The 71,486-nt window shown below is 43.5% G+C and overlaps 2 protein-coding genes across 5 annotated transcripts; one reads left to right on the forward strand and one right to left on the reverse strand.

The window, feature by feature from the left end:
* Window positions 1–5,481: 5,481 nt before the first annotated feature.
* On the forward strand, window positions 5,482–23,779 carry CHRNA6 (cholinergic receptor nicotinic alpha 6 subunit). 4 transcript variants are annotated; one of them, XM_019798687.2, is made up of 6 exons: window positions 5,482–5,627; window positions 7,310–7,449; window positions 18,122–18,166; window positions 19,485–19,594; window positions 19,686–20,664; window positions 22,654–23,779. In XM_019798687.2, exons 1-6 carry the CDS (start codon window positions 5,549–5,551, stop codon window positions 22,783–22,785), a joined length of 1,485 nt encoding a protein of 494 aa, XP_019654246.1. In that variant the 5' UTR covers window positions 5,482–5,548; the 3' UTR covers window positions 22,786–23,779. The 4 variants fall into 4 exon arrangements, with proteins under 4 accessions (XP_019654246.1, XP_034503641.1, XP_034503640.1 ...); XM_034647750.1 differs by lacking the exons at window positions 5,482–5,627; window positions 7,310–7,449 and adding an exon at window positions 16,454–16,577; XM_034647749.1 differs by lacking the exons at window positions 5,482–5,627; window positions 7,310–7,449 and adding an exon at window positions 16,737–16,794.
* Window positions 23,780–36,828: 13,049 nt separating this feature from the next.
* CHRNB3 (cholinergic receptor nicotinic beta 3 subunit) lies at window positions 36,829–56,374 on the reverse strand. The gene is made up of 7 exons (XM_002918346.3): window positions 56,300–56,374; window positions 56,095–56,155; window positions 55,862–56,013; window positions 54,754–54,798; window positions 39,929–40,038; window positions 38,822–39,704; window positions 36,829–36,963 (listed from the first exon to the last, which is right to left on the reverse strand). Exons 1-7 carry the CDS (start codon window positions 56,372–56,374, stop codon window positions 36,829–36,831), a joined length of 1,461 nt encoding a protein of 486 aa, XP_002918392.1.
* Between the last annotated feature and the right edge of the window lie 15,112 nt (window positions 56,375–71,486).

Raw genomic sequence — 71,486 nt, forward strand, 5'->3', positions numbered from 1 at the left:
TATACAAAAATAGTCATACTTTCTGGACTTCCCCACCAGTCCCCAGAGCCTCTTGTACACATCAGAGTACTGTTCTCTGGAAAAAGAAAATGAATGTGCGTTGCCCCGACAGTACTCCGGTAGCCGCTATTTTATATGCTTCCTAATTAAATCTTCACTGCAATCCTGGGAGTTTCTGTGGTGGGTAGAATGGTGGCCCCCCAAAAGATAGATATGTCTTGTGTCCTGACCCCTGTTACTTGTGAATGTTACATCTTTGCAGGTGTAATTTCATTAAGGATCTTGAGATGAGTTCCTCCTGGATTACCCAGTAGGACCTAAATCGAAGGGCCAGCTTCCTTCTAAGACACGAAAGAGGCAAAGGCTCGGGCACGGAGTAGAAGGCCATGTAATGACACAGGCCGACATGGAAGTGATGTGACCGACAAGCCAAGGCACGCCTGGGGCGACCAGAAGCTGCAAGAGACAAGGAAGGGTTCCCTCCTACCGCCTTCAGAGGGAGCATGGTCCTGCTGACACCTTGATTTTGACTTCGCGCCTCTAGAACTGTGAAAGAATACCTTTCTGTTGCTTGAAGCCAGCAAGTTTGTGGTAGTTCGGTCTGGCAGTCCCAGGAAATGAGTACAAATTGGCAGTTATTCCTATTTACGATCATGGAGCTGGGTCTGCTGTAAGTGGGGTACATTGTGTTACGGTTTTATTACTGCTGGGTTGTAGGACAATGGTCACCTTGAATCAATTCTTCCTTTGAGGGGATTTATGATTTAAGCACATTCTCAGAGATAGTTGCTGCCATTTAGTGAAGGGGAAAGGCTGGAGGGAAGGTACAGAATTCCCAAAGGTCTGTGTAGGAATCATTCTGGCTGGAAGCACGTGGTCCACCATGCCGGTCACCAGTAAGTGCTCAGCCTGGCGACCTTCACCGCACAGCCAGCAGCAGCACCCCTGAAGATGTGGTTGTGGCCGCCATTGCCCACACGCCCCAAGGTGGGAACTTGCCCGGTATCAGCTTGTGCCTTAAGTGGGGCAATCTCTGGGCTTTCACTTCTGCGTGGTATTATGTGCTCCGTTCCAACTCCTTTATATACTAGCTTTGGCTTCCTCGACTCATGTGAAGGATCCATGGCAAATGAAAATGAAGTTAACGCTAACCATGGCCCATTTCAATAACAACGCTCTAAAAATATATTGAACTTATAAAGTATTCATGGATCTAAAAGCACTTGAGGATAGTTTTAAGGTTAAAGTGTTAGCTGTAGACGCAGAGAAAGCAAGATTAGTATCTTAACTCAGCCATTGATCAGTGATGATGGACCTTTAATCAAGTTACTTCACCTGCTCTAGTGTCAGTGTCTTCACCGACAACACGGAGTCTCACTTCCTCGAGTCGCTGGGGGATTAAAGGGAGAATGGAAAGGACTTAGCCTGCTGATGGGCACACAGGCTGCTGGGAGCGACTATTATTGTGACACACGGTCTTGCATTTCAACACAGTTTTGACCTTCTTTCACTGCTTGACCTCACCTCAGGTTCGAAGGCTTTCCCTTTTTCTTAAAATGTAGGTATCCAAAGGTGGGGGTGTAGGATTAATGCGAGCCTCTCTTATGAGCTATTTATTAAATGTTTCTTCCTGGTCTAAAATTAGCATTTAATTTGAATACTTACCCTACTGCTGTTTTTTTTTTCCTGTATGGGAAATGTCAAGTGGTGTGAATGTGAAATACTACTGACTAGGGATTTTGAACATGTGACAGTAGTTAAAAAAAAACAAACAGGCATATGGGATCATTAAATTATTGATGATGTTTTATTGCAGTGAATTTATAAATAATACATGTTTAAAGGGTTATTTCCTTTACATTTCTTTAGGGACAACTAAAAAGTCTTCTGGTTTTGAGTTTAAAGAGATCTGACAGTTGGAGAAAGGTCAACAAAATGTTCATTCATGCAGTTTCTATGCCAACCCCCCCCCCAGACTTCAACTATGTACTTAACCAGTTTCATAGAATGTATCAAACAGTCACCCTTATTTTTAGAGCAAATGAGGCAATGGCTTTAATTTAGCTACTGGAGGGGGAAAATGCTTAAAACAATATTAATAATTAAAAGTGTCATATTAAGAAGTATCACTTTTTTTTTTTAATCAGAAAACCTCTAAATTGAAGTTAGTGTCTATGGATAAGAACCGAAAAGGAACACATTAGCTCGCTAGAATGTTATTTTAAAAAGGGATGATCTGGGGGTGCCCGGTGGCTCAGATGGTTAAGTGTCTGCTTTCGGCTCAGGTCATGATCCCAGGTCCTGGGATCGAGCCCCGTGTCAGGCTCCTACCTCAATGATGATCTGCTTTTCACTCTGTCCCCCCCCACCCCCGCTAGTGCTCTCTCTTTCTCTCTCTCTCCCAAAAGAATAAATTGAAAAAGAATTTTTTTTTTTTAGGGGATAATGTGGGGTGACTGGGAGCAGAAAGTGGGAAAACAATGGGTTACTTCCCCCTGGGTTGGAAATCCCCAGGAATTAGATATCAAATTTTATTTGATACACATAAGGGTATGGAGGCATAGGAGCCACAGTTTTCATCAGATTTATGGCCTTGGAAAAGTTAAGCTGCATTGTTTCTTCCTTTTTCCTTTTGGAACGGGCTAAGAGGAATGAGAGGGTCCAGGGTTGGAGGGGTGTGTGCGTGGTAGGGGCAAGGGCGGGGAGGGCAAGACAGGACTCTTCCCAGGTCGATGACCCTCTCCCTCCCTTCAGCCTTTCCACCTCCATAAACCATGAGCTGCACTAAAATTCCAGTTGGTTTGAGAGCACAGCTAAACTAATTACTGGAATATGAACATAAAATGGTAACCAGCAACATCAGGAAAAGACAAAATGTCTTTAATTCTTTTGTTTCTTGAATTAAATTAAAAAAAATTTTTTTGGAAGTGTGCTTCCTTTCTTCTGTGTATTTTGTCTTAACTTCTATCCCTGCAATTTTCAGAAAGGGATTAAAGCATGATATAAACCCATAATTGAATTACAAAATTCAAGCATTTTTCTGATGATGAGGGGGTAGTATAAATGTTTTCTTTGAACAGGAGAATGTATATTCTACATAAGCATTTAAAATACAGCACATTTTTCCTACAAGTTCAGGCCCGAGAGCTACTCAATTGTGTTGTCTGTTTGCAGCGATAAGAGAGTGAGAGGGGCACCTGGCTGGCTCCGTCGGAAGAGTATGTGACTCTTGATCTTGGGGTTGTGGGTTCAAGCACCACGTTGGGGGAAGAGATTACTAAAATAAAGAAAGAAACTTAAAAAAAAAATGAAGAGAGAGTGAGTAAAAATGACACAAAAAATTGGGTAGGGAGAGGTGAAATGATTAATATTACTAAATTTAATCACATTTTTTCTGGTGACAGAGCTAAAGGAGTTTAAGCAACTTGTCCAACATCCCCCAGGTATCAGCGCCAGATACAAATCCAGTTCTATTTGACTCCAAAGTCCGTATTCTTCCCTCTGTGTTCTTTGCCTCCGGTGAAGCTCTTCTGTGACCCACCCTCAAAAAGTCCCCCATCCTCCCATTCTGCACCTTAGTCCCCAGGGAGAGATAGCATGCTCCTAGAAGAAAGCAGGGCTGATTTGGGACCCAGTCCAGAGGATCGCTCCCCTAGGCGACAGGTGTGACTATAGAGGATTGTCGGGTAAAACAAAAGATGTGAAACAACAATCTTCTTTCTTTTTTTCCCCCAAGATTTATTAATTTATGTGAGAGACAGAGAGAGAGAGTATGAGCAGGGGGAGGGGCAGAGGGAGAAGCAGACTCCCCACTGAGCAGGGAGCCCCATGCAGGCCTGGATCCCAGGACCCCGATCATGACCTGAGCCGAAGGCAGACGGGTACCCACTGAGCCCCCCAGGCGCCCCCACTTGGGCCTTCAGAAGAGCAGCTTTTCCCCAGTCAGCCCCTGAGCCTTGGCTTTTATTTCTGATTCTCTTTAACATGGCACGTTTTTCAGCATGTCAGGCAAAATGAGAAAGCGGATCTTGCTGCCACGGATGTACGCCCGCCCCAGCTGGGCCCCTCGGCCTCCTCTGCATGTGAGTGTGATGTTGGACATGTGGCAGTTCACGCTGTCCTCTGTATCAGAGAGTTTCCCATGATACATCTCGCCGGCTTGGTCTCACCCGTCCCCATGTGACCCTCACCCCGCATAGGACTCTGATCAGCTCTCCCATAGACATCTTAGCAGGAAGAGAGCCCTCACCGGCTCCGGCCTACTCTCCCTCCCGGGCGATGAGGCCTCTGGTGGCTGCGAACGTGTGAGCCAACAAACGGCGTGTCCACACTCCTGGTAGTTCCTTTTTCAAATTTTTTGAGGGACCCCATACTGTTTTCCACAGCAGCTGCACCAACTTCCTTTCCTCCACACCCTCACCAACACCTGTTATGTCTGGTCTTTTTGGCAGTAGCCATCCTAATAGGTGGGAGGTGATATCTTACTTTGGCTGATTGCATTTCCCTGCTGATCAGTGACTTCGAGATCCCTTTCATTCACCTGTTGGACATTTGTATGTTTCTTTGGAAAAATGTCTATTCAGGTCCGTTGCCCACTTTTTGATTGGATTTGTTTTGATATTGAGTTTTATGAGTTCCTCATATGTTTTGGATATTAATTCCTTATCAGACATACGGTTGCAAATATTTTCTCCTATTCCACAAGTCGCTTGCTGTGGGTCTGTCTCCCCTTTAACCAGCACCAAAATCTGACCAGAAGGCCCGGTTCATCAGAATCCTAGTGACACTAAACTTACAGAGGCAAGAAGAAACTTCTAAGAAAAGCAGTTGATGACAAGGATATTTCAGTAAACGTAGGGCTGTCCAGGTGGCATCCTGTGTTCAGTTCTCATCCCTCTGGTTCTCAAACACCTAATCTCCGGTCTTGGATGGTGTTTGCTCAGCTCAGAAAGACAAGACACCAGAAACCCCGGAGTCAGGCGAAACCAGATGAGTGCTGCTCGAAGCCACACTTATTAAGAGAGGCAGGGAAACCCCTATTTTAGGAAGTTTTCTAATAACAAGGGTAAGCCTTGATTAACCAGAGAACTCAGTGAATCAGAACACACTGTCTGGGCCCCAGCACCTCCTGTCCCTGGACTTGGGGCTCAGTCAAAGGGTGTCTCTTCCCCCCAAGGATGACTGCCGAGACTGTGCTGCAGAAAGATCTAAGCCAGGCAATGTTTTCTGTCCTCCTTCAGTCCTGCCGGGCTCGCGTTCCCTCACTGCTTTTCTTCACTGTTCTTGCACGAAAAGAGATCTAGGGTGACAGGGAAGTGATGACTCATCTGACATCAGATTGAGTCCTTTTTATTTGCCCTTTTGTTGGCCTCAGGCTCTGATATTGGGAATAGTCGTGTTGCGTTTGTGAATGTTTTTATTTCACAGAAGACACAGGTGGATTGCAGTGGGACCCGGATGATTTAAAGGTCTGATGCGTGTGGCTGTCTGATAGCTCTCTGCTTTCCACAGTCCTTCGACTAGAAAAAGAAATCAAAGTGTTTTAATCATGCTGAGCAGCAAGGGCCAGGGACTCCTTCCCTTTGGTTTGTGTCTCTGGTTGTGTATATTCATGCCTGGCTTGAAAGGTAGGTTTTATTTCTGCTTTATCTTGTGGTCTCTTTTCGGCTACATGTGTTTGCTCTTGTTTTCTAGCTGTGCTTGACTGAGCAGGGGCGAGACATTCTGTGTCTGAGTACGTGGAGGGTCTGCAGAGAATTACTACTGTTAGAACCGCTAATTAATCGATTTCCTACTGGGTGGGTTTAACGCGTAACATGAGATTTAGGGGGTGGGGTGGGGAGGACAATGGAACGTTGTAAACCATACCTTATTTTATTGTCCCACTGAAATATATAGTGATAAGAATGATGCAGTTTTCTATCCATCTCTGCTATGGGTATATTCAACTGACTTATTTGTATTTGCATTTAATGTATATTTTTTAAAAGTGTGATTTGTTAGCTGATACTATGACTTAGTCCATGAACCCTTCCATTTTGAAGATAATCATTATTGTTTTGGGAAGCCTGTCATATTACTGTGCTGGAATATGTCCTAAGAGTAAGATTATTCATTTTAAAAAGTTAGTACTTGGAAACAGACAGCTGCTATTTGGCTGAAGAAAACCACATTTCCACATGCTGGTGGCTTTGTGTGGGCTTGCTTCAGGACTCACGGAGGGCTTATCTACAGTGCCTTGTGGCGGGGAGATGGGTAACGGGGTAATGGAGAGAATTGTTTCTCGTCTGTTTCATGTAGAACTAGTTCCACCATCATTGATAATAGTGGTAAGAGCGTTATTTTACATTTAAAATTCTTCTTTCCTGCTGAGAGCTCAGAGTTTCAGTGTTTCCAAGTGCATTTGTCAAACAGCTCTTTCTTCAGTGATACAACAGCTATCCTTTCGTTCGTTTTTACGGAATGAGTTTTCAGTCCCTTTAATTTTCTTTCTTTCAGGGTGTAAATCTCTCTGGGAAATTAGTAGAACAGTATTTCAGATGTCAAATTTGGCTTCTATTAAGGGAAAATATAGAGGGGTATTAATGAAATGAATTATGTCGAATGAAGGCAAGTAACCTACTTTCAATACATTCTTGGAAAAAGACAGACATACACATTAAACTATTTAAAATTTAGTGACTAAAATGCTATTATTTAAGAACTAATTCCAAATTCTTTTAAAACTATTTAAATAAGTTTGCCTCAAAAACCTTGCACTTACATAAATCTCCAGAATAATTGAATTCACAGCTGATTTTAAAGAGTATGGTTTGTTAAGATCTTAATAAAATTACTAGTTATTTCAGTTTGTTTGGTGAAGGTTCCCCGCTAAGCGCTTCACCGGTTGTTGGATCAGCACTTTGACAAGAAAGGGCAAACTTCCCTAGTAACCAGATCGGTGAGATCATGAGCTGTTGCCAGTGACATAAGCAGAAACTGGAGTTCATGCTATCCCTTTACATGTGTGGCGCAGTAGACTTTTAAAGGTACTCCTGCCAATATCATTTTATTTGATATCACATAGTTCTGGGACGTGGGCATTACTCTTCATCTTCAGGGCAGAGGTAACAACCGAGGCTCGGAGAGGCTCGGTACAGTGGGCACCAGGGGCAGTCCGTGCGGGGTGGACAGAACGCAGGGGCAGGAGGGCTCAGTTGGCTTGGACGCCCCACTGCCCATGTCACGTGGTGATGGAAGCTGCCAGAACCTCCCCATCTGTGAACACCCTCTCTGCCTCTCTAACTCTTCCCTCTGTTTGGCCATGCAGGCTCTGCAGGCTGTGCCTCTGAAGAGAGACTTTTTCACAAACTGTTTTCTCATTATAACCAGTTCATCAGGCCTGTAGAAAACGTTTCTGATCCCGTCACGGTGCATTTTGAGGTGGCCATCACACAGCTGGCCAATGTGGTAAGTGCCTCCAGTTCACCACCTGTTCCTGGAGGAACCCTGACTTCTGCGGGGGACAGGGGGGTGGGGGAGCAGAGCAATTCTCGACATTGTCCCAGTTATTGCACATGGTAAATATAGAAATTTTAAAAATACGAACAAACACACTGCCCCATTAATGCTATAATTACTCACATCGAGGCAGTGTCTTTCTCGAAGTGCTTTCAGAGCGAGTTTATGAAACAAAGAGGCTAAGGGGAAGTTGAAGGGAGCATACGGAGGAAGCTAACTTCATTGTGCACCTATTATGCACCAGTCACTGTGTCTACACTTAGCGGCTGTCATCTGCATTTTATAGCTGGAGGGAAGCTCAGTTCAGCAAACTTCCTAAGGTTGTACGGCTCTCACATGGCAGAACTGAGATCTTAATCAAGCCTGGTTGACTCCAAAGCTCATGTTCTTTTCACCCCGTAGAAAAAGAATGGCTTTAAGTCTTCTACATTATGCAAGAAAGAAAAAAAAATCACCTTCTTTTATGTGGAGTTCCACCCAGGCCTGAAAACAGATGTGAATTTGGCGTTCTTACTTTAATTTATGGCTTCTATGTTCAAGGGCAAGTAAGACAGCAGCTCTTTTTGAATAATCTTCATGCCCTAGTTGGCAGGTGAGGAGGTAGCGGGACCTGATATTATAACATAGAGCAGGGTTCTGGCTCCAAGGCAAGGGACGGGGCTGAGCTGGCGTGGATCAAATTCTAGGAACAGGCAGGCTCAGGAAGTTGGGGGGGCGGCGCTAAAGCATCTCCAGAAAGACAACAGCAAAGAGAGCTCCTTTCATCAGTCCCAGGCTGTGGGTAAGGAAGGAGTCACTGTCCTCGTAGACTTTGCCCCTGGGAAACAGTGGTGGCTCTCAAGGTTCACTGTGGAAAGACCTCAATTACAGATGTGAAATCAGGGCCCATGACATTTCTCCAGCCCATGCTTTGTGGTGGACGAGGCTGACCCTGGCCTGGTCCTCTGGCTTCTGGCCCAAGTTGGAAGTATATATATACTGGTACATATTTGTTTTTAAAAAGTCACATTTTCTTTTGCTTAGATGGACCCACTCATTCCTTTATTTTATTATTTTTTTAATAGTAATTTTTTATTATGTTATGTTACTCACCATACAGTACATCCTTAGTTTTTGATGTAGTGTTCCGTGATTCATTATTTGCGTATAACACCCAGTGCTCCATGCAATATGTGCCCTCCTAAACCCGTCACTGGCCTATCCCAATCCTCCATCCCCCTCCCCCCTGAAGCCCTCAGTTTGTTTCCCAGAGTCCATAATCTCTCATGGTTCATTCCCCCTTCTGTTTATCCCCTTTCATTCTTCCCTTTCTTCTCCTACCAATCTTCCTACTTCTTATGTTCCCTAAATGAGTGAAACCATATGATAATTGTCTTTCTCTGTTTGACTTATTTCTCTTAGCATAATCTCCTCCAGTCCCGTCCATGTTGCTGCAAATGTTGGGTAATTGTTCTTTTTGATGGCTGAGTAATATTCCATTGTATATATGGACCACATCTTCTTAATCCAGTCATCTGTTGAAGGGCATCTCGGCTCCTTCCACAATTTAGCTATTGTGAACAATGCTGCTATGAACGTTGGGGTGCGGGACCTCCACACTGCTTTCCAAAGTGGCTGTACCAACTTGCATTCCCACCAACAGTGTAAGAGGGATCCCCTTTCTCCACATCCTCTCCAACATTTGTTGTTTCCTGCCTTGTCAATTTTTGCCATTCTAATTGCTGTAAAGTGGTATCTCAATGTGGTTTTGATTTGAATTTCCCTGATGGCTAATGATTTTGAACATTTTTTCATGTGTCTGTTAGCCATTTGTATGTCTTCATTGGAAAAGTGTCTGTTCATGCGTTCTGCCCATTTTTGATTTGATTATTTGTTTCCCGTGTATTGAGTTTGAGAAGTTCTTTGTAGATCTTGGATACTAGTCTTTTATCTGTAGTGTCATTTGCAAATATCTTCTCCCATTCTGTGGGCCGCCTCTTTGTTTTTTTGACTGTTTCCTTGGCTGTGCAGAAGCTTTTTATCTTGATGAAGTCCCACAAGTTCATTTTTTCTTTTGTTTCTCTTGCCTTTGGAGATGTGTCATGAAAAAAGTTGCTGTGGCCAATGTCAAAGAGGTTGCAGCCTATGTTCTCCTCTACGGTTTTGATAGATTCCTGTCTCACATTGAGGTCTTTCATCCATTTGGAGTTTATCTTTGTGTATGGTTGTGAGAGAGTGGTCAAGTTTCATTCTTTTGCATGTAGCTGTCCAATTTTCCCAGCACCATTTATTGAAGAGACCACTCACTTATTCCTTTAAAAAATATTTATTTAGTACTTATTCTGATCCTCTCTACCCCCGAATAGTGTTTTGTACTGGTTACTGGCCTCCTACTGGGCTGGGAACCATAATTTCCTGTGGATTGGGCTGTTATAAAGAAAGTTTCACTTAAAGGCAGTCTATTTCACTGTACAGCATTACTTCAAATTCATGGTTGATATACCCTTTCAGAACATTGTTCTGAGGATGGTGGGTGGGGATGGCAGAATACAGATTTTGACATTTGCATTTGGCTGCTGTCAAAGATTTTTAAGAATTACACGGCTTAAATAAAACAAGTTTATTTCTTTCTTATGTAACAGAAATCTAGAGGTTAACAATTTAGGAGGTTAACACCAAGTGGCTTCATGGTGTTAGTGACTGCACCATTGTGTTTGGTTGCTCAGGTTAGGCATTGCACAACATCCAGGGGACGCCAACCACATGGACCATGATGCTAAAAGCATAAACCATACATGGTGACGGTGAGCAAGGTTCCTATCTTTCTATTTCTCCGTGTGCTTTCTTCCCTCAGTGTTGCCAAGGTGGTCCAAGGTAACTGCTGATTTCACTCATCATAGTCACATCCTTGGTAATAAGCTGGAAAAAGGGAGAAGGACACATAACGGACATCTGTGACTTCCTTGAGGAGTTTTCTTAGAAGTCCTACTAACATCCTTCGCTAACTATCTCACTGACAACCTCCAGCTCTAAGGGAGACTTGGGAAATTTAGTTTTTTAAGTTGAATTTTATGTACTGAAATAATTGTAGATTCATATACAGCTGTAAGAAATGATAGAAAGATCCCGTGTACACTTTGCCCAGTTTCCCCAGTGGCAACCAGTAATATGTCTTCCATTTCTAAAATTTTGTCATTTTGAGAAAGTTATATAAAAACGAATGATATAGTACCTAATCGTGTGGGATTGTTTTTTCCACTCAGTATGATTTTCTGGACCCTCCTCCCAGCTGTTGATTGTATCAATAGTTCATTTCTTCTTGGAGCAGAGTCATATTCTGTGATATTTATGCACTGTAGTTTATTTCACTTTTCGTAGCTTGAAGAACATTTGGGTTCATTCCAGTTTCATTCTATTACAAATAAAAGTGCTAAGAACATTTGGGTATAGGTTTTTGTGTGAACATAAATCTTTATTTCTCTGGGATAAATTCCCAGGTGTGCAATTGCTGGGTCATGTGGTAGTCGCATGTTAAGTTTTTTTAAGAAACTGCCAAATGCTTTCCAGAGGGGATCTATCTTTTTCATTCCTACCAGCAATATATAAGTGATCCAGTTTATCCACATCTTCACCAGTATTTGGAGTTGTAACTATTTTTTATTTTAGCCATTCTAATAGGTATATAATGATATTTCATTGTAGTTTTAATATGCGTTTTCCTAATGACTAATGATATAGAATATCTTCTCACGTGCTTATTTGCTATCTGTATATCTTCTTTGGTGACATGTTTGTTCATGGTTTTTTTGCCCATTTTCTAATTGGATTGTTTGATTTTTTTTTTTAACTGTTGAGTGTTGAGAGTTCTTGCTATATTCTAGATACTAACGCTTTGCCAGATATGAGGTTTGCAGATACAGCTGACCTTTGAATAATGCAGGAGTTAGGAGCGCTAACCCCTGCCATAGTCAAAATTCTTCATTAACTTTGACTCTCCCCAAACCTAACTACTAATAGTCTACTGTTGACCTGAAGCCTTACCGATTACATAAACTCTTGATTAACACATATTTTGTATGGTAGGTGTGTTATATTCTGTATTCTTACAATAAAGCAAGAGAAAATAAAATGTTATTAGAAAATCATAAGGAGGGGGGCGCCTGGGTGGCACAGTGGTTAAGCGTCTGCCTTCGGCTCAGGGCGTGATCCCTGCCTGATGGGATCGAGCCCCACATCAGGCTCCTCTGCTATGAGCCTGCTTCTTCCTCTCCCACTCCCCCCGCTTGTGTTCCCTCTCTCGCTGTCTCTATCTCTGTCAAATAAATGAATAAAATCTTTAAAAAAAAAAAAAGAAAATCATAAGGAGGAGAAAGTCCATTGACAGCACTGTGCTGTAAAAATTCTACATGTAAGTGGACCTGCACAGTTCAAACCTATGTATTCAAGGGTCGGCTGTATTTTACCTTAGTTTGTAGCTTCTCTTTTCATCTTTTTCATGTGGGATTTCACTCAAATTTTTCCATTTTCATGAGGTCCAATTTATCAATTTTTCCTTTTATGTGTTGTGCTTTCAGTAGCCTAAGAATTCTTTGCCTTATTGCTGATCCCAGAGATTTTCTTTTATTTTTTTAAAATTTTATTTATGTTTTACATTGAAGACTGTGATCCATTTTGAGTTAATTTTTAATTTTTGTATAAAATGTGAGGCTTGGTCTTTCTGTTTGGTTTGGTTTGGTTTGGTCTGTGGTGTTTAATTGCTCCCGTATCGATTGTTGAAACCCTATCCCTTTTTCCATTGAGTTGGTTGTGCACCTTTGTGAAAAATCAGTTGAGTATATTTGTGTGGGTCTATTTCAGGGTCCTCTGTTCCATTCCATTGATCCATGTGACTAACCCTCCACCAATACAACCCAGCCTTGATTGCTGTAGCTGTATACTAAGGCTTTTTTTTTTTTAACTTTAAAAGATTTTATTTATTTATTTGAGAAAGAGAGAGAACAGGAGCAGGGAGGGGGCAGAGGGAGAGGGAGAAGCAGACTCCCATTGAGCAGGGAGGCCGATGCAGGGCTCGATCCTGGGACCCTGGGATCATTACCTGAGCCATTGGCAGACCCTTAACCAACTGAGCTGCCCAGGCGCCCAGGAGGTCTTAATATTGGCCAGAGTGATTCCTGCCATCTTATTTTTCTTTGTCAAAATTATATTAGCTGTTCTGGGGCCTAAGCCTTAGAATAAGTTGCCTATGTATACCAAAATCCTTGCTGGGATTTTGAAAGGAATTACATTACCTCTGTAGATTAATTTGGGAAGAAGTGACATTTTTACTGTTGAGTCTTCCAACCCATGAATGCAGGATATTTCTCCATTTATTTAGCTCTTTTTTCATCAGCATTTTGTAATTTTCAGCATACACATCCTCTTCATGCATTATTATGCGTATATGTGAGTACTTTGTTTTATTTGAAGCAATTGAAAATAATGTGCTTTTAATTTTGGCTTCTCCATGTTCATTGTTAGTATATGGAAATTGAATTGATTTCTGTATGTTGATCTTGTATTCTGAGATCTTGCTGAACTCACTTATTAGTTTTGTTATTTTTATAGATTCCATAGATGCAACCATGTTACATGCAAATAGAGGTAGTTTTATTTCTTCCTTTTCAATCTGTGCCTTTTTTCCCCTTTTTCTTGCCTTATTGCATTGACTAGAATTTCCAGTACTGTGTTGAATGAGAGTGGTGAGAGTGGACATCTTTGCCTTGTTCTCAATCTTAAGGAAAAAGCATTCAGTCCTTCACCATTTAGTGTAATGAGAGCTGTAAGCATTTTATAGAGGTTTTCATCAAGTTGAGGGTGTTCTCCTTTATTTCCAGTTTTCAGAGGGTTTTTTATCACGAGCCGATGTTGAATATTTGTTAAATGCTTTTTTTGCATCAGTTGATAAGGTCGCATAATTTTTCTTCTTTACCGTGTTGATATAGTAAATTACACTGATTGATTTTTGAATGTTGAACCAGTCTTACATCTCATTGAGTCATGGTGTATAACTTTTTATATGTTGTTGGATTCAGTTTGCTAATACTTTATTGATAGATTCATGACAGATACTGATCTGTAATATTCTTTTTTTGTACTGTCTTTGGGTTTTGTGTCAGGATAATACTTCATAAAAAATATTTGGAATTGTTCCATCCTCTTCTATGTTCTGGAAGAGATTGTATAAAATTGATATTAGTTCTTCTTTACATAGTTGGCAGAATTCTCCAGGGGAACTTACTAGGTCTAGAGATTTCTTTTCCAGGAGTTTTTAACTATAAATTCAATTTTTAAAAATGACTATAGGCTGTTCAGACTGTTAATTTCATCTTCTTTGAATTTGGGTAATTTGTGGCTTTTGAGGTTTTAATCCACTTCTTTTAAATTTTTGAATGTATGATAAAGTTGTTTATAGTATTGTCTATTATTTTAATGGCTACAGGATCTGTAGTGTTCCTATTTCATTTCTGATGTTGGTGAGTTTTATCATTATTTTTATTTTTGTCAATCTTGCTACAAGGTCATCAGTTTGTTGTTTCCCCCCCCAAAGAATCAGCTTTTGTTTCATTGATTTTTCTCTATTGTTTTCCTTCTCAATTTTATTGATTTCTACTCTTTTTTTTAAGGTTATTTATTTATTTAAGTAATCTTTACATCCAACGTGGGACTCGAACTCACAACCCCAAGATCAAGAGTTGCATGCTCCAATGAGTGAGCCAGCCAGGTGTCCCATAATTTTTACCCTTATCTTTATTTTCCTTTCCTTAAGCTTGTTTTGAGTTCATGTTTCTTTTTCTAATTTCTCAAAATAGAAACTTGGATTATTGATTTGAGAACTTTATTTATAATGTAAGCATATAATGCTATAATTTTATTTTCAGCACTGTTTTTTAGCTATGTCCTTCATGTTTTGATACGTTGTTTTTTCATTTTCATTCAGTTCTGTGTATTTTTTTAAATCTCCTTTAAGGGGCACTTGGGCGGCTCAGTCAGTTAAGCATCTGACTCGATTTTGGTTCAAGTCGTGATCTCAGGATTGTAAGATTAAACCCTGTATGGGGGTCCGTGCTAAGTGCAGAGTCTGCTTGGGATTCTCTTTCTCCCTCTCCCTCTGCCCCTCCCCCTGCTTGTGCATGCATGTGTTCTCTTTCTCTCTCTTTCAAATAAATAAATAAAATCTTTTAAAAAATCTCCTTTGAGACATCTTCTTTGGCCCATGGATTATTTAGAAGAATATTGTTTAGTTCCTGTGGGTTTAGAGATTTTCCTGTTGTCTTTTTGTTATTGATTTCTAGTTTGATTCCATTTTGGTCAGAAAACACACCGTATGTTTTCAATTCTTTTAAATTTTATACGGCTTATTTTATGGCCCATGATAAAAATATGGTTTATTATCTTGGTTAATATTCCATGCATGCTTGCAAAATATGTGTATTCTGCTCTTTTGAGTGAAGTGCTCTATCTATACCAGTTAGATCCTGCTGATTGATTATGTTCTTCAGATCTTCTATATTTTTGCTGATTTTCTGACTAGTGGTTCTCTTGTTTGCTGAGGGAAGTGGTGTTGAAGTCTCCAGCTATAATTGGGGGTTTGTTCCTTCTCTCAGCTTTATCAATTTTTGTTTCATGTAATTTAAGACTATTGTTTGGTGTGTATACAGTTAGGATCACTATGTTGTCCTGGTGAATTGATCCTTCTAGCATTATGTAATGTCCCTCTTTGTCTATAGTAATTGTTTTTTTTCTCAAGTCTACTTCGTCAGATATTAATGTAGCCATTCTTATTGGTGTAGTAAAAGCCACCTGTACTCATGTGGGGCACCAGAAGTCCCTGTGGACCATATTCATTGTTGTCCTTGAGCCATGGTGAGCTCTGGGGATGGCTCCGTGATGCAGTACAGCCAGAATGCACAAAACTCCCTTCTCAAAGTCTCTAAGCCTCTTGCTGCTCTACCTGGAAGTGTTTTCGCTGCCACACAGAATGACTCTGGCCACAAAGTCTTCTGGGTGAATGATCTTTCAGTGTAAGAGCACATCTGCTCTCCCGCCAACAGGGATTCAAGACAAAGCCCCTGTCCAATGTTTTGATGGCCTCACATGTCTGAAATGATGAATTTAAAGGCCTTAAAGTATAGTCCACCTGGCCTTTCCGATCTCAGTCTCCGCTGCTCCAGAAGCTAATCAATTTGAAATTGTGACTCCAATCCTTTGATGCAAGCAGGGTGCCAACTAATTTATTTTCCCAAGAAAGAGATACAGGGCAATGGTCCAGAAATGTGGAGTGGTACTCTGGGTCTCTGGCCTCCTCCAGCTGGGCTGTCTGGTGGTAGTGTCCATGACCATCAGTGTGGTTTGGAATTGGATGGAGAGCAAGACTTGTGAGAACAAGTCTTGATCCATAAAGTTGGCTGACACCCCTAAGGATGTCCACACCACATTAAGCCTCACCAGCTTGTGGACATGTTGGGGGGAGACAAGGATATTGTCAGGATGATATTGCCAACAGATGTGCATGATTTGGACACAGTGTAGTAGTTCACAGTGTACACGAGTTCTGTGAACACAGTATACTAATGTACAGGGAGGATGCAGTCTTTGGAAGATGCTTATGACATTTACCCCTGAGACCTTTCTGGACTGCATAGTTAGTCCATTCCTGATTGGCGGCCAATGGATTTATTGACATGGCCTCTGCTGGAATCTATAGGTCACAACATGACCTTTTCATAAGCAGAAGGCACCAGCCTTGGGCTTGGGTGATTATAAAGCCATGGACTGCTTGGCCAATGGATAAGTATAGCTTTTTTTCTTTTTTCCCCCTTTTCCTGGTTAATAGGAAACCATGACTAGAACTACTTTTGTTGACCTTTTAAAACTCTGGGGCTTACCATGACTTGACACAAACCCATTTGAAGAAGGAAGCTTGGCAGGGGGAATAGAGAACTACAGAGCAGCTCAGTGAGAAAGAGCAGGTTGGTGTCTGAGTCCTGGCCACAGCTCTGTCAACCACAGTTGAATTCATTTACTCTGAGGGTGTCCACGTGTCTTGTAAAGCAAGGTTGGTAAGTTGTTTTTTTTTAAAGATTTTATTTATTTATTTGAGAGAGAAAGAGAGTGAGAGAGAGACCATAAATGAGGGGGAGGGGTAGAAGGACAGGAAGAAGACGACGCTCGGCTGAGCAGGGAGCCCGACATGGGCGTCCATCCCAGGACCCCAAGAACATGACCTGAGCCAAGGGCAGATGCTTAACCAACTGAGCCACCCAAGCGCCCCAGTTGGTAAGTTTTGGGAACCCAGTGCTGGCCACTGGGAACACCCAATAACTTCTAAGCTGCTATGTTGTAAAGTTGCTGAAAGTTTTGGATATGTCTTCAGTAGTTTTTCCACTGAAGGCTGGTAGCTGCTTAAGAACACATTATATTTGGGATATTGGCCTGAAATGTTTTCTTCTAGATAGCTCCATGACTCTCTTCAGGCCATTTAGGTCCCGGCTTAAACTATCTCCTCAGAGAAGCCTTCTTTGACCATTCTGTCTAAAACAGATATGTGTGTGTGTGTGTGTGTGTGTGTGTGTCTGCACGCACACGCACCACTCCATCCCTCTTTATTTTTCTTTATAGAACTTTTAACTATCATACATTATATTATATATCTATTATTGATTTTTTTTTGTCTCCCCAGTTAACAGTTTAGACACATGAAGGGAGGGAATTTTTCCATCCTGTTTACTGCTGCAGTCCCAGCATTTATAGAGCACATAGGAGGTACTCAATAAATATTTGAGTAATGAATGATTGAAGCAATCAGCATGGCTTGGATGAGAATTGAGATGTGTTGTAGTGGAGTGTTAGGTCCCAGCTGGAAAACTCCATGGTGAACTGAGGCTGACATTTCAAGGGGCAGTTGGGCTCAGGACTCAGAGCCTAGAGAGTGCTGAGCACAGTTGAGGAAGGGCGGTTTCCAGGACTGGGGACGAAGATGGTAAAAACAATGAACCAGGTTCTGATACCTGTCACGATCTGCAGTACTTCCCCTCCCTCCTTCCCACCGCACCTTCTCTCCCTCCTTTCACGGAATCAGGAAGCGTTACAGACATCGGTGATCAGAAAGGATTCACAAGGGGCACCTGGGTGGCTCAGTTGGTTAAGTAGCTACCTTCAGCTCAGGTCATGATCCTGGTCCCTGGATCAGGATCGAGCCCCATGTCGGGCTCCTTGCTCAGAGGGGAGTCTGCTTCTCCCTCTCCCTCTCCCTCTGCCCCTCCCCCTGCTCGTGCTCTCTCTCATTCACTCTCAAAAAAAATAAATAAAATCTTAAAAACAGTAATAAAAACAAGAAAGTTTTCACATAAGAGGTGAGACTTGAATCAGATTTGAAAGAGAGTCTTTAAACTACGTTTTCTCTCCAAGTCAACAGGGTTGGAACCAGATGTGAAAATACATATTTCTGGTTGTATTTTATAAGTTGCTTTTTTAGTCCTCTTTGTTTTCCTCTATTGGTGTGAATAACTCAGATTTGGCTCTCTCTTGTTGTAATTCTTGTTCTAAGATCCACCTTTATTAGCAAGTACATTTAAGGCTAAAAAATATTATTTCTTTTTTCCAGGATGAAGTAAACCAGATCATGGAAACCAATCTGTGGCTACGTCACGTATGTGTCCTGCCCTTGGACATGTCTTACTCATGTGCCAGCTTAACAGTGCCTAATGGATAAATTCCACTAGCATCCCCTCTTTCCATCTCCAACTTATGACAGAGCATAAAATATTATCTGTCTCCAAAGCCTGAAGTTCAGCTCTGGTAACAGCTGCTTGATGCAGATGAAACATAGTGAAAAAGTGCTCTAGGACATAGAGACCTGTCTCTTCTGGTTTCTGCTCTCGAGTCTCCTATTTTTATCTGTAACTTGAGCCCCAGAGTCAGATACTTGCCCACTCTTTGATCCTGCTGCACCAGGCCCAGGGAAGTCAGGAACTGAGTAGGAGAGCATGTGGATTAGATTCCCACCAGCTGGTTTTATCAGTTATACCATCTCATGCTTCCTTTTTTTTTTTTTTTTTAAAGATTTTATTTATTTATGCGACAGAGAGAGCAAGAGAGGGAACACAAGCAGGGGGAGTGGGAGAGGAAGAAGCAGGCTCCCAGCGGAAGAGCCTGATGTGGGGCTCGATCCCAAAACTCTGAGATCACGCCCTGAGCCGAAGGCAGACACTTAACGACTGCGCCACCCAGGCACCCCCTCATGCTTCCTTCTTATCTTAATCTTTTATACAGACTTTGTAACAAACTCATCCTTGTACACTTGAACTATCTTTTTAATATTAGAAATGAGTTGCTCCAGTGTGAATATAATCTATGGAACATAGAAATTGAGTTTATAACCTTGGCCAGGTAATTAATAATCAGTAGTTAATTATCTAAGTCATATCGGCCAAAATCAGGTCAGCTACCTAGCCCGCTACTCCACATGGATTTAATGTCCCGACTTTTGATAGAAACCAATGTACTCTTGGGCGCCTGAGTGACTCGGTCAGTTAAGTGTCTGCCTTTGGCTCAGATCATGATCCCAGGGTCGTGGAATTGAGTCCCACATTGGGCTCCCTGCTCAATAGGGAATCTGCTTCTCCCTCTTCCCCTCCCCCTGCTCATGCTTTCTCTCTCTCTCTCTCTTGCAAAAAAAAAAAAAAAAGAAAAGAAGGAAGAAAGAAAGAAAGGAAGAAAGAAACCAATGTACTCTTCATTTATTTTTTTAAGTAGACTTCATGCCCAGTGTGGGGTTTGAACTCATGACCCTGAGATCAAGAGCTGCATGCTTTACCGATTGAGCCAGCCAGGTGCCCCTCAATGTACTCTTTAAATAAAAACTTACTTTTTCCCAAAAAAATCCCAACCTGCTAAACCAACATAGAATAAACACTGGAAGAGAGTTACTAAGAATTTTTTATTCAACTGTCTTCTACTGCCTTTAGATCTGGAATGATTATAAATTGCGCTGGGACCCAATGGAATATGATGGCATTGAGACTCTACGTGTTCCCGCAGATAAGATCTGGAAGCCTGACATTGTTCTCTACAACAAGTAAGGGCTTCTGGCAGCAGTAGTCTCCTTCCAAAGTTGCCTTCGGTACAGCAAAGGGGGTGTTACTAATGGTGTCTGGCTTACTTTGCAGTGCTGTTGGTGATTTTCAAGTCGAAGGCAAGACAAAAGCTCTTCTTAAATATGATGGCATGATAACCTGGACTCCACCAGCTATTTTCAAGAGTTCCTGTCCTATGGATATCACTTTTTTCCCTTTTGATCACCAAAATTGTTCCCTGAAATTTGGTTCCTGGACATATGACAAAGCTGAAATTGATCTTCTAATCATTGGATCTAAAGTGGATATGAAAGATTTTTGGGAAAACAGCGAATGGGAAATTGTTGATGCTTCTGGCTACAAGCATGACATAAAATACAACTGTTGTGAGGAGATATACACAGATATAACCTATTCTTTTTACATTAGAAGATTGCCGATGTTTTACACCATTAATCTGATCATCCCCTGTCTCTTTATTTCATTTCTAACTGTGCTGGTCTTTTACCTTCCTTCTGATTGTGGTGAAAAGGTGACCCTTTGCATCTCAGTTCTGCTTTCTCTGACTGTGTTTTTGCTGGTAATCACGGAAACCATCCCGTCCACATCTCTTGTGATCCCACTGGTGGGTGAGTACCTCCTGTTCACCATGATCTTTGTCACCCTGTCCATTGCGGTGACTGTGTTCGTGTTGAACATACATTATCGCACTCCAACAACACACACCATGCCCACGTGGGTGAAGACGGTTTTCCTCCAGCTGTTACCGCAGATCCTGATGAGGAGGAGGCCTCTGGACAAGATGAGGGGGGCGAGTTCTGATAAAAACTACAAAAGCATATCCAGTAGGCCCACCAGAGTCAACTTTGATCATTGCGGAGAGACCAAACTTCCTAAAGCATGCTGCTGCTGTCATACATCAGGTGAGCTGGCCGCCAGCAAGAACAGATTAAGTCATCGGCCTTCACAGTGGATGACTGACAATTCAGAGCACTCGCCCGACGTCGAAGATGTAATTAATAGTGTTCAATTCATAGCAGAAAACATGAAGAACCAAAATGAAACAAAGGAGGTGGGTACATGGCCCTCTAACCCCTCCACCCGAAGCAGGCTTAGAGGCACTTCAAAGAGCAGGGCAGAGCTTCAGTGTGAACTGTTTCCAAGAGGGTCAGGGAGCATTCATTACTCTAAGGCCGAGCTCGGTTATTACGCAGTTGTGCGTGAAGTGGCCTGGGGGTTGGGTGGAGTAAGCCATAGCCTCGTTGCAAACCTCCACCTCTGGAAATGTTAACTCCAGTGAAATCCCGTCCAAATAAGCATTCGGGACAACCTTGGTTAATCGAAGTGTTTCCTAAAAGCAGTGGCAGAGGGAAGGGTGGATGGGGAGACCTGCCCACAGAGCAGCCCACAGTCGGAGGGTGCTGGGAGCGGGGCCTATGTCCTCTGCAATTCCAACCCCACTTATTCTACCGCAGAGGGATTTATGTGCAGATGGAATGAGCCTTGGGGGGATATTTTTAGCATCAACTTATTCTGCTTTTGTTGCCCAGAATCTAACTATAGCAGCATGGACCCCCCCATCCTCCAAAGAGAGAGCTCAAGAAAGTCGTGCCAATTTTCTATTTCATCAGGATGGCTAGCTGAGGGCATCTGAAAACCTGCACCAGGGGTCTGGGTTTCACCTCACGCTGCAGAGGCCCTCATCTGTATCTCCTAGTGAAAGGCTGTCTCAAGACCTGAAGTCCACGCCGTTGGTGCAGGGGAGGATACTGTGACTGCGAGTCACAAGGCAGGGGTGGGGGATGCATCACGGGACAGGTGAGCCCAGAGCTGTACCTTCATGGTAACACCTTCATAAAATGGAGGTTAGAGTTAATGGATTTAAACACCACTGGGTAGGGCCCTCAAGACACAACCTGAGCCGTCAGTCTCAGGCATAAGTTGGAGGCATGATAAATTGAAGGTCGGAAACTGGAAGTGTTACAGGACTTCTTCCTCCCCGTGCCCGCGGTTCTTGGTCACACCACTTTGGAGAAGGAAGACATAGACCAGACAGAGCAGTGGGCAGCAAAGCAAGGTTTATTGAGCGACAGCAAAGTGATAATACAAAGCTGCCAAGGAGGGAGGGGACCAATTACCACTGGAATTTCTGTCTAGGGGTCTTTATGGGCTTGTTGGCAGGCTGTTTTAATCTGATGAACCCTCCCAGCGCCTGTCATCCAATCAGGTTTCTGTCATATGGGAAAGGGTGGAGGGCTCCTTCCAGGGTGGTGTAAAATCCTTTTAAGGGTGGTTTCCTCTTAGGGCAGGGGCGGGCGCGGGGTGGGGGTTCTGGTCCCCACCTGCCTGCCATCCGACTGTCCATCAGAAGGCCATGAGAAATGCAATGAACTCTCCACAGCCAGCACAGCTTTGGGGCTGGAGGGTTGCTACTCCTGAGAGGGGGGCCCTCCATCATTCCTCACGTCCTGCACCCCCTGCCCCAAACCCATTTCCCAGACTTGCCAAGGAATCAGAATATCCAGTGGGGCCAAGGGCAAGAAGTTGCGGTATCTGAGTGGCTTTCTCGGGAGTGCTTTCTGCAGGAAAAGTCCCTGGGGCCCCGTGCAGTTCTGCTCACTCTGTAGCCACCTGCGGGAGGTCCTGGAAAGGCTTACGCTCCACCCTCTTCAGACCAAAGTTCTGTGAACTAGGGGTGCCTGGGTGGCTCAGTCATTAAGTGTCTGCCTTCGGCTCAGGATGTGGTCCCGGGGTCCTGGGATCAAGCCCTGAGTCAGGCTCCTCTGGGAGCCTGCTTCTTCCTCTCCCACTCCCCCTGCTTGTGTTCCCTCTCTTGCTGGCTGTCTCTCTCTGTAAAATAAATAAAATCTTAAAAAAAAAAAAAGAGTTCTGTGAACTATATAGGCAGCATGGCTTAACCAGGATGAAACAAATATTTTCTTTAAAAATTACCAGGGAAGTCTTCTTTGAAAAGGAAGCAGCTTATTTATGAGACAAAGCACATTTCCTATGGCTTCAATATGTGCTTTTTAATTGTTTCGACTTTTTGTTTGCCTTTCAGGTGGAGGACGACTGGAAATATGTTGCCATGGTGGTGGACAGGGTGTTTCTTTGGGTGTTTATAATTGTCTGTGTGTTTGGAACTGCGGGGCTATTTCTACAGCCGCTGCTGGAGAACACAGGGAAGTCTTAAGGATGTATTTTCCTTTTAGCTTTTGAAACTTACAGATGCTGTATTTGTTCTATGTTCCCGACCACCAGGAAAGGGACATAAAGCTTTCCATCCAAGTCCCCCATATACTGAAGCTGATGGCTAGATGGAAAGAGAGGACTTTATTGCAACTCAGGGGGCTGAACGCCCCCCTCTGTAGCACAGAGGGTACTTGAAGATGTTTTATAGCCCTGGAGCAGAGTGGGCAGCACCCACAGGCTTCTCCTCTCTGTACTTGTTCCACTTCCAGGGACACGAATGACCCATAATACAGTGAACCATGTAATCAGCATCAAGCCACGCTAGAATGGGGTACCCTTATCCCTCCAGTTTCCACTGCTTATCATCCAGACGTGAAACTCCAGCTCATAGCTTGCCGGCACCTTGGTGCTTGGAACTATTACACGCTCGCTTCCTCAGGCATGCCTCTGGGATGGGCTCCGACACGTCAACATTATTTGATATGTTAATTGGCAAAAAGTAATAGCAGGTCATCCGTGTCTATCTCAGCAGGCTGCACCTAATTAACATTCATCTGGCAAGAAACTCGAGTGGTAACCCAGCACTGTGCTAGGCATGGCGAGGGCAACAGAAATAGGTCCTGTCCCCAAGTGCTTGCAGCTTTTTAGGAAAAGCCATAAACACAAAGATGTCCAGGACCAGGTGGCGCGTGGGGAATGTGGCTGGAGCAGCGGAGTGGGAGAGCGTGATGTGGTGTGGCCACGCAGACATGGAGCAGCCTCTGCTGCCGGTCCGAGACGGTAGCGTTTCCATTTGTTCGATGCAACCGAGACAGCAAATAAAGTTATTCTGCAAGAAATTGTGATCTGGTACCTCTTGGAGCAATACCTTTCCTGAGAGGGAGCACTTGGGGAATTCTGTTTCATTCCACCCTCATTTATCTTCATATTTGTTGTATAAATATTATTGTAACTTAAAAATGTATTTCAAAGCAGAAAAAAATAAATCTACTTAACAAAGGACCTAATTATATTCTGGTCTTTCTCCATCTCCTCCTTGTCTGTGCACACACATAATTTTACACTTCAATTTTACCTTTCAGTTTTGTGTTTTACTGTTTTCTCAAAACATGCCAGGATTATTCCTCTGTGATGTTGCATAGGCTTGAATGTGGGGTGTCCCTACCAGGTGGGGGCCGGCGGCGCCGGTGTTGAGAGAATTCACGAGAGGCAGAACAAAGAGATCGGGGTTTATTGAATACAAGGCAAGGGAGCTGCGGACAGGACAGCGAGGGGGAGACGGGGGTCTCTCGATGCGGTGGTGAAGGGGTGTAGGTATAGGGCGGAACGACGGAGCTATGGGAACGACTAGAATTTTCCTTTTCTTGGAAACTGTGCCTGGGTGTAAGTCACCCATGGGTCAACTAGGGCCTATGGCTATTTCGAGGTGGGTCGCTTCACAAGCCTGCTTGCGCTCAGCCCCGCGGTCGTGGTGGGCGTGGGCCCTTGTGCCTTGCTGGGTTTCCATTGCTCACGCCGCTGCCTACCAGCGGCCCCTACGTTGACCTAGACGTCTTATGATTGCGTAATCTCCGAGGTGTCACTACACCACAACTGTTAGGTCGTGTGCATTCTCCCTTGTCGACCTCGTCCATGAGCCTCAGGCCCGCTGCGGCACAGCAGGCAGAGGTCGTGAACTTGAATTTCTCCGTTTAAAGTATTTTTACTGCCTCCCCTATTTGTAATCATATCTATATTTTATCTTTCTTACAATGGTTTGGTTTACTTGATACATTTTTTTAAATATTACGCCAAATCGATATTTAATATCATTGTTGAAAAAGTTTTATTTTTTAAAAGATTTTATTTATGTATTTGAGAGAGAGTACCAGCAGGGGAAGGGGCACAGGGACAAACGGACTCCCCACTGAGTACAGAGCCCAACGCAGTGCAGCAGAGCCCTGAGCTTGCTCCCAGGGTTACAGGATTTTTTTCTCCATCGGTGCCCACGGTTCTTGGTCACGCTGCTGCGAAGAAGGAAGACGAAGACCAGAGTGGTGGGCAGCCAAGCAAGGTTTAATGAGCAACAACAAAGTGATAGTACAAAGCCCCTGAGCAGGGAGGGGACCAGAGAGGGTTGCCACCAGAGTTTCTAGGTCTAGGGGTTTTATGGGGTTGTTGGTGGGCTGTTTTAATCTGATGAACTCTCCCTGCACCTGTCATCCAGTCAGGTTTCTCTCACATGGGAAAGGGGGAGGGCTCCTTCCAGGGTGGTATAAAATCCTTTTAAAGGTGGTTTCCGCTTCAGGTGGGAGGCCCCTTGTCCCTGCCTGCCTTCCGACTATCCTTCATCACCAGGGCCCTAAGATCATGACCTGAGCCAAAGTCAGACACTTAACCAACTGAGTCATCCAGGCGCCCCTAGAAAGTTTAATAGCGGTAAAATGCACATAACAGAGTTTACTGTCTTCACCGTTTTAAGCAGATGGTTCAGTGATATTCACCACCATCCATCCACGGAATTCTTTCATCTCGTAAAACTGAAACTCTGTAGCCCTGAACAGCAGCCCCGCATCCCAGCATCCTAACCCTACCACTCCGTCTGCTCCTAGCCGCCACCATTCCGCTCGGTCTCCATGACTTTGACTGCTTTAGGTAACTTATATGAGTGGAATCCCACAGGATTGGTCTGTTTGTAACTGGCTTACCTCACTAAGTATAGTCTTCAAGGTTGACCTGTGTTGTAGCATGTGTCAGCACTTCTTTGATTTAAAAAAAAATAATTAATTTTAATTGAAGTACAGCTGACATAAGAATTTATTTGCTTTTTGAGGCTGAATAATATTCCATTGTACGTACTTACAACATTTTGTCTTTCCATTCATCCATCAATGGACATTCGAGTTTCTTCTACCTTTTAGCTCTCAGGAATGATGCTGCTGTGAATAGGTGGGTACGAACGTCGCTGAGTTCCAGGTCTTTGAAGCGCATACCCGGAAGTAGAGTTGTTGGGTTGTACGGCAGTTCTATGTTTAAGTTTTTGAAGAGCTGCCATGCTGTTTTTCCACAGTGGCGGCAACCATTTTACATCCCCACCAACAGTGCACAAAGGCTCCATTTTTTCCACATCCTTGCCAACATTTGTTATTTTCTGCTTTTTTCCCCTCATAGTAGCCATCCCATGGGCATAAGGTGATATCTCCTTGCGGTTTTGATTTGCATTTCCCTAGTCATTGGCGTCTTTTCATGTGGTCATTTGTCTTTCTTCTTCTTCTTTCTTCTTCCTTCTTCTTTCCTCTTTCTTCTTCTTCTTTGCGTATCTTCTTTGGAGAAATGTATATTCAAGTCCTCTGCACTTTTATTTATTTATTTTAAAAGATTTTATTTATTTATTTGACAAAGAGAAAGAGAGCACAAGCAGGTAGAGTAGCAGGCAGAGGGAGAGGGAGAAGTAGGCTCTCCACTGAGCAGGGAGCCCAACGTGGGGCTTGGTCCCAGGACCCTGGGATCAGGACCTGAGCCGAAGGCAGTCACTTAACCAACTGAGCCACCCGGGGGCCCCTCCTCTGCACTTTTAAAAATCAGGTTGTTTTTGTTGTTGTTGTAGAGTTGTAAGAGTTCTTATATATTCAGGACATTAACCCCTTATTAGATATAAAAACAAAAATTGTAAGGAATGCAAAGCAAGAGGATGGAGGAAAGTGCCCCTGGCCAGGAGCAGGGAAACCCCAATCCTGACTTCCTCACACATTCTCTTATACATGAACATACCTCAGACTTTCCAGCCCAACTTTCCAGAATTTGCTCAGGGATCCTCAGAGGAGAGAGGATCTTGTACTCACAGGTAAGGGGGACCAGCACTATGCATGTAAAAGAAATGAGATAAGCATGTGAATAAAAGGGAAGTCACAGTGTCTGTTCAGAAGAACAAGGGGAAGCAAGGATTGAAAATTCATGAAGGGTCACAAAGACAGTAAATCATTAAAGAATTCTTTGTTAACTGACATTTTATTTTTAGAATTGACTTGAAATTATCCTGGTTATAATTTCAGTATCAATATCCGTGGTGGGGGGAGTGTGGCGTGCACGTGCACACACTCACACAAGTGCACATGTGTGGGACTGTCTGTGTACTCGACCTATAAGATCAGTGACTTTTAGGGATGGAATGGAACGCATAGATTATTTAGCCCAACTCTCTCTCTCTTTCTTTCTTTCTTCTTTCTTTCTTTCTTTCTTTCTTTCTTTCTTTCTTTCTTTCTCTTTCTTTTTCTTTCTTCTTTCCTTCTTCTTTTTCTTTCTTCTTTCTTTCTTTCTTTCTTTCTTTCTTTCTTTCTTTCTTTCTTCTTCTTTCTTCTTCTCTCCTCTTTCTTTTTTATCTCAAGAGGTACAGTGGCTTGCCATGATCACACAGCTAATAGATGCCACATCTTGGGATGCCTCCACCCAGCCTCGTCCTCCTGCAGAGCCTAGCGTGTGCCTCCTGCATGCAGTGAGGGGACAGGGCAACAAGGATGGGGAAAAAGATCTGAGCATGTCCCTTTGCCTATCCCCCTTTTGACTTTGAACTCTCATCTGAACCCTTCAGCAGTATCCAGCCATTGTGAACCAGAAATGCTATTGCACCCCTTTTACACACACACACACACACACACACACACACACACACACACACTCTATTTCCAGTTGGTGTTGGGAAATGTCTAAAGGGTATTTTTGCTTGTCGCAATGACTATCGTCACGTAAGTCCTGGGGGCTGGGGATGCAAAGCATGCTGCAATGTGTGGGACAGGCCAGTGTAGAATTATCACAATACCCACGAAGGCCCCTTATGAAAAAGCAGAGGCCTCTTGAGGGTCCTAGTTTGGAGCGCTGGCCTGTGCAGGCACACGCTAAGCCGGCTTGTTTGGGGGCAGTCACATGCCTCCCACCCCCAGCACACCCTCGCTGGGTACTTCTTGGTGGCAAGAACACCCTTTCTGCTGGACAAACAATAAGATGGATCCTTCTCACTCTTTTCGCCTGAGGGTCGACTTCTCTCCGTAAAGCCTTAAGACCTTTACCTGTGAGCCGGGATGATGCTTAGTGCTTTCCTTGTAGGGCTGTTTAGAAGGTTGCCTGAGTTAATCTTCATAATGTGTATTCTTTTGGGTATGATTTCCCTTTTTACGCTGCATTCTTCTGGCCTGGCTGGGTCTCCCCTGGTTGCCCAAAGCTGGGGCCACGCTTGAGCTCAGGGGTACATCTGATTTCACAACAGGCCAAGCTGCCCTGCCCCAACGGCGGTCACTCTGGAGTGGGGTGACACACCAGTGGATGTATCGCTGCTCTTGACTAGTTTCCCAAACCTAAGGTTGTCCATGACCCAAAGAAGCAATGTTACTTTTATTTTCACTATTATTTTATTGACATACTGAACAGAAAGTCTTAATACAAAGAGAAATTCATATCAGGTTAAACATAAATGGTAGTCACCAGGGTGTTCGTTAAACGAATTCACTTTAATACGTAATAGTAGGTGTTCCAAGAAGAATTATGACACAATCAAAGGTCCAACCCAGCACAAAAATGTTGCTCTTTGGAAATTGCAGTGTTCTAATATAGCTGGTGACCATGTCTAAGGGGTCCAAGGTAATAGGTAAGAGTCTTTATAACTTTGCTGTATGTCATAGGCTAGACCACTATATTTACCACTGGGCAGGGGGAGAGATCAGACGGTTATCATCTTGATCCAGGGATTAGTCTCAACAGGAATGATGAGCTAGCCTGATAGTATGTCCCCTCCTACAGTACAATATGAACTACACAACACGGTCTGTGACATATTCTGCCAAAAATATGTAACCAGAATTATGTTGTAACTTAACTTCCAATTTATAGGAAGTACAGCAAACAGAGGCATAAGCTAAATGACAACAAAAGCAAGTGACCAGAGGAATCCCCAAAATGAGACATTCTTGGTGAAAATTGATCTGGTCCTTTCAACAAGTCAGAGACAAGAAAGACATGAAAATACAGTTAAGAGGCATAACACGATGGTTGAATCCTCTTTCAAACAAGCTGGCTATAAATTTAGGCTGTCCTTGAGATAGTTAGGAGCTTGAATATGGAATCATTAATTTATCTAAGTATGATAATAGTCTTTTAGAAATTTTTCAATGTAGGAAAATGTTTCTTTAAGGTGCATACTGAAAACTACACCCACATGAACACACACACAGAGCTGGAAATACTGAGAGAGGTTGAGCAAGAGTACAAATTTGTCCTCACTTTAGACAAATTAAACAATCAGATTTTCTGGTGTTGGTTTAATTCATCCACAAATATTAATTAGGCCTTGGCCATGTACTCAGCTCTATTAGATGCTGTTGGGCATATAACAGATGCTATGCTATGCTATAACTAAAGGAAATAAAATTCACTTAATAACATAATAGGGGACAATTATATTCTACACTATCTAGCAGAGACTGAAAACACCACAGGCTTTCAGAGACAGGGAGCTCAGTTGGGGCCACGTATTCTGTGAAGGCTTCATGAGGTGGGGTGTGAGCAGAGATCTGAAGGATGAGGACAATTTAGGACAGTTCTCTGTGTGTCCGCATAGGTGTGTGTCCACATTCCCACACTTGTGATGGAGAGTTGTACGGGTTTCACAACATCTACTTGTTGGAAATAGTGAAAGAAGACTTCAACCGCCTACCTCCATTCTGACCTCAGTCTGTACTTTCTGGTTAAGTTCTTTCCTGCATATCTTTTAACTCAGGCAAAAGACCCAGCCGTGGGCAAAGCATCCCGTGTTGGGGACTGAAACCATCACCCCTCAAGCAACAATGGCTACTGCTCTGAAGCCAGCAAGACCCTGGGGTGACTGACCCCAAGACAGTGATTGACTTGACCTTTACTGGCCACCTGCACATACCCACTGATGTTTGTCCCACATTTACTTATATAAACCTGGAAGTATTTTCAGCACTTTGGAGGCAGTCTTTGAGACATTAGTCCACTGTCTTCCCAGAGTTGGCCTCACTGAAATGAATTCCTTTCTGGTTTTACCCCCACGAGTTTCTCCACCTTTTTTAAAAAAATATTTTATTTATTTATTTGACACAGAGAGAGAGCAAGCACATGCAAAAGCAGGGGGAGTGGCAGGCGGAGGGAGAAGCAGACTCCCCGGGGAGCAGGGAGCCTGAGCAAGGCTGGATGGAAGGCCCCTGGGATCACGACCTGAGCTAAAGGCAGATGCTTAACCGACTGAGCCACCCGTTTCTCTGCCTTTGGATTTTGTCATCGGAGAGTGGCCAAAACTGGTCTGTTGGGGACCCCCGGATCCAGGTTCTCTTGGACCCTTGCCTCCTGGTTGCAACAGCTGGCAGGTTTTGCTCACAAAAGATTTTTCTTGCTATATATTTGAAATTAAAATTTCTTTGCTTTAAAGTTATCTTTTGTAGTTACTATCTTCGGGTTATTGTGATCTATAAATATTTATACTTTTCATATTTGAAACTGTTATCGTGTCCCACCTTAAGCTGTGTGTACACATATAAATGTTTGACCTTTGCTGTATTTATGTCTGGTCAGAAAGAGGCTTGCTATGGAAAGTGTTTCATGTGGTATTTTTCAAACTTTAAAACTGAATTTGAATTTAAATGTATTTTTCTAAGATTAGTGTTGTCATTTACCTAGCAGAGTAATGAGTTAGATAAAGTTAAGTAATGAGGCAAAGTCAACAGTGTTCTCAATAAAAGGAAGAACAGTGATTTGCCTTTGAGTCTACAGTCCGACCAGGGATTTAAGGCAGGCCATCCTTGGTTTTCATCACAATGTATCCCTGCAAATCCTGTTCTAAAGCAGTGATAAAGCAGATGACAGTTCCCAAAGGAGCAACGTTATGATTAGAAGTTGTGTGGTTTAAAAATTGTGAAAATCGCCAAAGTATAGTATTTCAAAGCAGGAGAGAACCAAGAGTCATAACTTTTAATTAACTGACCAGGAAACCAGAGGGCAAATGACCCACATAAGGCCCCAAGGCCCACACGGCTAGGTAATGACTGGTCTAGGACCCAAAGGTCCTAGTGCCCTGTGTTCCACTTCATTATGTTGTTTCCCTTTTAAAAATCCAGTAGAATGTGCAGAAAAGCAATAGATACATAGATCATACAAGGAGCCCAATGTTCCACAACGTGCGTGCGTAGCACACAAACATAAAAGTCTACAGTATAGAATTTGGTATCTATTGAAAAGTGTACTGACCATATTAAATATTCCTTTAACACTTGAAAATATATAAAGGTGATTTCTGTTTCGGAATTTATAACCGTTTTTGAGGATGATTTGAATGGCATGAATCTCTCTACTAAAGCAGTCCAGGCTGTTTGAAAAAGCTCTATTATTTCTGTTCACTATCTCTGTTTGTTGTTTGTTCTAAAACGAAAGCAGATCTGAGCACTTTGTAGGCCTAGGAAAGGGAGCCAGGGTAATTAAAGAAACCATTTCCAGGGGTGCCTGGTGGCATAGCGGTTAAGCATCTGCCTTAGGCTCAGGGTGTGATCCCGGCGTTATGGGATCGAGCCCCACATCAGGCTCTTCCGCTGTGAGCCTGCTTCTTCCTCTCCCACTCCCCCTGCTTGTGCTCCCTCTCTCGCTGGCTGTCTCTGTCTCTGTCAAATAAATAAATAAAATCTTTAAAAAAAAAAAAAAAAAGAAAGAAACCATTTCCAGGAGGAGAGATCAAGGGCACAGGGGAAGGAGAGATTAGGTATGAAAAGGACAAAGGCTAGTTGGTGTGAACAGGATGGAGATCTGACTAGGAGCAGGAGAGGCAGTTTGGAAACCAGCGCTGGTGTCTGGGAGACTGTCAACAGCCAGGATGAAGAACCACGTTAGTCCTCCTGCCAAATCTAACAACGTGTGTGGGTCACTAACTTCAAGACATGCTTCACTTTTGGGGGGTCAGTAATTAATAATTTTATTCCCAACAGAATCATCTTTCCAGTCCCCATCATGCGGGGCATCCACCAGTCTGTAAAGTCAAGATTCATCAGAGTCCTTAAAACAGATCCACACTCTTCTCATGATATAGTGATTTTTCAGTGTCCTAGCTTCTATACACAATTGGACATGTCTATAAGGACTGTTTTAGAAAAGATCAGTATAAAATGGCTGGCCGATGTGTTTCCTTTTTTTTTTTTAATTAAAACAAAATTTCTTTTGGTCTTCCAAATCCTACTGGTATATCAGAGAAATGTAAAATGAATACATCCATAACACCACTGGCAAGTTGGCTGAGAGACCTTCACAGACCAGATTGTTGGGGAATGGCTGAAATATGTAGGACAGAAGGTCAGATTTATGATAAAACCTAACAGAACGGTGAATTTTGGTCCCATGAAAGGAAGATGGGACCACCGAAGAAATTATTTTCTCTCTAACAAAACCCTACAATAATTCTAAGATTATAAACAGGGGAGACCTAAGGTATAATTGATGGGTAATCAAGGAAAGGGCCAAGAACAGCTGCAGCAGTATTCTACTTGTCACCGTGGCTTCCGTGGTCTGTCCCAACTAGTGGGCATTCTGACACAGGAGAAACCAGAGTGGGCATTGGAGTCAGAGAAATAGTTCAGTGCTCCAGATTATTTATGGCTGCCGAGAAGAAAGGGATTCCTTGAATGTAGAAATGAGCTAGTCACACAACCTAGAGAAATGCTTTCTCGGACATAGACAATAAAGAAAAGCAACTGGAGCCTGGTTTCCTGCAATCAGGAATGGTTTCCTCTGTCAGGTAAAGAAACAATACCAAAAATCAACAAACATTGGAGTAAAACTACCACAAAAAGCATTAAAAAAATCAGTAGAAGAATTAACCACTGGAAAAAAAAATTATTAATGCAGAGAACAGGAGAGTAAGAACAACCACAATTAGTATTCCCCTAAGTTATTACCAAGCATATGGCATCCAAAAAGAAAAACTGAGTTCTTGGAAATCAAATACACGATTCTTCCACAAACAATCAAAACCTCACCTCAGTAGGTGGACTGCAGAGCAAAGTAGACAATGACTGAATATCAAATCAGTTAGCGGTATCATCAAACTGACAATGTACATAATTAAAGAAATAAAAAATATGAAAGAAGAGTTCATAAGTTAATAAACATGGAAGACAGATCTGGGAATACTGAGATCCTTCTGGAAATTTCCAAAAAGAAAGGAAGGGGAGAATGGAGGATAGGGAATAATAGATAAGAGAAGAAAATTTGCATGAGTTGAAGAAAGACATTAATTATCAAGTCTCCTTCTCCAACAGAGAGGGAGAAAGAGAGAGAGAGTCCAAGCCCTACATTTAAACACATACAGCATATTCGGGTGACATTTCTGAAGTCCAAAGATAGAAAGAAAAGTCCAAGAGTTTCATAAAGGGAGAAACAGGAATCTATAGGAACAAGGAATAAGAGTCAACCCTCACCATCCTTCTCATCTAGAACGTGGGAAATTGAAGAGAAAAAAGAAAGATCATGGCAAATTGTAGAATACTATCTTCGCAGTTCTGAGGGAAAATGATTTTGAATTCAAAATTCCATGCTCAGCCAACCTACCCTATGAGGAGGGCCAACCTATCCAGTTTCAGAAACGCAAGGATTCAGAAAGGTAACCCCACTCAAAGCTTTCTAATAGAATTGCGTGGAGATGTAGCCCTCTGAGATAATGAATCAGGGAAAGGAAAACAGGAGAAAAAAAGTGGTGAACCAAGAAATGAGTAAAACAATTACTTGTTTATAAGGTGGTCATGGACAGAATGTATTGTCAAGAAATTATTCAGAAGAAAGAAACACAAAATATAAAAAATTAATTAGATAAAATATAAAAAGTGATAAAAGAAGAGGGGAAGTGAAAGAGCTAAAGGAACTGGTTCATTTCAAGAGCGGTGGTTACAGGCATTAAATCCCAATGCCAATTAAAAGAAGTTTGGGGGCACCTGGGTGGCTCACTCCTCGTTTCGGCTTAGGTCATGGTCTCAGGACCGTGAGATGGAGCCTCATGTGGGGCTCCACACTGGGCATGGAGTCTGCTTAAGATTCTTTCTCTCCCTTTTGAGGCGCCTGGGTGACTCAGTTGGTTGAGCATCTGACTGTGGCTCAGGTCATGATCTCAGGGTCCTGGGATCGAGCCTCACGTCAGGCTCCCCGCTAAGCAGGGAGTCTGCTTCTCTCTCTCCCTCTGCCCCTTCCCTCTGCTCCTGTTCTCTCTGTCTCTCTCTCTCAAATAAATATAATCTTTAAAAAAAAATTCTCTCTCTCTTTGTCCCTCCCCCACACTCTCTCTAAAAAATGAATAAATAAAGCTTGACTATGTTCATTAATAAATTAATAGAAATGGATGCATAACTTTCGGACCAGCAGAGAAGAAAGAACAATAGACAAATTCAGTCAGGGCTGAAAAGAAGCAAAAAAAGAAAGAACAAGAAAACATTACAAAGAAAACACAAAACAAAATGGCATGCATAAGACTAACCATGTCTGTGGTAACAATATATGTGATAGGGTTAAACCACGTCTCAGCTGTAAACTGTTTAAGGGAAACATGTCCCAAACAAAATAATCCAGAAGGGATTAAGATTTAAATCTGGGAAAAAAGAACAATTGCTTCAAGCTGAAATCCAGGATTTGGCAGCAGCAATTTTGGAGGGCAAAATCCTCTGAATTTACTTTCCCTGATGAATCTTTAAGAGGGAGTTGGTGGGGGCCGGGGGGCGGGGAGCGGACAGCTCCCTGAGGGGCAGGAAGACACATGGAAATAGAATGGAGGGCATCTTGGCAATGATTTTTTTTTTAACACCAAAAGCAAAGGCAACAAAACAGAAATAAGCAAGTGGGACTGCATCAAACTAAACTTCACAGCAAAGGAAACCATCAGCAAAATGAAGACAGCCTATGAAGTGGGAGAAAATATTTGGAAACCATGTATCTGATAAGAGGTTAGTATACAAACTATACAAGGAACTTACACAGCTCCGCAGTAAAACACCTAATAACCCAATTTAAAAGCGGGTAAAGGATCTAAACAGACACACTTCCAAAGAAGACATACAGATGGTCAACAGGTACCTGAAAACGTGCTCACCATCAGGAAAGTACAAATCAAAACCACAGTCAGATAGCACCTCACAGCTGTTAGAATGGCTGTTACATGGGGCGCCTGGGTGGCTCAGTCGTTGTGTCTGCCTTCGGCTCAGGGCGTGATCCCGGCGTTGTGGGATCAAGCCCCACATCGGGCTCCTCCGCTGGGAGCCTGCTTCTTCCTCTCCCACTCCCTGCTTTTGTTCCCTCTGTCACTGGCTTGCTCTCTGTCAAATAAATAAATATAATCTTAAAAAAAAAAAAGAATGGCTATTACAAGAAAGACAGGAGGTACCAAAATGCTGGTGAGGACATGGAGAAAAGGAAGCCCTTTTGCACTGTTGGTGGGAATGTAAATTGGTACAGTCCCTATAAAAAAAAAGTTATGGAGGTTTCTCAGGAAATGGAGAATAGAACTACCATGTGATCCATCTGCTTCTGGGTGTGGCCAGAGGAAACGAAATCATTTTCTCAAAGAACTATCCGCACTCCAGTGTTCACTGCAGCATTATCCACAATAGCCAAGGTATGAAAACAACCTAAGTGTCTGTTGATGAGCGAATGGATCGAGAAAATGTGATCACACACACACACACACACACACACACACACTGGAACATAATTCTGCCTTTAAAAAGACAGAAATCTTGTGGTTTGCAACAACACAGATGAAGCTGGAGGGTGTTATGCTAACAAGTGAAAAAATCCAACAGAGAAAGACAAATACCGCATGGTTTCAGTTATATGTGGACCTTTAAGAAAAAAAGTCAAACTCATAGAAACAGTACAGAAGTGGTTGCCAGGGGCTGGCGGGAGAGGTTGGTAAAAGGTATCAACTGTCAGTTATGAAATGAACAAGATCTGAGGATCTGATACACAACATGGTGACTAGTTGATCAGACTACATTGTATAATTAAAATTTGCTGAGAGTAGAACTTAAGTGTTCCAAAAAAAAAAAAGAGAGAGAGAGAGAAGAAGAAGAAGAAGAAAAAGAAAAAGAAAAAAGAGAAGAAACAGAATGGAAAGCCTCGAGAGTACTGTTGAAACGGATTAAATTGGATGTGGCGACATAAAAACCCATCAGCAAAGAATGTTCGGTACCTGTATTTTCTAGGAAAAGATAATGGGTGTTAATGACTGCACTCCCAGTACTCCATGACATTGTTCCTACTGTCATTTATTCTGATACGGCCCTTTAAGCAAGCCACACCTCACAGTGGGCTCTAGTTTCAGCATCAGAAAACCTTTCTAATGTTATGAATAATCCATGAATACCACCTTTCCGAGAGATCACCACAGTCAAGAAAGACTATTTTCAACAAATACCATGTTTGTGGGGGGTGGGGAGGGACTTTAGCCAGCACGCATCTTGGAATCTTCGTGAAAACAAGCATGCTGTGCCAGATCTGTCCCACCAGGGCAAGTCCCCAAATGGTTGTTGAGATTTGTTCACACACACTCATTGCCGTAGCAGCATGACATACAGCCAGTTTGCAAACTCGGGCAAACCCACCAAGGACACCAATAGACGCAGAAGGCCCAGGTCTGGGCACACAGATAGCTTGACCCGGAGACCGTCTTGAATCCCTGGGGGGCGTCCTCAGCAGGGCCTCAGTCCAGCTTCTGGGGGGCATTGGTCCAGCAGCCAGTGACACTCCTACTGTGTCCTGGCTGGAGCGTCAGGCCTGGAACCTATGACTCCCTGACATCTGGGGAAGCCAAGGCAGGGGCCTGAGGACCTTCCGCTTTATTTAAACCAAACTCGCTCCAGTGGCAACCGCGAATCTACTGAGGGCAGACCCGCATTTGCCAATGTTCAGTTTCCCCGAGTCCCACATGGGCCCTTCCGAAAAGCTCATGCACTTGGATACTGTATGGACATGCTAGCTGGAGGTCAGTTCTAAGGTGTAATTTTGTCTTTGTGGTATTTTAGATGGCTCTGGATTGCTAGTGGGAACTACGGAGCCACATCCTCAAAGCAGGAGTAAAAATCAGAACCGAGCCTGTAACTGACACGACCAGAAAGAGCCACAGAAAGATTCGGTCCAGAACTTGGGCTACAAATTTCCAGTCTTGTACCACCTGCAAAAGAGAAAAAGATGCCTTCCATTCAAGATGCAGGGCAACTGTTCTGAACTCATTTCAAGGGACTGAAAAAGATAAATACTCAGATGTATAGCACTTCAGTTTTAAAAATGCACTGAACATACCCCCGCAGTATAGGCTCAAATTCTTCCCGCGACTTCACCAGCAGGGAGAAAAGGAAACAGCCTGTGAACACTGTCATCAACGTTGAAGATATTCAACAGAACGACAGAATCAGGTTTGTATTTGTGAGCAATATGATGAAAACGGGAAAAGCCTGATTTTTACATACATACAAAGCCAGTATCTCTCACAACGCTCTTCCTGATATTACATAGGAAACAAATCACAAACTTATACATTAAGCATTTTCATGGCCCAATATGACAAGCCTCTCTTCCTCCACTCTGCAGGTGGGTATGGCTGCTTCATCTCTGGAATGCTGGGAAACTGCCGAGGAGAGAAGTGATCAGGAAAGGACAGCAATCCGTGAGGGAGAGGGGAGACCGAGGAAGGGAAGTTGAGGGACAGTGGGCAGCACGCTATCATAACAAGGTCGGAGCAGGAACAGGTTGAGGGGTGTGAAGGATAGGGGCCAGTTCTCTTTCGAAGGAAAAGAAATGTCCCGTTTCTATGATATGGGGATTTTATAAAGACAGACCCTTACAGGAGTTCTACAGGGGCCATAGGGACTGATGGAGAACCTGAATGCATTCTGCACACATAGAAGTTTAGGAATAAAACTTTGGGGGGAAAACCACAAAGAAGACACTTTGAAATGTTTTAAAGTGTCAGCCTTAAGTAGTGGGATTATTAATGATTTTAATTTTCTTATTGATACTTTCAGTATTTTCCAAATTCCTTACCTGATAAGGTGTTACTTTAATAATTTTTAAAAAGGCTATTTGAATCTTTGAATTAGAATTTTTAAAGGATGTGAAGAAACAACAACAAACAACCCTAAAAATAGCCGAAATGTTTGTTCATTAGCAGCATTTTTCCTAATGCTTTAAAAATGTTTTTCGGTGGATGAAAAACACAACAAACAGTAAGAGAGAATATACTAGGTAAGTGTCCAGATAAAATATAGAAGGATAGGTCTTTAAAAAAATTATTTCGGCACATGATGTGATGAGCACTGGGTGTTATACACAAATGATGAATTACTGAACTCTGCATCTGAAACTAATGATGTACTGTATGTTGGCTAATTGAATTCAAATAAATAAATAAAAATACAAAATTCTTTCATAATTTTGTTTACGGGATCAATCTCTTGGGACTAATTTTCAGTGGTTTTAGAATAAAGTACTTGAACGCTATAAATTGGCCTCTACCTTGTTTCAAGCACAGGTATGATCTAAGTCCACGACTGTCTTGAGTCTGAAACCCACACTCTCGCCACACTTTTTTTTTAAAATCTGTAAGCTAAATTACTATGCCCTTTTCCCTCACCAAAATACCTGTTGGAACACTATATTTTTATATTAATCCCCAAATCTAATTCTGTTTTTTTAAATTTCCAAATACTACAGATAGAAACAACCATCATCGCACTAAAAATGAGAGATACATAACCAGAGACCAGGATAACCAACTTAAAATGTAGAATTAAATTATTTTCAATAGGATCATGTCTAATTGTAAGGAATGGTCCTTAACCTACCTCACTTTTGCTCCTTCTGTTTCTGTGAGCTGCTTCCTAAAAATCCATAGTAAAATTCTTAGTTATGTCAGGGCTTGCTTAATATTTTACACGTGAAAAGCAGATAGCTAATAGGGTCACATTTAAACAACGACAGCACCTTGTCGTAAAGAGAGATGAGAATGTTGGGACGAACACCAGTGTACTCACCTGGTTGATGACATGCTGCTTCTTCACATGCCTTGAAATGTATCGGATGGACTCAGCGGCCTTTTCCAAGAAAGCAACGAGAACTGCTTCTCCCTCGCTCACCCGTCTTTGCTTCCTTTTTTCTAGAGCTTTACCTTTCACCACTGGTTGACTCTCATCTTTATCTGGGAAAGAGTAGCGATCCACGTGGTCCTTCATACAAAGCAATGCAGGAAGCTTTTGCAGAAACAGTCTCTTCACCCAGGGGGCCATGGGGTGGTAAGTGGAAGAGGACCTGTGGTGAACGTTAATCACGAAAACAGTCACAATAATCGACAGGGTCACGAACACCATGACGAACAGCAGGTACTCCCCAATGAGAGGAATGACTTTGGAGGAAGAGGGGATTATTTCCTCAATGACCAAGAGGAACACCGTCAGGGAAACCAGCACCGACGTCGACAGGGACAGCTTTTCGCCCTCGTCGGAGGGGAGGTAGAACACGAGCACGGTCAGGAAGGACAGCCCCAGGCAGGGCACGATCAGGAAGAGCGTGTAGAACAGGGGCAGGCGGCGCAGCACGAACGAGTAGGTGATGAACGGGTAGGAGTAGGCGCCGTCTCTCCTGCTGCCCTTCAGCCCTTTTGCGTTGAGGATCTCCCATTCTCCGTTATCGAAGAAGTCCTTCCGGTCAACGTTTTCATTCATCAGAACGAGGTCAACCATGGTTCCATCGTAAGTCCACGAGCCGAACTTCATGGAGCAGTTCTGCCGGTCGAACGGGAAAAACGTGACGTCCATGGTGCACGAGCTTTTGTAACTGGCGGGAGGCGTCCAAATGACGGTGCCGTTCGATCTCACGATGACTTTGGTCATGAGGGAGCCTTCGAAACGGCCGTCAGCACTGCGGTAAGAGAGTCGAACACTGATGAGTCGGGGCTTTGCCCTCCCCTCCCTCTACAAGTTGCATTTATTATTCTCCTACCGCAGAGTCCAACAATACTTCAGACAGAAACGGTTCTCCTTTATCCTCAAAGTCGTACATTTCTCTTAATTATTTTGTCAAAGTCAGGCTTCTCCATCTCTAGTCCTAATCTGACCAGTGTATTTTTCTTCCGGGATACTTACTTTTCAAAGAGAACTATGTCAGGAAGCCAGAGAGACTCTGATGGAACTTTAATTGAACGAATTCCACCGTATTCATCAGGATTCCAGCGTAATTGGTGGTCTGTCCATTCCTGCATCGAATGAGCATTCTGTAATTTTATTCTGAAAATTCAGTGTGTTAGACTTTGGAATCTTCAAGTTTATGTTAATTTACCAATCCAGTGTTTTACCTGAAAAGGGAAACTCATCCGTTTTAGATCTTATGCCCCTGTACCTGTGCTTACTAGGCTTCTCAAGATACAGGCTGAGCCAGCCTAGCGGCTGATCTTCCCAGGCCCACAGAGCCATCCTACCCGGGATTTCCAAAATCGCCATATATCTACCACCCAATGAAGAGTCTCAGCAGCAAACGCCACTGATTTGTGATCCATTTTTTCAGTCTGTTTTCTTTTTCTTTTTTTTCAGCCTATTTTCTCTTAAGAAGCAAAAGATGGATCTAACTCAGTATATTCTAGGAGAATTGGTCCAGTAATATTTTAATCTCATGATAATGGGTACAAACAATTTTGAATATCACTCAACATCTTGAACAAACATCCACCCACTATGGTAATCTAAAACATCCAGTATCCACTGACTAGTCTTGATGACTTTATGATTTTAATCCAATGAAAAAATATTTTCCAAGAATTTCCTTTTAAGTTCTCATCTGAATTTATCTTGTGACCACCCAATTACAGTTTTAAATTATGTTCCTAATATTGTTAGCCTCCAGATACTTACATATTTTTCCTCATAATAGAATGAAATCATTTAGCATGTTTTACAAGGGCTAATGGACCCAGATTATCAAACCTGACCACTAATTGATTGGATTATGAAGGTCAAGAGGATGATGTATGGATGATCCAATTACAGCAGATGTGGACTTTCTTAAAAAGATTTGGGTCCAGAATCTTATGAAATCTGACCTGAAAATTAAATTCTTCTATCCCACTGTCCCTCATGAGGACAGCTGAGTAATGCTGTAGGATAATATTAAATGACATTTGAGAAAGTTTGAAGGGTGTGCCTAATATGACCCTTCCTGTCATTAAAAAATCAGGAGTCAGCAGATGGGTAACGGCACTAGATGGTAAAGTACTGAAATATGCATGATGCCTGAAAAAGTATGAGATCGTACACCCCAGATGAGAGTTGTCTATCATAGACAATATTTGTGAGGCTTGATTCTTGAAAAACAAATTGAAAAGGATACGGGTCATTAGAAAGCTGCAATCTAAAGGATAAAAGATTGCATGCCTAGTTATGGAAAACCATGCGTTTGAAGATTGACAGTGTAAGAGCCCAACTAATAAAGTATTTACCATGTTTACTTGGTACTCACAGACTTCTCTTTGTTTTCCTCCCTCCCCTGCCCACTTTGAAAAGCAAATACATTCTCCTTCCTATGAATAATTTGTCTCCTCCTAAGGAGACTTGTACTACCTGTAGCAGGTCTGAATCCCAGAAATGTTGAATGGAACTCAGAATAGAACTTTTTGTTTGTTTCGCTTTCACTTCTTTTACTTTCTTAAACTTGACATACAATAAAATTCACCCTTTGTGTGCGGCTCTATATGCACACAGTCCTATGATCACTAACACCATCAAGATACAAGAGCAACTCTGTTGCCTAAAATGTTTTCCTTGTGCTGCTCCTTTGTAATCAACTCCTCCCATCCCCACCCCCTGGCAACCAGGATCTGCTTTCTGATCCTATAATGTTGCCTTTGGTCATATAAATGGAATCGATCGTAGGGTAGAGAGCCTTTCGAACCTGATTTCTTTTATTTATCATAATGCATTTTAGATTCTTCTATATTAGTGATTTGTTCATTTTTATTCGTGAGTAGTATTCTCATCTATGAATATACCACAATTTATTTATCCATTCTCTGGGTACGATATTTGGATTCTTCCAGTTTTTAATGATTACAGGTAAAGACGCTATAAACATTTTGTGCAGCTTTTTGAGTGAAAAGCTTTCTTTTCTTCTCTTGGGTAAATACCCAGGAGTGGGATGGCTGGGCCATATTGTAAGTGTATGTTCAACTTTATATGAAACTGCCGAACTGTGTCCCAGGGTGGCTGTCTCATTTTGCATTCCCGCTAGCAATGTATGAGAGTTCTAGTTCTTTAGCGTCTTCTCCAGTACTTGGTATTGTCTCATTTCTAAAATTGTGATGATAAGAGTTCTGGAATGGTATCTCATTACGGATTCTAATATGCCTTTTCCTAATGACTAATGATGTTGAACATCTCTTCATGTGCTTTTTCACCACCCATATATCTTGTTTGGTGAAGTGGCTGTTCAAACTTTTGCATATTTTTTTAAAAAGATTTTATTTATTTATTTGACAGAGATAGAGACAGCCAGCGAGAGAGGGAACACAAGCAGGGGGAGCGGGAGAGGAAGAAGCAGGCTCATAGCGGAGGAGCCTGATGTGGGGCTCAATCCCAGAATGCCGGGATCACGCCCTGAGCCAAAGGCAGACGCTCAACCGCTGTGCCACCCAGGGTCCCCTAAACTTGTGCGTATTTTTTAATCAAGCGGTTTGTTTTATTACTGAGTTTTTAGACTTCTTTATATATTCTGGATAAAGGCCCTTCGTCAAATATTTGATTTGCAAATAGTTTCCCACAGTCTGTGGTTTCTTTATTCTCTAAACAGTGTCTTTCACAAGACAGAAGTTCTACACTTGGATGAAGTTTATTTTACCAATTTCATCTTTAAGGAACTAAGTCATATCTAAGAAATATTTGCCTAACTCAAGGTCACAAAGATTTTCTCCCATGTTTTCTTCTAGAGATTTTATAGTTTTGGGCTGTACATTTAGATCTAAAATCCATTTTGAGTTAATTTTTTAATTATGGCGTGAATATGGGTTGAGGTTTTTCGGTTTCTTCGCATATGGATGTCCTATCGTTCCTGTACCTTTTGTTGAAAAGACTAAACATTCTCCATTGAATTACCTACACACATTTGTCAAAAATCAATGAACCATAAACTGTGTGGGTCCATTTATGGGCTCTTTGTTCTGTTTCATTAATCTGTGTCCCTCCTTTCCCCAGTACCACACTCTCTTAACCCTCGTCACTTTCTAGTAAGTTTTGAAATCCCGTAATGTGAGTCCTCCAACTGTCTTCTCCTTTTCCAAATTGTTTCGGCTATTCTAATTCCTTTGCTTTTCTGTATACATTTTTAAGTCAGTTTGTTGTTATCCATAAGAAAAATCCTTCTGAAATTTTTTTTTTTTTTTAAGATTTTATTTATTTATTTGACAGAGATAGAGACAGCCAGTGAGAGAGGGAACACAAGCAGAGGGAGTGGGAGAGGAAGAAGCAGGCTCATAGCAGAGGAGCCTGATGTGGGGCTCGATCCCATAACGCCGGGATCACGCCCTGAGCCGAAGGCAGACGCTCAACCGCTGTGCCACCCAGGCGCCCCCCTTCTGAAATTTTAATTGTGATTGCCTCAAATCTATAGATTGTTCTGGGGAGAACTGACATCATAATTTGAGATTTCTGACCCAGGAAAATCATTTCTTGCTCCATGTATTTAGGTCTTTGATATTTTTTAATCAGTGTTTTGTAGTTTCAGCTTATAGACCCTGCACATATTTAGTTAGATTTATACCTAAGTATTTCCTGTTTTTTTTTGATGTTATTGTAAATGGTACTTTGAAATTAAAGGAAAAAATCAAATTGTTCATTGCTAGAATATAAATAATTGATTTTTTTTTATATTGATCTTGTGTATATCCTGTGACCTTGTATAAACACATTTAATTTTAGGAGCTTTTTTGGTAGATTTTCTACAGAAACAATTACATCATTTACAAATAGAAAGTTCTATTTCTTTTTTTTCCAATCTGAATGCCTTTTATTGTTTTTTTTTTTTTTTCTTGCTTGCTTTAAGTCACTGGCTAGGACCTTTAGTATGACATTAAATAGGAGTGGAAGAGAAGACATCCTCACATTATTCCTGGTCTTCGGTAGAAACATTTAGTTATTCACCATTAAGTATTATGTTAGCTGTTGATTTTCATAACTGCTTTTTATTTGATTAAGGAAGATTCCTCCTGGGGTGCTTGGGTGTCTCAGTTGGTTAAGCATCGGCCTTCAGCTCAGGTCATAACCCCAGGGTCCTGGGCTCCTTGCTCAGCAGGGAGCCTGCTTCTCCCTTTCCCTCTGCCTGCCACTTCCCCTGCTTGTGCTCTCTCTCTTTCTGCCAAATAAATAAAATCTTAAAAAGAAAAAAAAAAGGGAAGCTTCTTCCTATTTCTAGTTTGCTGAGATTGGTTTTTTAAAGATTTATTTATTTATCTGAGAGAGAGAGTGAAAGAGAAAGAGCATGAGTGAGGAGGGGGCAGAGGGAGAGAGAGGAGGAGAGAATCCCAAGCAGATTCCCCACCCAGTGTGGAGCCCTACTCTGGGCTGGATCCCACCACCTTGAGATCACAACCTGTACCGAAATCAAGGGTTGGATGCTCAACAACTGAGCCACCCCGGCTCCATGAGGTTTTTTTCCTTCATCACGAATGGATCCTGAGTTGTATAAAAAGCTTTTCAGCTTCTATAGAGACGATTACGTGATTATTCTTTAATCTCTTAATAAGATGAGTTACATTGACTTTCTTTTTTTTTTAACCCAACATGGGGCTCGAACTCAAGATGCCAAGACCAAGAGTCACATGCTCTACTGACTGAGCCAGCCAGGTGCCCTATATTGACTGATTTTCAAATGTTGAACCAGCCTTGCATTCTAGGGATCCACCCCACATAGTCCTGATGTATTACAGTTTTATATAATAGTTTTTCTTCTTATATAAGGTAAAATAGGTGACCTCTGCCTTACAGAGAATAAGGATGCACCAGCCAGGAGCGTGTTGCTCTAACGGTTTTCCTGATGTTTGAATTCAAATAAGAACACAGTGAGGTTTCCTTGAGAAAAGATGAAGACAGTGAAATAGGTGGCATGTACCCTTGTGGTTTTGCTACTGAAGCATTTTTAAAATAATATGTTTGTAGATGTAGGGGCGCCTGGGTGGCACAGCGGTTAAGCGTCTGCCTTCAGCTCAGGGCGTGATCCCGGCATTATGGGATCAAGCCCCACATCGGGCTCCTCCACTATGAGCTTGCTTCTTCCTCTCCCACTCCCCCTGCTTGTGTTCCCTCTCTCGCTGGCTGTCTATCTCTGTCGAATAAATAAATGAAATCTTTTAAAAAAAATATGTTTGTAGATGTAGAAAGTACATTCCAATAATTCACCAAATATCTAATACAAGTCTGGGCTAATTACAAGAGAGGAAAGCAACCCATATATTCCCCTCTTGGCAGTGGGAATATTTTTCTTTGGGAATGTTTGTATGATGATTTAATACAACTGCAGCATACATTAAAAACACTATTTTGTGACTATGCTGGTAATAAAATAAAAACAGTCAAGTATAAAAGTTACTGAGGGCTGGTGATGTGCAAGGCGTTGGCCTAAGTGCTTTGCATTTATTTTTATTTTTATTTTTTTTTTAAAGGATCACGCCCTGAGCCGAAGGCAGACGCTTAACCGCTGTGCCACCCAGGCGCCCCTGCTTTGCATTTATTAATGCTAATTTCTTCAGTAACCTACAAATGACCTCTCATTGGTGCTGTATTAGATGAGGCACTCATGGCTCAGAAAGTTCAAGTGTCTTGTCCCAGGCCACACAGCTGGTCAGTAGAGAAACCAGGATTCAAGTCTGCTGCATGTGACTGGGTATGCCGGGCATCACAACTCCAGGAGGGGTCTTCCACATTAACTAGGACGTGAAGGGCACCCCCTGGAGGTGTGCCATGGTACACCAAAGCCACACCCTGCACTCTTTTCCCTCTTCGTGCTGCCTTACAGTGGAAAAACTTGTGGCTTAAAATTCTTCATAACGTCAGTTGTTTGACCAAGCTTTCTGTGGCTCTGCTTTCAAGGATGTTTCCAGGCTGCTGATTCTTATAAGGTTGTTGACTCTGTACTCGGGCTAAAACAGTAGCTTATTCCATCTTTTCCTCTGTTAAAAAAAGAAAATGAAGACAATAACAACAGGAAATCTATTTGGCCTTAATAGTAAAATATCTGTACCAAAGTGGAGGAATTATCCAAATAAGCATGTTACATTGTGTCCAAGTTCATGGACAAACAGGGGAGAGAAATTACGGATGAAGATGAACTGTTAATAACAGGAGCCTTTGGCTGACTTCCACTCAGGCAAGGCTTTATTTGAGAAGGAAACAGCATGTCAAGAGTTCTTTATAGAAAGAGGAGAAAATGAATTCAGAAATAAAGTGGAGACATACTGCCTGCTGCCGCAAGTTCACCTGCCTTTCTCCTGGTAAGAGCACCCCAGTTTCCTCTTGGGGAACCACTTTACTGCACAGTCACCTACCAGCTATGGGTGGATCTGACTCTTCCTCCTGCCCCACAAATGGGGCTGCACCTCACACCTGCCCACTGTGATCTTCCGGCACGGCAGGTAACCATATGGGAAACAGTGAGATAGCATGAATCTTCTGGAACCACTGGAAAAGAGGCTGGCCATTCTCTCTCCTGCTGAATGTGAACACAGGAAGCACTTTAAGGCTGAAGCTGATACAGCCACTTTGCTGCCACTAGAGGAGGGCTGAGATGAGAATGGGGTCACCTGGAGGACGAGGAGCCCAGAGACACACAGAGGGAACACCATCCCTGGGAGTATTGCTTGAGCCCTGGATCAAGCTGCATGTAACCCTGGCCTTGTCCCTGGACTTTCCAGGCTGTGAAAGACAGTATGTTCTGTTTTTGCTGAAGCCAGTCTGGGTTGGGTTCTGTGTCGTGCGCAACTAAGAAGTTCTCAGCCGATCCTGGGAGAATGTGAGTAGATCTCAAGTAGGTAGCAGGCCGCCGGCAGGCAGGCAGTAAGTAAGCCACAGGGACAGACTCGGGCGGACTGGCGGATTGGTGCTGGCTCTGTCTTGAGTGGACAACGCTGGTGAGCTCAGCCACAGAGTCCAGTCTCACACTTCCTCCGTTTGGAATGTAAAGATTGCTGCAAACAACACTGCCTGCTTCTTGGGTCCAGTTTCCTCTGTGCTGGAGGCACAGCCGGCTTTCCCTGCGCCTGGTTCCACACTGCAGGGAAGGTGGATGGCAGCCATGCTGGGGCTCCTGCCTTCTTGCAAATGCCAGCAAACACATACCTGGTTTTGCCTGGTTCTAAGGGAACCAGGGCAAACCCTAGGGTGTGGGGCTTTTGGGTCAGGAAGACCTCCAGACCTCCAGCCGCAGGATGAACAGCCGCGGCCCTAGAGAACAGAGTGGTGGTGGTTTATTGGGCTTACAGTTTGGGGGGAACGGACACATCTCACAAGTACGGAAGGCTTATGCTCACACGGAACACATCGCCGCTGCCCTGTACTCCTGGCCTGGGGCTGCCTCAGACAATAAGAAACAAATGGGCACGCCTCGCAGTCACTGCTCTGAAGGGGATGCAGTTTGGGTGTAATGGTAGGGAACAGCAGGGTGGACAGGGAAGGTAGTTCTGAGGAGACAACCTTCAAAAGCTGAGACCTGAAGGGTAGGGAGGAGCAGTGAGTGGCGGTATGTGGTAGGGGGAAGGAAGGGGGCTTGGGAAGGTGCTGGGGCAGAAGTGAGTGAACGATGAGGAGGGGTGCATTGAATCCTCAAGGAGGACATAAAGAAATCTAAAGTGATTTAGGTTTCATTCCTTTTCTTTGTTTTATTTATTTATTTGTCAGAGAGAGAGCGCACAAGCAGGGGGAGTGGCAGGCAGAGGGAGAAGCAGGCTCCCTGCTCAGCAGGGACTTGGTCCCAGGAGCCTGGGATCGTGACCTGAGCCAAAGGCAGATGCTTAACCGATTGAGCCACCCAGGCCTCCCCTGAGTTTCATTCCTGACCAGTACATAGAAAGGATCGAGGTGTGACTTTTGGTCAGTGCTGCTTACTTTGGGGTACCCAGAAGAGCAAAAGCACTGAATTGGAGTCAAAAGCCCTGAGTTCCCTACCCGTATGGTCCTTTACTGGTTGTATTCCTTTGTGAGGTATCCTTCTGTAACCAGACCTGGGGAATGTTCTCCCTGACACATCCATCCAGAGGGCTCTCCTGAATTTCAACCAACATATGCTCCCTCATGATGTGGACAGAGCCCCATGCCCCAGGACGACAGCACGTGCCAGGTCAGAGTGTCAGGGTGTGGGTTCAGAGCCCTTTCCTTTATTTTGCTAAAGAGCTCTGAGACTTTCTGGTCAATTCCTGTTCTCCCTGAAACCCTGGGGGCATCTGGAGACTAATCTGTCCCTCCCCTCTTCAAGTAAGAGATTAGAAATAACATCCTGTGTTCCTATAGCCTGCTGCAGCCAAGCTTCTCAAAGCCCTTTACAAACCCCAGCTCTACCCTGAAGCAGTGCCTGGGTGGAGAGCTGTGTCACTGCAGTAAACCGGAGAGCACAGGATATGTCAGGGCCAAAGAGCAAAGTTAATCTGAGACTAAGAAAAAGAATGGAAAAATAGGTTTTTTAATTCTGAAAAGTGCAATTCCTATCCATATCATATATATATTCCCTTAAAATTGTCCTTTCTTACAGACATTATCTGAAATACCACTCATAAATGTCTAGCTATTATCCAGAACCAAATTTCATTTAAACCTAAATCAAAGACTTTTTTACTACAAAAAAATTCTTCTAGTTATTCTTAGTTTAATACTAAGACCGAAAGATAGTAAGGAACAAGTCATGCCTTGATTTATAGCCTCTGGGGCATCCCTGGGATCTTCAGTGTTCTTAAAATCAAGTGTGAAATTCTTTTTTTTCCCTAAAGATCTTATTTATTTATTTAAGAGAGAGAGAACAAGAGAGCACAAGCAGGGGGAGAGGCAGGCAGAGGAAGAAGCAGGCTCCCTGCTGAGTGAGGAGCCTGATGCGGAATGCGATCCCAGGACCCCGGGATCATGACCTGAGCTTTAGGCAGATGCTTAACTGACTTGAGCCACCCAGGCGCCCTCAAGTGTGAAATACTGAAAACAAGTTAATGTTGATTCATTTTTATCTTAAAGGCAACAACATGACATATTACATGTCTCATATTCCCATTATAAACATGAGTTTTTGGGGCCAAGAAATGGGATTTGTCATTAAGGATGAAAGAGCCTCCAAAGGTGGCAGCAGGAAATGACATTTGTTGAGTCCCCACTACGCGCCAGACAACGTAGCAGTCGCATTCACACACAATCGCATTGCACCTCTTAACAGCACTGGGAGCTAGGCATCGCCTCTGTTTTATAGATGAGGAGACTAAGGGTCAGAGAGCCAAAATGACTTGCCCAAGTTTACACAGCAGGATTTCTGATTCCTATCTCCTAATTCTTGCTCAATTCTCACTCAGCGTCCACCAAACTGGCCTCCTGTGCTGAGGTCCGAGTGAGGCTGGGAGAAGAAAGAAACTAAGGTCGGAGATACAGTCACAGACTTGTAGGTGCCATCGCAGGTTGTGGAAGGTAATTAGACTTTGGGAAGATCCCCCAGACCTTTACAGCAAGGCCGAGCCTTCCATGGCAGGTTTGTTTCTGATTTCTCCTCCGAGACCAGCACCAGGGATCTAGCCTATGAGGCCTGCATGTGTTTGCTGAACTTTTTGTTGATCTAAAACGGGAATCAGCTATTGGAGAAACAAGGCTGCTTTGAGATGTTGGCCTTGGCAGACGTTCAGGCAGTTTTATTTTCCTCGGGAAAATGAAGGGGATAGGACAGCAAAGTGCTCTCAGCTACAGTGAAGCCGGATCACTCAGAATCTTGCTGTCTTATTGGTGTCTACACCGGACGGTGCCCAGCCCAGCATCTTACGCAGTGCCTGGTGCATAGTAGGTGCTCAGGAAATGCTTGTTGAGTGAGTAATTTTGACATCTGCTGTCTTAGTGATTACTCACATGATAGTGTCTAGGCCAAGGGTCCAATGCTTTATCATGAAAGAAAGCGTGGTTTCACTTCCCATTTGCCTTTAAGCTGCTCGCAGTACAGTTTTCCTAACCTTGAATATGATGGAGCAGAATCTCAGTGGCGAGGCATTAAGTACTTTCTCATGTAGTTTTAGTGAGTTGGTGTTAATAATCTATTTATGATTTATAGGGTTTTGATTACTCTCTGGAAGTAGGAAGGAAGAAGACAAATGAGTTTCTAAAATAAAATCAATAAAATAGAAATAGCTCTACATAGAGGACTTTCTCAGGATGTCACTAAATTTATGCTCGATAAAGGTCTTTGGTTAAGAGGATGAAGGAAGATCATCTAAATATACCAGAGGAGAACTATGGAAATAGAGGGTCAGACAGAAGAACTGCATTAAAAAACCAAGCATCTCAGTTGCAGAAACTACGTAGAACATGTTTTTGTTCCAAGTACGAAGCGTTTTATTCTCTCTGTGATGTGAATCAGGGAGCATTTTTCAGTGTCTGGGCGGGAAATGAGAAAGAATAGGGTTTATCTTTTCTGTCTTTATTTTGACAGAGGCATACAGGGGTGGCTGGGGAGAGTTTCCCATAGGTTTGCTCTGGTGTGAGAGCTTTGGAAAGTTAGGTGATTGGAAAGAATATACAGCTCACAACTTCTCTACCTTTTTGGCTTGTGGAACTTCTATTGATCCTGTAAGACCTAACTCAAATACCTCCTTCCTTGGAAGCTTTCCCTGATTTTCTCCCTGTCTCACTGTCATTTTTGTAGTGACACAGTACTTATGCAGATTTTCCTTATGGTGGTTATCATATTACAGTCATTGTTTTTTACACAAGAAACACTGTGTCCTCTCCTTGAAGGCAGGGCAAATTACTCTTCACATACCTGGGATCTAACAGAGTGGCTGACACTCAGTAGGCTCTCAATAAACCCTGTGGAATGAATGGAAGATGGAGTGAATCCTTACTTCATTCTCTCCTAAATGCCCTTCTAGACCATCAGATATCCCAGAGCCTGAGGGAGCAAAACCTTAGAAGACAAGGACTGGGAAGGAAGAAGCCTCCACAGGGACGGCCCTGAGCGGGGCACCGGACATCTTCCATCCACTCCCTTGTCTGAGGCAAGGGAAGGACTTCTTCATGGGAGCCCAACTTCACTTAACAGTGCCTAACCTTGGACAAGTGACTCCAATTCTCCAACGTTCAGTTTTCTCATCTGCAAAGTGGGGATCCTAACAGAACCTACCTCCCAAGGTGGCTGTGAGAATGAACTGAGTTCGTTCCTATGACACACCCAAGCAGAGCAACTCAGCACTTAGTACGTGGTCATTAACTCTTAGGTATTATTATTAGCTACTCTAACCCTGAGATCTGTATAAAACACCCATGGTTTTTAACGTCAACTTTTTCTTGTTTTTAGTAGCCCTTTTCTTTTAACCTTTATCATCTCTTTTCTTTTATCCTTCATCTTTCTTTTACCTTTTTAGTTTTGAAAAGCTAAGGGCGCCTGGCTGGCTCAGTCAGTGGAACATGGGACTCTTGATCTCATGGTGATGGGTTCGAGCCCCATATTGCGTGTAAAGATTACTTAAAAATAAAATCTTAAAAAGAAATAAAAAGATACATATACTTCGTATGATGGAACTCAAATGCCTTCTATTCCATGCAGCCTTCCCTGACTGCCACCATGCCACCAATTCATCTTTCTTTTTTTGCTCCCACTCTCTTTGTGTCCTGTGCTTGCTTCAGCAGCACACACACCTCACTGTTTGTCCCATAACATAGCATGTATTGACGAACATTTATCCTGACATTTGCACTCCCAATCCAGTCTGTGTGTGCAGAATAGCTTTGATAATGTTCTCTGTGGTTCTATGAAGTGCACAGAGCCTTCTCCTACTTTGGCTTTTCCACTGATTTAGAAGCAGGGCTTGATGGTTAGTGCAGAGACTGGATATGGAGAGAAGGCCCTAAGTGGGGAAACCCAGATTCCAGCCAGATGAACTCCTGGACCCCTCTGTCTCTGTAAACAGGGGCAGTGTGATACCTGCTGTGTGAATTCAGAGTGCTGAGAAATGTAGATGAGAGAAGAGAGATGACAACCTTTTGCAAATTTGATGCAGTGAAAGTCTATTATTCTCTGGCTAATATAAAAAAGACAAGAAATAACAAGGCTGGTGAGGATGTGGAGAAAAGGGAACCCTTGTGCACTGTGGGTGGGCATGCAAACTGGTGCAGTCACTGTGGAAAACAGTATGGAGGTTCCTCGAAAAATTAAAAATAGAACTACCCCATGATCCAGTAATTCCACTGCTGGGTATTTACCTAAAGAAAATGAAAACGCTAATTTAAAAAGATACAGTTACCCCTATGCTTATTGAAGCATTATTTACAATGGCCAAGATATGGAACCAGCTCAAATGTCCACTGATAAATGAATGGATAAAAAAGATGTGGTATATATATATACAATAGAATATTACTCAGCCATAAAAAAGAATGAGATCTTGGCATTTGCGACAACATGGATGGACCTAGAGGGTATTGCGCTAAGTGAGACAAGTCAGACAAAGACAAATACCATATGATTTCACTTATATATGGAATTTAAAAAACAAAACAAATGAACAAACAAACAAAGAGGCAGATCAGATCCACATACAGAGAACAAACTGGTGGTTGCCTGAGGGGAGGTTGGAGAGGAATGGGCAAAATGGGTGGGGGGGGGTAGGAGATAGACTTCCAGTTCTGGAATGAAGGAGCCACAGGGAGGAAAGGTACAGCATAGGGAATGTAGTTATTAGTATTGTAATGGCGTGTAGGCAACAGATGGGAGTGACACTTGTGGCGAGCACAGCATGCAGGACAGACTTGTTAGAGCTATGTTGCACACCTGAAAACTAATGCAACATTGTGTGCCAACCAGACTTTAATGAAAAAAAATCTATTATTCTCATTACTTCTAAAAAATGGGAACCTAAGTCGTCGAGGCGGGTTTTTCCAAGCATTGGCTTGCCCCACTCCTATGGGTTTCTCTTGCTCTGTTTTGGGGCCTGGAAATGTTTAGGTTTTGCCTCTGTCTTGACCCGGAGGCCCTCACCAGGCCACTGTGATTCCAGTGGCACCGTTTAGCTGGAGGTCATTTCCACAGTTGTAGTTAAGTTCTGAGGAGCCGCGGCTTGTCACTCACGTCTACCGAAATGACATCATGTTTTCAAAATCTCAAGCAAAGTGAAAAGTGCCAATATTAAAGGCCAAGAGTCCCTGGACCACTGTTCCGTGAGAGAGTAATAAAAGCTTAATCTCAAGGAGCAGTTGCAGAAGGATGTGTGTGTGTGTGCGTGTGTGTTTATTTTTGTTAGCTTCCTAAACCCATTCGCACTTTAAAAGTTTTTACTCTCTCCCCTGCAAGCTCAAACACAGCACCTCTTACTGATTTTTATTACCTCAAAATACTTCTGAATTCCACAGCCTCTCAGTTGCAGAAGTGGGATACATCACTAAGGAAGGAGATGGGTATACAGAAAAATATGTTTATTTGAATTGTATTTTTCTATCTACATTACCAGCTTATTATTTTCTCCTGGACATCTTTATGTGCGAGTAAAATAATACACAGATCCATTTCATAACTTGCTACCATACCTACCAGTTAAAGAACTGAAGGATTAGAGAGTAGTAAACATGATAATAATGCTGTGACTCTGACCAAAGTTTTTGGGTGGGAGAAGTATGACATAAAGGAAGCCCAGGGAATCTCCCTACAATCTCGGTCCACTGTTCCTATAAACCCTTAGCAGAGCTGAACGATGTCTCGGGAACCTGAATAGGTAATTAACTTATTTCAATACAAACGAACAAAAAATATTATGTATGTATGTTAAAATTCAGTGAGATATTTAAGATCCCTCACCAGGAAGATTTTAAGTCTATGGGAGATGAGGCAATATCTGGACATTCAGGAAAAAACAAGTAAGTGCTGACGATGACAACAACAACAAAAAATAATGAGACAAAACGTCTCACCTCCTATCAAAGAAGTGCCAGAATTTTCTCCTTTATATCACATATGCAAAACGGGGCTTTGAAAGGTAGTTTCTCCTCACTGCTCTAGGACAAGCTGCTCTGAACAGACGCTTCGGTTTCAGCAAACACGCTCCAGTCAAGCTCAAAGCAAGCTCTCTAAGCAGAGCTGAACCCATTCAAAATGCCTTTTTAGTTATTTACTTATTTATTTTTAATTTATTTTTTAAATTATGTCCAATTAGCCAACATACAGCACATCATTAGTTTTTGATGTAGTGTTCCATGAGGCATTAGTTGCGTAGAACAGGAGAACATATATTTCTTATTTTGTTTTGGGCTTCACTTCGTTCTGAAATTGATGATGAGAGGCCTTCTGTCCTCCCTGTTTTCTTTTTTCTAGGGAGCAACGGGAAACACTAGGGGCAGATTCCTCCCACGGAGGACCAGTGGGGATGAGGGAGAATTTAAGATCGCTGATCGCCTTCTCTAGTTGCTGCACTCTAACAGAGGCAGGGGACATAAGCGGCACTCTGGAGCTCCCCCACCCTTTCTCCAAGTCGCCAGGGAGCAGTGCCCAGGCCTCGGTGTCAGAGTCCCTCCACACATGCCTCCGAGCTTCCAGGACTTGCCCTCCAGCTCCCGCAAAAGATAAGTAAGTAATAGACGCTTCCCAACCATTCCCAAATATCTCCCCGAGGAACCCAATATGCTCTGTAAAATAACTGTTATTCAAATGGGTGTCTTTCTAAATAGAAAAGCATGGAAATAATTAGGTTAGCGGATATAACGCTTGGATTGACAGTTACCTGTTTGAGCCACACATTTGTTGTCATCAGCTGATTCTTTTCATCCTAAGAAAGTGACAATTAGGAAGAGGTAAATTCAAATTAAGTGAAGTTGTCTTTTAAATTTTTTTTTCTTTTGTCAGAAAGACCTCTCTAACACATACGTATTTGAGGTATTCAAAGTGTAAAGGATTCTCAACTTAAACACAGTTAAATGGCATGGGATCCTAAAATATTATACATATTTTGCTTAAAATAAAAAATGATAATTAAAGCAAGTAGCGGTTCATTGTGGTGATATTTATCTAAAATTGTGTAACCCAGAAAGCATGGTAAGGTGGCAAAGCAGAACGAATATCAGGGAAACCAGAGATTGGTTTTGCCTGATTTTCTAGAAGGAATCCTTGGGCATTGAGTCAGCTGGGGGTGGAGGGTGATCCTGTGAGTGATGGGGCGGGGGATTGGGGCAATATGGGAGGATTATTCTGGAACTCTGGGGACCACAGCAGGATGACTTTGCAGAATGGGCTTGTTAGAGTTCACTGATTTCCCTGGATCGCAATCATGGCAGAAGTGGGGACCCCACAGGAACATTGGCAGAGAATGTGAAGGTATGGGTGGGGCAGGGGAACATGCAGGGTCCTGAGTGGATTCGGGAGGGTGATGGGGTCGCCAGGCACTCATTTGGGAGCCAATGACATCATCTGCCTTCTCTCCCTGCCGGCACCCCTGAAAGCTCTCACGCAGTCCCGGTGACACCGAATCAGCCTGGGGGTACCGAGGAGCCCTCGGCTCAGTTCTCCCTTCTCTCCCGCCCCTCGCTTCTCCCTGGGTGCTCGTCCCGGTGCCCAGCCAGCCCTCCGGGGGCAATGCCTGTCCTAGCAACCACATCCGCCCCCCGGCAAAAGGTCCCACACAAACAGCGCTGCAAAGAAGATTTATGCCACCACACTTCTCATTCCTTCCTTGGGCCATTTCACGGGCCTCTTGGGGCAGATTTTCTCTCACAGTAAGCTATTTTTAAAATGGAAATGGCAGACATGGGGAAAGAAAGCAAAATAAAATCTTAGACTCACAAACAGGTTAAGGAATGCATGTTGTTTTCCGCTCCGTGCCAAGGATTACTCACCACATCTACCAGCTGAGATATTTTCAATCCGAAATATACTTTTATGGTGTCATTAGAATTTAACACAGGGCGAACCCATTTCTGATAACCTTGGAATAAGTGTCTGAGGAGGGCGTCTTCACTTTCGGCTATTGAGCTGAATCCTGCAGCGGCTGCAAGAATCATGAGGGGAACTGAATTAATGGGAAAGGCATCGTGGCTGGTTTAGCGTCCTACAGCCTGAAGCTTCATACAGTCTACACAGCCTAGTGCAGCAAAGGCAGCTTTGAGTGTACAAGGTTCTCGAACCGTTCTCTGTACCCACAACACACGGCTGAAAGCAGACTCAACGCTTTATCCGGAGCTTGACTCTGTCCTGGGATTTTCCCATCATGACATCAGCACTTTGACCCCCAAGAATCCCCTACGCTACCCGCTTACCTCTCCCTCACATCTCACCTGAGTTGCCACCTCCTCACAGACATGGTCTCTGGCCACGTGCGACGGTCCACCACTGCGCCCTATTGGCTCCATCCTGTCCCTTGCCACACTGTGTGGTGTATTTGGCATTGTCTGTCCCTCCCGTGAGCTCCATGATGGCAGGCACAGTATCCTTTTTACTTGCTGATGTTTTTCCAGCACCTAGAACAGTGCCTGTCCACAGCACATGCTCATTTTACATCTATTTAGTGAGTGGAATGAAAGGAATATGTTGGAGCCATTTTCCACACATATCCATTGAACACCTACCGCATCCCTTGTGCCGACTGTTCCCTTGCCTTCTTTCTAAGGAAGTCTTCCCTTATAAAGACCTTCCCTGGTCAACAACCAGGTGCTAACACTCTTCTCTACCCCTATATGTCTGAGAGCTTAAGAGACACCCTAATTTTAAGCTTTGACCCTCAGGCTGAAGAAATGGTTTAGGAATGCAGTCTAGAGATAAGTTATGTTTCTTTTCAAAAGCGTATGGTATCAAATTTAAAGCAAGGAAGCTTTGTTGTTGGTGTCTTGACTATAACCCAGCTCCTCTCGTGGTATATTCAGCACCCTATTAATCTCCTGAACAGCTCATCCCGCACCGTGTGGTTTACCACAGAAAACCTTTTTTCCCACTGAGACACATGATGGGCAGTGATCACATGCAAGACACACCCCGAAGTTTACGCAATCAAAATGCAGATTATTCGTAGGAAGAAGAGCCAACATTCCTTGTGTGCATAGACCTTCACTTTACTAAGGGAGTAGCAATGAAAAATCCACTCTGTTTTTCAATGGAAGTATAATTAACATGCAGTGTTACATTAGTGTCATGTGGACAACATAATGACGCAACAATCCCATACACGACTCCGCGCTCATCACCGCAAGTGCAGTCACCATCCGTCACCAACAATGTTATTACCACCTTATTGACTATATTCCCTATGCGGTACTTTTCATTTCTGTGACCTATGTATTGTGTCACTGGAAGTCTGTCCCCCCAGTTACAAAATAAGTAAATTGAAACCCACCGTTAATGCTCCTAGGGCTGAACAGAGGTGTCCATTAAATGGGTTGCATACTCGGGCTGCCCCCACCCTGTTCTCTAACTCTCTAAAAAGCATATGAAAGTGCAAATGAGGGATGGAGAGAGCTGTCACTTATGTTTGTGCTTAGTTATTTAAAAAGCTAACCGTTCTCTCGCTTTGCTACTGCAGCTGTTCTCAGGGAGCAGAGCTATGCTAAGGAGAAGGTCAGCTGGGCGGCCGCCAGGACAGCACTCTGTAAATGCCCTAAAACCTTACTGGAAGTGTAGGGGAGGGTGGGAGTTGAAATTCCCCGAAGCCTTCTGAGGGATGGGCTGTTCACTTGCTCACGCTACACTTCACAAGTTTCCCTACCCCACATCCAGTCTTTACTTCCTCCAAAATCCATCGCAACTCTGATTATTTCCCACCAGCCCTTCTGGTCCCACCCAAGTCACAAACTCCATCATCTCTCAGATTCGTGCATGGCTTCCTCATCGCTTCCACTCTTGCCCCCTTTACAGTTCATTTTCTGCTCAGCTCTAGAGCCATCTCTTACAAGCGGGAGACGTTATGTCACTTCCTGCTCAAACCCTCCAAATGGCTTCCCATCAAACCTAGAAGAGACATCTCACGTTCTCACCATGGTTTCTCGGGCTGTGTATGGTCCCTACCCTCTCCCACTCCTCCCTCAGCCCTCCTCCCCAGGGCCTCAGGACCATCTGCTCTTTCCAAAACATGCCTGTGTGCTTCTGTTTGGGGCAGTCTCTTGCCCTGTAGAGACCCCATGACCCCAAGCTCATTCCTTCATTTTGTCCCATCTTTGCTCACCTGTCATCTCCTTGAAGAGGTCATTTTGGGTTATGCAATCTAAACATCCTCCTTACACTTTATCCCCTTGATGGTATTTTATCTTGCATTGGAGCACTTGGACATGTTATATGTGTTGTTTATTGTCTGTCTGTCCCATGGGAAAATGGCAGCTCCAGGAAACCTTCCTCACCGCTGCCTCCCAGCTCTGTGGGGCCTGGCTCATCATGGTTGCTAAGCCCACACCTGTGTAGCAAAGCAGCGAGCTACTCGGCTTCTGTTTGCTGAGTGGTGTTTGGAGAGTTTGGGCCAGAGCCGAATTGCTCAGGAGAAGAGAGAGGCAGGGAGGCCACAGCTGTCTTCCCCCTGCCTTCCCCTGTGCGAGCAGCCCTCCAGTAAGGAGAATGTTGTTTCCTGGAAACCGTGGCAGTGGCTGCTGGTTTCCTGCTCAACAGCCTATTTGCCCTTTCTTTTTCAGTAACAGGTGCTAAATTTATTCAGGATTGCATGGTGCCAGCCTAAAATGTTCCCTTCGCAGTCTCCCTCATAATTAGGGATGGCCATGTGACCTACACATTGGCCACTTTGGATACAAATAGAGCCAGGGGGTGAGGTTGTAGGAAATACTGTGGAAGAGGACAGACTTGGTCCAACCTGCACCTTTCACTTTTTGTCTTTCAGCCTTTGCTCTCTCTCCTTCCAGCCTGGAGCTGGAACGCCGTATCTAGGGATTTGGCCACACAGGTATCTCACACAGCCTGATGCAAGCTCCACACATAAGAAAGACAGATGGAACCTGGGTCCCTGAGAGCACTATAGGACCGCCAATCAGCCCAGGACTGCCTGCCTCCAAATTTCTTGGTGTGTGGGAAAAGCAACCCTCCTTTTGGGATAAATGGTTATTCCCATTGTTACACACATCTGAGGGCAGTTCTAGCAGCTGAGCGACAGAGCCCTGCCCTTCTCCGAGAGCCCCTGTGTCCCGGTTCAGGCCAGTGAGAACTAATTACTTACGACACCATCTCACAATGGATGGAGACACTCCAGGAAGGCTGACAGCAACTGCGTAATGCCTGAACCAACACACACACACACACACACACACACACACACACACACACACACGTGGACTTCTTAGTTTAGACAGCCCTGCCCTTATAATTCTGGACTTGAGAGAAGGTCCTGAGAACAGACACTGTACTTTTGAATTTCCTTTCCTGGCAGGACAATTTTACTGTCCGTTTGCAGGGAGTTGGAGTTGCACATCGGGAGGGACCTTCTAAAATGCTGACCTTGACCATCCCCAGCACTTGCGACCTTCAAAGCTACACGCTCCTCGAGGATGGCTGGATCCCTGGTCTTTGCCGGGATCCAAAGGGAAATAAGCAGATCTGCTCTCTCAGGGACCTTTGTATGTTTTACCCACTTTGGCCAATGTCAGAAGGTGAGCTGCTGTCTGAACTGAGGAACAAAACTCGGAAATCTGTACTGACTGTGATGGACTGAGTACTTAAGTCCCTTCAAATTCCTGTGCTGAAGCCCTACACCCCCCCCCATGTGACTCTCTTTGGAGAGAGAGCCTGTAAGGACATAATTTAGGCTAAATGAAGTCATCAGCGTGGGGTCCTAATCCAATCGGACTGGCGTCCTTAGAAGAAGGGAAGAGACACGAGAGAGCTCGCTCTCCATGCAGCAGGAGGAAGAGCCAGGTGAAGACACTGCCAGAAGGCAACTGTTTCCTAGCCAGGAAGAGAGTTCTCACCAGAAATCGAACTTGCTGACACCTTGATCATGGATTTCTAGCCTCTAGAACTGTGGGGAATAAATGTCTGTTAAGCCACACAGTCTGTGGTGTGTTGTTACGGCAGCCCGAGCAGCCTAGCACAAATCTGTATTGCCCAAAACAGACCTGACCTCCCAAAAAAGGCCAAAGGTTTAATGCTTTCTGCCCAACATCTTCAACCTTCCTCATCTTCCCCAAATAGAAGCTGAAGTCTTTGATGTTATTGGAGCAGGTGCAGAGGATAGCCCTAGACATGATAAGGAAGGGAAAGTGTTTCCACCATTGATTCTTTGAGGCTAGGGCCTCAGTAAACACTCGATGATGTTTGGTGAACGAACGAATGCGAAGAGGCTCTAACGGCACTTGCCACGCACACGGGAAGGAGGCAGAGAGAGCCCGGCTTACTGCTCTACAGGGCGTAGAATCACCGACGTCCTCAGGATTTCCAGGACAAGCGGTCTCTGTTTTAAGGAATAAATGGATATTTGAAAAGTTGTGTGTAAACCAAATTTTTGCAAATGGAGTTGTATTTTAAACAAATTCGACAAGACCGGTATTCTAAGCTTTGTCTCAGCAAAGCATCGACAAGGTGAGAAGCTGCTCTCAGTAGATGGGAGGCGCCCGGGGGGTGCTCGCGTTCCCAAAGTCGGCTTCCGGAAGGGGAGGGATGGGAGAGCATTTACATTCATAAATAATTTCAGCGTGAAAGAGGAAGGACAAGTGAAATGATGAAGAAGTGAAGACAGTGGAGCTGGAAAGGACTTCTAAGATGATCTAAGCCCCTCATTTTATAGACAAAGACACTGGGGTGCATAGAAGGGCAGTGACTTACCCAGGGTCAACCCAACTAATCCGTGGTGGGTGTGTTTTTCTGACTCCCAGGTTGTTGATCTTTCCACCAGCTCATCCTTGGACGATTGAGGAGACAAAAAGACTGTTTCCTATGCTGTGGTCTCCTTAATAAAGACTTTTAACAATTCCTGTGTATGGACACATATTTATAGCTTTTGCTTTTGTTGTTGCTGTGTTGTTGTTAGTGTTGTATTTACCAAAAATACTTCACTGCTATTGAAAGCAATCTATCGCCAGGAAGAATGATATTCTAAAACCAGGTCACAGATAATGTTTGGTGGTAGGGAAATGGTCAACGCTGGTGATGGTGTCCCGTAATCCTACTCTGTCTCCCTCCGCTGCAGCTGAGCTTGGCCCCGAGGGCCTCTTGGATGAGCACTGTGCTCACTGTCCTTGGAGGTGGACACCCGATGCTTTACAGTGGGAGCAAACCTGTTTCAGACTTGACCATGGTCTCCTCACATCTCCTTGCATTAAGTCCTGCTTTGCACCCCCTACACACACACACACACACACACACTTAGTCTAATGCACATCTCCAGAGGATGTGTGCTGGTTATTAAAGCTTGTCACCATTTCTTTTGGTAGAAAGGAGTTTCATTGGTCCCCTAAATCCCAATTCTCCCCCTTTCTTCTCCCCTCCCTACTTAATCTTTGTCTCGTTTTCATTTTGTCAAAATATTTGTCTTGGGACTACATAAGCAACTCCACAGGTGGAGGACAAGAAGAGGGAGGACCAGAGGGAGAGCACATGCAAGTGATCAGACAGACAGAGAGCTCTCTGCCTGATTCTAGTAATTTCCTCCATGTGGAACTCATGCTGGGAAAGTGCTCTAGGAGGGCGCTCTGCTCTTGGCTCTGGACGCTGAGTCTCTTGCCAAACTCGTCACTGTTAGAACGAGAATCCAACAAATATTTATCTAACATTGAAAGCCACTGGACTCAGATTTAGAGACATGAGTTCTGGTCTTGTTTCCAAACCAGGCGATCTTAATTAAGCAAAGCATTTAACCTCTCCCAGTAAAAATAGAATGCGGATGATCGGTAAGCCCTTACCAACTCACAGGCCCTACACTGCTAGGATTTCATGCCCATGAAACAGCCGTAAAATGTAATCTATTCATGCCCGATATTTGTTATTCTGAAGACATAAAAAAGAGGCAATGTTTAAGATGTACCATTGATTGGAGAACTTCACTCCTGGCTGCCATTTACTACAACAGAGGAGGCATTGGGTGAGGTGGCTAACACTATGAGGGGATTAGACAGGACTCACTGACCAGGAGGAGGGTAGGACTCTCTCAACCCCTGTAAGTGGGGTCATGAGAGATTTGGATGAGGTACCCAGTACCAGCTTGAGACAAAGAAATTTTTCCTTGGAACCTACAACTTGAACCTCTAGCCTCTTTATTCTTCTTGCCCATGTTTCCTTTCCTTTCTTCAGGCCCTCAGACCTTCTGCTCTCTCCTCACCCAATTATCAAAACCCACTTTCTGCAAGATTTTGACAAGTTCATGCACTCTGAGGTATAAATAACTGATAAGACTTAATCGATGACAATTCCCATGCTTATTTATGGTTTTGTTGAAGACAACACCATTGTTTGCCCATAGCTAAGAGAGTAAAGAAGCAATTGAAGACTTTTAAACCTCAGCAAACGTGGTTGGGAGAGACACGTTTTTTGTTCTGACACCTTTTGGTATATTTTGGTTTTGTCGTTCCATTATCACCACCTTGTCCAAAAAAAATCATACCACAAATATGTTAGCTTCTGCTGTCAATACATAGAACTAGCCCTCAGGGTGAAATACATAGTAAATATTGAAGATTCTTGCTAGCGTGAGAGTTTATTAGAATGACTTTGTTTTTTTCCCTCTTGCATCCCCCACGCTGGAATCATTCCTAGGATACAGTAGATCCTCAGTAAATATTTATTGAATGAGTAAATACATGTCATTGTGTGGTAAGAGTGATGGGAAAATGAGTAAGATACAGTCCCTATTTCTGGGAGCAGACACAAACACACAAAGCATGAATTAGCAACACAAGAAATGTCACAAGGCCATACTCAATCATCCTTTCCATCAAAGCCCAGAAATCTAAAACTGAGGGGTTGCCCCTTGTAATTTGGAAAAGGTAGTTTTGGGTAACAAAAAGAAACTATTTCTTTTGCAAGGAGTAGCAGAGTTAAAGAACTTAAGGGAAGGTGGTACAGATCTAAAAACAGAAATAGACTTTAATGGATCTAGAAACGTTCACAGATGTGAGAGTGACTACAGGTTATTGATCTATTATAGATCTGTGACAGACACATGCAGCACAGTCACATTCCCAAGCCCTTGCCCTGACTGATGCAGAACGAGCACCAGGCTCCCTTCCATTCCCGATTTTCTTATGTAAGCATTACCGTGCAAGGAAGAGGGTGCACAGATGAATGGACAGGGTTTGTGCAACCACCCCTGCTAACCAGTGAGACGATTTCCCTGGGGAGAGGATGGTAAGAATCAATTCTTCATAGTAAATAGAACAGTAAATAAAGGCAGAAAAACTGGATATTAATTGTGTGCTAAAACACACAGAAGTTGATTATCATTTTTATGATTGACAAATTGCATTTCAGACTCCAGAGATCAAATTTAGTGACATTTGAAAGTAGGTCTGATGCCCTGGGCACTTAGAAAGAACTGCTTTTGAGTCCTCAGGATGAAAAAAGGCTACATTTGTAAAGATATGATACTGTTCAGGTGTGCATGCCTAGATTTGAAATCTAGGATTTATTAAATCTAGGATTTAATTCAGGACTTGGGCGAATCTCACTTGGAGCCTCTGGTTCCCAATAGTCAAACATGGCAAAAATACTAGTGAGAAATAAATGCAAATTGCTGATGGGACAGCAGGGTTTTCTCACCGTCTGGCCGCTGGCTCTAAATGGTTTTCTTTGCGATGGAAAGAGCTCTGTGTTACATAAAAAGTGAACTGATTCCCACACCTAGATAGCTGGCAGGTACAAATGACCATTTCCCCCTAAACTTTGCAGTTATTTTCTTCCTCTTTTCATTCTCTTTTCTCTGTCTGTCTTTCTCTCTGTCCCTCTCTCCTTTTACTTGCCCTGTTTCTTTATTAAGAATTCTCTGACTTTCCGGTGGATAATAGTCACAGAAAACTCACACATGTTCATAGACTTTTGATGTCTATTTTTGTTTAATCATGACATACAAACATACTAAATATACCTACACGCAAATTCATTCAAGTTTGTACAGAGATCTATAGGACATATTGGATAAAATTAAGTACCTGCACACAGATATAATGATTATTCATAGACATGATATAAAAATGTTGACGGAGTAAATTTCTGTGCCAAATACTTTAACGATTCTGAGAAGCATTCAGTGCATTCAGTAACATTTTTCCTGCTTTTATATCTTCCCACCAAGTTCATGATTCAAAAGGAATAGCCCAGAAAAATGACAACAGCATAAATACGATGGAATCCATAGGTATGATTTCTTTAGCAATATATAGATTTTCTAGAATTACTCATTAGAGCCACATCCTAAAGGTTATCCTAAAAATACCTATACATTACATTTTGTAATTCTAATATATCAACACCATATTTCCGCCTCCCTGGCTTAAATCATTCTACCACGTTGAAGTGTTAATTCACTTTAACTTGAGCTTACCTGAGGGAGTGTCACCGAGGACGAGGACCACAAGGATCAAGGCTGCCAGTCTCATGATGTCAGTTTAGGAAAGATAACTCCTTCCTTTTAAACAACACAGTATTTCCATCAGAAAGGGAGGTTTTGAAAAGAAAATGCAATGGTTCAAAATCCAAAGGGCACCCAAGGGAAAAGGAGACACCTGAAGTGGGATAAGATAGTCTCAAGCCACCTCGCATCGGTGCGATGATTCTTAAACTACACTTCATTGATTTCCAGTCAGCTGTCAGATCGTGTAAGTCTAAAACATATCTCTGGGTCCTAACTCCTGACTTATTAATTTCCTCTCTCACAAAGAGATGCAGGGCAGAAGGGAAAGGATGAAGCCAGACAACTTGTGAATTCCCTGTGGTATTCTTCTCACGGTTGGAGAGCTAAGCAAAGGAGAAAAACCGCATTTTATCACAGGCGTCATGGAAATTATGAGAAGTTTCTCACACACATTATTCCTCCCTTGTGTCTTCATTTTGAACTTGGAGCTTAAGAATAATGAATATGAAGGGGGGTCAATAGGTACAAAATTCCAGTTATAAAGTAAGTCTGGGATGTGATGTGCAACACGGCACTATAGTTAACAACGCTGCTGCGTATTTGGAAGTTGCTGGAAGAGTAGATCTTAAAAGTTCTCGTCATGAGAAAAAAATGTGTAACTACGTGTGCTGATGGATGGTAACTAGACTTATTGTGACCATTTTGCAATATATCCAAACATTGAATTGTTATGCTGTACACCTGAAACTAATATAATGTTAGATGTCTATTACACGGCAATTTTAAAAAGAGAATAATGAATGTGTTCTCTCGTGTTCTAGTGTCAGAGCATCCCCTGTGCTTCCCTTGAGGATTCTGCCAGGACTGGAAGTCTGGGTGTTAGAATTCCCCCCTTCCTGAGTGTCCACACAGCCACTGCCTCCTGAGGATGGCTGCCTCCACTGGGTGCCACCATTGTAGCGTGGTCCTGGCTGCTGGAAGAGCCAGCCAGTCTCTGGCTCCTTCTGCATTTTTGCAAAGTTCTCACCTATCTCCTTGCAACTTCCTTCCTCCCTGAAAAGACACTCATCTTGTCTCCATCCCATTCTAGAAACCTCAAAGAATCTCGTCAACAAGTCTAGACCTTCAGATCCACCTTATCCTTCTACAGGAGAAAATGTGGTCAGAGCTTGGTCTTGTTGTGTTCCCCTCATGGGACTTGGAGGCTGATAATGCCACCCTTCCTCTGATTCACCTTCTTCGCAGTGGATCAGATTTTCATTGAGTTCAGTGCTGTCCATACCCAGTGGGTTCCTCATAAAGGCAAATTTAATGAATGAGCAAGTGTAAGTTGAGGCTGGATACAGGAGAGGGCCAGGTGGGAACAGGTACCTGGATGGGGACCGAGCGTGGGAGCAACAAGCTCCAGGGCACTGAGGAACTCCACCTGGACAACACTGACTCCATCTTTGGCCCTCTATCTGGGGCACAGCTGGCGCCATCTTAGCTAGTGGAGAGCTCCTCTGGCTTGCGGGCGGCTCCACCTTAGGTAACTATCCTGGGTCCACACCCGCTGGCCCCTCACTCCACAAAATCTGGGGATTAAGTTGGATGGCTGCAGAGAATAGGCCGAGAGTAGGGGTGGAGAATAGCGGTGTAGTGCCCTGGATGGTTGGTCCATTCGCGCCCTGATTGCCCCTGTCAGTAAGCTACCCTGAATAAAACTCTGTGTAAACGGTATGGCTTGCTTTGTTTTTCAGTATTAAAGTGCCTTCTCAGTCTGGAGGTACATTACTGACCCTCCTTCCCCTTCTAACACTGACTTAATCCAATTTAAAATTTTCTTGATGTTATCTTATTAGGCCCCCACTTTGTGCCATTAGCAATTCTCAAACACCAGGCCCTGCTCAATAAGGCACCAATATGTAACCAAAACAGCCCTGGCTGAAGAGACAGCACTCTGTCCCCTCCTCAAGCCCACCTCCCTGACCCTCTCTGAGAATCTCCGAGGATGGGTCTGTGTTCTTTTATCCCTGTATCTTCACTTTCTCTCTGGCGTCTATCACATGAAATGCTTAAGAGTGTTCCTTGGAAGAAAGGAGGAAGGAAACAATCAGACATTGATTTCCTATGCATCTGAATCGTGTTCTGGGCCTGCTGTGAATTTACAACCATCTCAGGAATAAATTAGCCACTAACCCAGAGGTGCAGGAAGTATCACCTTTCTTTATTTCAATAAATCAAATAAAATGAAGCTTGCCGTTCCATGGAGCAGGCAGAAAAATCAGTCTCAATCCTCTTGCTTAGGGTAGCACGAGAATTGGGAAGGCTTATGTGGTGCCCACAATACAGGGCAGGCCTGTAGGCTCCAGTCCATCTTAACCATGGCAGATGGGTCATCAGTGGCCAGCCCATATGGTCCTTTGGGAGTGGCACTTGTACTACCCTTTGCTTGGCTGAATGCCCAGAATTCTGCCAAGACTGGAAATCTGGGTGATAGGTGGCCTCCTGAGGATGGCCCCCTCCATTGGGTGCCACCATTGTAGCATGGTCCTGGCTGCTGGAGGGACCAGCCAGCCCCTGGCTCCTTCTGCACTTTTGCAAAGTTCTCACCTATCTCTCCTTGCAGCTTCCTTTCTCCCTGAAAACACACTCATCTTGGCTCCATCCCACTCTAGAAACCTCAAATAATCTTGTCAGTGAGTTTAGATCTTCAGTGACAGCAGACATCAAGTAAACAGGAAGAGAAGTAGTCTGTAAGCAGCTTCTGCTCCGGGTCCCTATAAACACAAAGAGTCCAGAGCCCAGTTCCTTTCCTGGAAAATGTAGGAATAAAACAGACAGAGTACAAAACACAAATCCTCACCTCAAAAAAATCATCCTGTTTTGAATGAGTGCGCTCATGTTCCCTCGCCCGTTCTATAACCAATAATAAACACGAGCTGGGCAGCCACCTGGGCTGTGGTGTTGGGTCCGTCAAAGCAGACATAATCAGAGGTCTCCATTATCCACAGCGCATAAGTTTGCATTCTAGGACCCCAAGCAAAACCTCTGCCCATACATCACTGACCAAATGTGCTCCATGTGAAGAGTGAGCTCACTCATTCTGAGGCTCTGGAATGCTCTCCAGACACGTATTCCTGATAGTCACAAAACCAAAACTGAAGGTGAACGAAAGCAGATGTGCTTTCATCTGAAGACTGGAAGGTTATAATCAGTATTTTAAATTATTTATTTATTATTTCTAATACACCCAGTGTGGGGCTTGAACTTACAATCCCGAGATCAAGAGTTGCGTGCTCTACCGACCGAGCCAGGCGCCTCTGATCAGTATTTTTTTTTTTCAATCGTGAAAGTAGTATAATCCTAACTGTAAATTTTAAGAACACGTATGATCATCTTCCTAATCTAACCACCATCAAGATCTCGGTCTNCTCTGGAATGCTCTCCAGACACGTATTCCTGATAGTCACAAAACCAAAACTGAAGGTGAACGAAAGCAGATGTGCTTTCATCTGAAGACTGGAAGGTTATAATCAGTATTTTAAATTATTTATTTATTATTTCTAATACACCCAGTGTGGGGCTTGAACTTACAATCCCGAGATCAAGAGTTGCGTGCTCTACCGACCGAGCCAGGCGCCTCTGATCAGTATTTTTTTTTTTCAATCGTGAAAGTAGTATAATCCTAACTGTAAATTTTAAGAACACGTATGATCACCTTCCTAATCTAACCACCATCCAGATCTCGGTCTACACACACACACACACACACACACACACACACACAATATTGCATAATTTTTGTCTACCTTATAGATAAGTTTATCCTTCAGCAGAACTGTTACTATTTGTAATATAAAACATAATACATAAAAAGAGAATGTGTTAATATCAATTTTGAAGGAAAAAAAGAAACTTTTAGAAATGACTTCATGACCTGTAGAAAGACAAAAGGGAGAATTGCAGATGGTTCCAGAGTAAGTTAAGTGGATTCAGAGCTAGTCGAGCAACCCCAGACAGGGTGTTGATTAACAAGTGGATGTCAACCTAAAAGAAGGTCTCTGGTGACATTTTCCCGTGTGGCAGCATGGCTCTGACACATTCAACATCTTTCAAGTGCTTTCTTACAGGCATGGAAGATATGCTGTCAGATTTGCAAATAACACAAAAATAAGAGAATCAACTTNAATATCAATTTTGAAGGAAAAAAAGAAACTTTTAGAAATGACTTCATGACCTGTAGAAAGACAAAAGGGAGAATTGCAGATGGTTCCAGAGTAAGTTAAGTGGATTCAGAGCTAGTCGAGCAACCCCAGACAGGGTGTTGATTAACAAGTGGATGTCAACCTAAAAGAAGGTCTCTGGTGACATTTTCCCGTGTGGCAGCATGGCTCTGACACATTCAACATCTTTCAAGTGCTTTCTTACAGGCATGGAAGATATGCTGTCAGATTTGCAAATAACACAAAAATAAGAGAATCAACTTGATTGCAAGGTCCCTTGCAATACTAAACTATACAACCTTGTCATCCACTGTTGTGACAGAATCAAGATCCAGAACAACCTCAAAAAACTGGGATGCTGAGCCCATACCGACAAGGTGGGATAGCTTTGAATGCTATTTGTGTGAATTGGGACAAAATATGTGCATTTCTACAAAAAAAAATTTTGAACACTTGGAAACACTAGATATATTGAAGCATTCATTCATGAATTGCCTTTATTGCAATTTATATAATACTGACAGCATCTTGGTTACCATAAGAATGGTGTCCAGAGCAGCAGATCCCCCTTGCCCGAGGCACCTGGAACCATCCACTGAGAGCCACATGTGTTAAGAAAGCTCATCTAGGGGAGTCACGAGACCCAGGGTTTAGAAAGTGGACCTTATAAGAAATGGTTAAAGAGCAAGGAGTTTCGATTAGAAATAAAGAAGTCCTAGAGAACTGTCTTTTTTGCTGTGAAAAGTTTTGCTATGTGACTGTGAACCCCTGGACACCAACTTCATTTTACAAGCAAGGAAAGGGAAGCCCAGAGAGATGGAATCATGGCCCCGAGGCACACAGCTAGGTGATGGTAGAAGTGGGGTCAGAGTCATGTACCATGCCTCTTAATAAGATACCCATTAACCAGACTGTATCGATTTATAGAGAAATGGGGGTGGAGAGAACACACACCCTGCCTTTGCAGGTTCATCACCTCTGACTCTCCCCAGTTATTCATCACACTCTTCTTTGGGCCCTTCCCTAGGTCTTACCTCAGTCATTCCTGCTGCTGCCTGTCTGCCTTTCCATCTAGCCAGCATTACTAGAACTTCCAATACTCTTCTTAGCACCAGTGGGACGTTTTGTGGGAGGGATTCAGGACAGAGTGTTGGTATTCATGGGAATCAAAGGTCTAGAATTTCACAGTATATGACTTTGAAAGTCTCGCTGCCCTCCCAAATAATCTCCCAAGTAATGGCTCACTTTTCACTCTAAAGATAATTCTTTGGATTTCAAATTTATTAAATTCAAAGGGCCTGGGGGGGGGGACAGCCCTTTGATACACAGAGTTTCAACCCTTTTCCTTCCTTTGCACTGCCCGCTTGTGTGACATCCTCCCAATTGGAACATTTCTCATCATCTGCAGAGATTTGAAACTCACGACTTTTAAATACGTGTCAAATTATTTTCTGAGATCAAGCCAGGAGCCAAGGGGCTCCTGGGAATGCTTTGCATTTCCCCAGGTTTGGCGTTAGCAGCGACTAGGACCCTGAGAAAAGACTTAGCGACGCTAGAGGTGCGGTACGGGACTTGGGAGCCCCCTGGTGGACGGTTGAGCATACTTCAGTCTCAGGCCTACCGACTCCCTTTTAAAGGACGTGTGCTTTAGAAATTTTACGTTCCTTAAAATTTAAATTTAACAAACTAAAGTAAAAGCAGGCTACTCAAATCCAAACCTAAGCACCAGAAGGCAGTGGGTTGTGGGTCTAAGAGCTTCACGCACCCCACTCGGGCAGGGGGTGCAGGCCACCAGGAGCTGCGGCCTCCCAGCCTGGAGAGTCGAGGGTCGCCCGGCGCGGGGGAGGCAGGCGCAGCGGCGCTGGGAGCGCCACCCCCCGCAACCTTGGCGGTCACCGTGGGAAGGGCGGCTTGAACCGAGAAACCATCTCGAAACTCACCACACACAGCAGCGTTTCCCAGACCTATCTGTGCTTCTGAGAAACACACATTCCTGGATGCTTTCCGCAGGAACTCTGGATCCGGGGGTCTGGAATGGGGCCCGCGTGGTTTTGAAGAGAAGCCGGGTTTTACGGCCACAGACCACCGACTGGCACGGTCTTCCAAGTTAAGCCACCACAAGGACCGGGAGGAAACACTCGATGACAGTGGGCCCAACCACAGGAGACCACCACGCGGGGAGGAGGCCGCGGGCTGTCCAGGGTGGGGGTGGGGGGCAGCCCCAGGAGGCCCCAGGGTCCCCCCACCACCACCCCAGGAGGACTGCCCAGGTCCAGGGAGGGCCCCCGGCGGAGAAGGGGCTGCTCCTGTTCTTCTCTTACAAAGAGGATTAAAGAACACCCTTTCGGTGATACACACTTTATGTCACATCTCACCAAGTGGACAGTCTCTTGTCGGAGCAAAGTGGACAGAAAGTAGGAAGCTTTTATTGGGTAAAGAGAAAAGACCAAGGATGAGGCAAATAGGAAATACCGGTCCGGCCGTCTTGTTGGGGTGAGGAGGTGCACAGGTGGTTGGGCGAGTGGGGACCAGCAGACTGGGTCCACGGCACGCCTGGCCCCGCACAGCGTTGGCAAGGACCGCAAAGTCATCCGGGTCTCCGTTAGCTGCTGTGGCTCCTGGGCGGCAGTGGCTCCATCTTGAGCCTAGAAGTTTATTTCAACACTTTCAGTTTCATTCTTCACCTGTTCCTTCTCCGAGACTTGACTGCCTCCTATGTGAATGATGGAGTTTTCCTTCCCTGCGGTCAACTCACCACCATCATTTTTCAGT

This window comes from Ailuropoda melanoleuca, chromosome 18 (assembly GCF_002007445.2).
Source record: "Ailuropoda melanoleuca isolate Jingjing chromosome 18, ASM200744v2, whole genome shotgun sequence".
NCBI lineage: Eukaryota > Metazoa > Chordata > Mammalia > Carnivora > Ursidae > Ailuropoda > Ailuropoda melanoleuca.

Bases quoted from the DNA above. Each gene is read 5' to 3' on its own strand.
- CHRNA6 (XM_019798687.2), top strand. From the start codon at position 5,549: ATGCTGAGCAGCAAGGGCCAGGGACTCCTTCCCTTTGGTTTGTGTCTC. The intron at 7,450-18,121 runs GTAAGTGCCTCC...TCTTTTTTCCAG, and splicing joins TCACACAGCTGGCCAATGTG to GATGAAGTAAACCAGATCAT. The intron at 18,167-19,484 runs GTATGTGTCCTG...TACTGCCTTTAG, and splicing joins CCAATCTGTGGCTACGTCAC to ATCTGGAATGATTATAAATT.
- CHRNB3 (XM_002918346.3), bottom strand. From the start codon at position 56,374: ATGGAGCCAATAGGGCGCAGTGGTGGACCGTCGCACGTGGCCAGAGAC. The intron at 56,156-56,299 runs GTGAGATGTGAG...TTGTGGGTACAG, and splicing joins GTGAGGAGGTGGCAACTCAG to AGAACGGTTCGAGAACCTTG. The intron at 40,039-54,753 runs GTAACTGTCAAT...CATTCGATGCAG, and splicing joins CAAATGTGTGGCTCAAACAG to GAATGGACAGACCACCAATT.